General features: G+C 43.0%; 1 pseudogene; it reads left to right on the top strand.

Moving 5' to 3' along the window:
• Positions 1–21,252: 21,252 nt before the first annotated feature.
• LOC124778428 lies at positions 21,253–21,370 on the top strand (annotated as a pseudogene).
• The last annotated feature ends 50,719 nt before the right edge of the window (positions 21,371–72,089 follow it).

Here is a 72,089-nt window from a genome sequence, read left to right on the forward strand (position 1 = left end):
TTCACTATCACAGAATCTATACCCTCAGAGAATTTCAAGAGTATCTCTTTATTCCTTAGTTCTCCCGCACCCCACTTTGCAGAATGATTTTTTCTCACTAATCTTTTACACTTCATCCTACTCTTAATCATTACTAAATCATGATCCGAGTCTACATCTGCTCTTGAGCACGCCTCATAGTCCCATATCTGATTTCAGAATCTCTGCCTGACCATGATGTAATCTTCTAGAATCTTTCCTTGTCCACCAACCTTTTCTAAGTATACCTCCTCGTCTTGCGGATCTTGAACAGTGTATTTGCTATTACCAACTGAAATTTATTGCAAAACTATATTAGTTTTTCTCCTGCCTCAATTCTAGTACCAAGCCCATATTCTCCCGTAGCCCTTTCTTCCTTTCCCTCCCCTAAAACCGCATTCCAATCCCCAATGACTATTACATTTTCATCTCCCTTTACGTACTGAATTACCCATTCAGTATATTTATATTCTCTGTCTGTTCCTCTGCTTGCGACGTCGGCATATATCCCTGAGCTATTGTTGTCGGTGTTGGTTTGCTGTCGATTCGGTTGAGAACAACTCTATCAATGAACTGTTCACATTTACTCATTCTCTGCCTTATCTTTCTATTCATAAAGAGTACCACTCGCGTTATACTATTTTCCGCGCAACTGATATTACCCTACACTTGACTGACCAGAAATCTTTGTTGTCTTCTCATTTCACTTCACTGACCCCCACTATGTATAGACTGAGCATTAGACTTCCTTTTTCAGATTTCCTTGCTATCCTACCACGTTCAAATTTCTGACAGTCCACGCCTCGACTCGTAGAACTTTATCCTTTCGTTTGTTATTCAGTCTCTTTCACGTGGTAACCTGCCGTTTGACGGTCCCCTACTGGAGATCCAAATGGTGGTCTCGCCCGGAATCTCTTTCCAGTGGAGAGATCATCATGGCACTTTTTCAGCTACAGACCGATCGTCCTGTGGATCCACATTATGTATCTTTAATGTAGGTGATTCCATTGTCTTCTGCATCCTCGTGCCATTGGTCAGTGATGATTCTTTCGCCTTTTGGTGGCATTTTCCCACGTCACAGGCAAAAGCGTGCCCTTAACCTCTCTCCGCTGCTCCGCCCTCTTTCACAAAGCCGTTGTAGATCGAGTTTGACGTCTTCTACCTGAACTCTCCGGCCACCATTGATGATTTTTATTTAAAATTTAAGCAGTAGTGAGGTTCGAACCCAGAATCGAGGACGTTTTGATACGGTACCCCTACGCCACGGGTGCAGAAATAGGGGGAAATATCGAATACATAATCGCAATTAAATGTTTTTTTGGACGATACGAATGTTCAGTCTGATGTTTGAGAAAGAAGAGCTGAACGTGTGCTCTTTCCGAACACTATTTAAAATCGCTGTAAAGAGTTGATGTTGTTGTCAGTTGTTATGGAGTTCACTTGACAGCGCTTGTATTTTACTGTCTAGAAATTCTAGAAGCAAATCAATGAGATAGAAGTTTGGTGATGTTTGTTCACTGTGAGTTTCAATTATAATAACAGGAGAACAGTACGAGCTCTGGAATGGTCACTAATGGTTCTAAAAGTAGATGCGAAGGTGAAATACATTTGAGGAATTCCAAGTGAGTGTTGTCCATCCACGAAAGAAGTGATTTATAAAACTCTAACCCGACTAATTGTTGAACATTACTCGTCAGACTAGGAACCTTAGAAGGTAGGATTAATAGAAGGAAAGAAGCTAAGAGGAGCGGCGCATTTAGTAACCGCAAGAACGTTACGAAGATGCTCATCGAAATCAACCTGCAGAGAGTACAAGAGGGGTGTTGTACATCACGAAGGAGTTTACTAATACCGGTACACCTACTACACTAGTGCTTGCGGCGTCTGTTTCATTCGTCCAGTGACAGTTATTTTACAACATGACGAAAGTCTCCGGAAAACTGCTTTAACTGATAGTCCGTGAACGCCCACGCATTTAAGTGGGAAGATTACTGTTAAAACTTCGAGAGGGTACGTTCCAAGAAGAATCGGTCCCATGTGCGTCTCGAGGAGTAATCACGACGGGAAAATCAGAGTGGTTGGAGATCATACGGAGTATTAGTGACATTCATTCTTCCCAAGCAGCACTCGCATATGGAAAAGAGACGGCGGGGAACTTACGGGAAGATTCGATTTAAAGTCCCGTCAACATCGAGGTCATTAGAGACGGAGCACAAGCTCGGATGGTATTAAGGATGGGGAAGGAACTCGTTCGTGCCCTTTTAAAGGCACCATCGCAGCATTTGCCTAGAGCAACTTAGGGAAATCACGGAAAACCTAAATCTGGATGGCAGGACGCGGGTTTCAACCGTCATCCTGCCGAATGCGAGACCAGTCTGCCGACCACTACGTCCCACCTTGCTCGGTGGGAACTTACAGCGGTACCAGAAGTACTATTATCCGCTTACTGTAAGGCAGCTTTCGGAGTAAGGAAGCAGAAGTGTTTTACAAGAGACATGTGTTGTCCTCCATCAAGGTAAAAGACTGTTTTGACGTACTGCCGGAACGTCATTGAATAGTCTCCAACCTACGATATATTCTTACTAAAGACGTTATGCGTCATGGCGAATTCAGCCGTATAACGTACACAAGCCCAGCAATTAATCACGAATTTAGGCATGTAACCACCTTCTCGATCACTTTACACAGCTGACGTGTTTGTCGCAAGTTTAAGATTTTCTTGCATTTCAAAACATTCTTTGATAGGCAGAGCTTCTACGGCCATTAAAACGTGAAAGTAGGTGTCGTGAGCTTGTGATCACAATAGACTGTGGCGTCTAGGATAAAGCTTACCAAAATTTCTAGCATTCATTAGTTTAGTGATGTGAAGCTTGCGCGTTTCGGATCCGTTTACGTTATTAAATCCTTCAAAACAGAAATTTTTGATAATAGATCTATGTTTAAACTTCAATATAATCGTTATCAAGCATTAATATCTTCACACACCCACTAATACATAAACAGTGGAGCTTGAAGAGTCACAGAAGAAGTAATGTTATACAAGAATGCTACAATATATTCTGTCTCCGTCAGTACAAAAATGTAGCTACTGCTGATAGCATAATAGTGCTCCATTTCTTGTGTTATAACCATTACAAGAAGCTTGTTCAATACAAAGTGTTGTAAAAATGTCGAGTCCCGAAGTGCATCGCGCACTGAGGAAAAGTTATAGTAACGCTTTCATGGTACTCCCGTTTGGTGAGGTGTAACAGTAAATATGACTGACGGTATTCTATAGACAATATGACTTACGTGAAACTCCTGATGATGACGAACAACGACTGCACCTCTCATGGCTGGCTGCTGAAACGAGATATTAGAAATCTATTTTTTCCAGAAGATATCCTAGAATGTTTTCTGAGAATCGCTCCTAGAATTCATATCTTCATTATTATCTGGTGTCAGGTGATAGAGAGATACAGCAGTCATAACTGTAGATAAGTACGACTGTGGAAGATCACGACGCAGGGTCATTTCGAGGTTAGGTTTGACACATTGTAGCTACATCGACTAGCAGACTGCTTATAGAAATTGTACAGTCTACGTGCCAATCGATATCAGTTTCGTCTGCGCAGTAAACTGTTCGGTAATGTGGTAATTTATTTTGAAGAACTCTGTTGAAGACGATCTTTTCATGCACATTTCACAGAAATAGGATTACATACGGGAATTTCCAGCCCGATAAGAACTATAACAATGCACTTACCTCTTGTTCAGTGCTGATTCTCGTATCAAGCTTTCGTGCAATAACAATAAAAACTGATAGCTTCAATAGTTCCACTGGAAACTTAGTTATCGAATAGACAAATGGCAAACTATGATTTTCTGTGTAAGAGAACTCAAAATCTAGATCACAGTTCCAGAGAGAATAGCCCGTGCTATCTGAGGGGCGGTGGGAGAAATAAACTCCTGCAGTGAGGGGAGACAAAGTCCTTTTCCACTGCCATCCGTACCGCGATCGCACTCGAAAACTAGTCGACGTTAGGTGTTCTGTCCTGCCAACAGAAGTGCCATCGGTGCTTCCGAACTAGTTCGTCCGGCGTTGGTGTATTTCTCGTCGTGTACCGTCCAACTGAAATCTTTGCGACTTACGTATCCGCTTTGACCTAGATGCCCCAGTCTTACTCCAGAAAGATCGAAAACACTATTTATTGTATTCGACAACTAATTTCCACCACAGACAGAGGCAAATTTCCTTAAAGCTGTTTTGTCGCTCGACATCAATACCTTGGATGTGAAGAACTTTGGATTGCAAGTGATTTACCTTCAGATGAGTAACAGAAAAAATAATTGTGGCACACAAAAAAATTAAAACTTCGTTCATGACTGGAGCAGCAACCATAGAATGAAGTCTTCTCTTAGTAACAGTAAACAGCAAACCAGTTGCAAATTGGAAGATTTATTAAAATATTTCACCATGATTTCAACCTTTATAAAAACGTTTTCTTCAGAGGGAAATATGGACAACTGGAATACATTTGTGGCACAGGTACAATTAGTTGGAAGGCTCAAAACTTGTATATCTCAAATGTTGCAAAGGAAGAAATTTTTACTTTCATTATAACAAGTGAGTAAAACGTATGTTAGAAACTTTACTAATTTATTATTGCCATCAAAACATAGCAAAAAGTTCATATGAACATGAGTCCCAAAACTCTTCGTTATGGAGATATGAAATTAAATGCCCGTAGTGACTACTGGTTTTGCAGTTTACCTCAAATGTGTATTGGTACGCACTTTCTTATTTACTGTTGGTCATGGTATTTGTTTTGCTTTGTTTGGTTATCGTTTGCTCTGTTTCAGAGTAACTTCCATCACAGCACATCACAACGACGTATTCAGTGTCTGTAATGACGGATATGCACTACATGTACGGCCTAGCAGCTGGGAATGCGGACGTTGTGCTAAAAGTTACTGTGTGAAGCAGTTACCAAGTGAAAGCACATTTGCACGACTCCACCAACGGTATCGACAGACAGCCTCATTTGAGAAGAGAGTTTCAGGTGGTGGGATAATACGAAATGCTTGAAGAAGTAAATTTGTGATGCAGTCTTTCACCCAAGAACATCTTTCTGTCAAAGCTTGTTAGGACAGTGTGCTACATTTCGGCACTCTTAATGAGATTGGCTTTTCACGTGATGGGATCTTTAATCATCATAATAGTAGCGTCTCGGCGTATGAAAACCCTCATGAAGTGCTAAAAGACAGACATCAGCAGAGGTTCAGACTGAATGTTTAGATAAAAATGATCATCTTGTTGGCCCATACTTATTGCCACAACATCTTTCTGGACAAACGTATCTGCAGTTTCCAAGACGAGTGTTGCTTTATTTACTTGATGATGTATCTCTATACACATCCGACAAATGTGGTTTATGTACGATGGTGCTCCACCTTACTTTTCACAGAGACTTCGCCGGTATATTGATAAGCAGTTTCTGAACAAGTGGACTGGTCCAGGAGGATCCACTACCTGGGCTATTCAATCGCCAGATTTAAATCGAATGTTTTTTTTTCCTTTGTAGACATTTAAAAGCCTTGGCATATTTAACTCCCGCACCCAGTGTCGATGTTGTGAGGGAGTCTATCACAAACGGATATCGTCAAATGCGGAGCAGACTAGGAGTTTCTCAACGTACAGAATGCGAGTAACGGGTGCGTGGAAGCAGTAAGTTGTCACTTATAGCAGCTTTCGTAAATGTGTTTGGTATATGTATAGTTTTTGTGCCATGAATAATAAATCGTTTCATACCTCCCAAACTAAGGATTTTTGCACCCATGCTCACGCCAAGTTTTGTAGTGTTTTGATGTCAATATTAAATCCCTAAAGTGTCTGACGAATGTTTTTATTCGCCCTGTGGAGCTTGATCAGTGTACCACATAGTGAGAAAGATCGTTTACAACAGTATATCACAAATAATGTTCAGATTGTTGTGAATTCATGTCAGTTTTTAAAGAATAAAGGACATTTATAAATAGTGCCTGAGCTTGAGTAATGCACATATTTTCGAACTCTTACTAACGTCTTAACGCGTATATCGTTTTGTAGGGACGTATGCCAACTAAGTAGAACTTGAGATACTCGTAAATTCTTACTAACACTAATAGTTTTTTATGCTTAATATACCTTATGAAAACGTACTCTTGGCTTCGTACAGTCTAAATAAAATTACGACATTGGGAATTTGAAACAAATTTTATTAAAAAGAAGAAGATTCAAATGGTTCAAATGGTTCTGAGCACTATGGGACTTAACATCTGAGGTCATCAGTCCCCTAGAACTTAGAACTACTTAAACCTAACTAACCTAAGGACATCACGCACATCCATGCCCAAGGCAGGATTCGAACCTGTGACCGTAGCGGTCGCGCTGTTCCAGACTGAAGCTCCTAGAACCGCTCGGCCACAACGGCTGGCCAAGATTAAATCCCTAAAGTTTCTGATGAATGTTTTTATTCACCCTGATCGTTTACAACGGTATATTACAAATAATGTTCAGATTGTTGTGAGTTCATGACAGTTTTTAAAGAATAAAAGGCATTTATAAATAGTGCCTGAGCTTGAGTGTTGCACGTATTTCCAACCCTTACTAACGTCTCTTAACGGATATATCCTTTTGGAGGAAGGTATGCCAACTAAGTAGAACTTGAGAAGCTCGTAAATTCTTACTAACACTAATAGTTTTTTATGCTTAATATACGTTATGAAAACGCACTGTTGGCTTCGTACAGTATAAATAAAATTACCACATTGGGTATTTGAAACAAATTTTATTAAAAGGAAGAAGATCCTTTACCGTTGTATGTAATGCAAAATAGTAGTTGACCATTCTTTGTTTTTATTTATCATAAAGATGAGAACGAATGCACTAGTCAGGGTACGACGCGAAGGTGACAGGAAATTCCAGATAGGACACAGCTAATGATCAGAATTGGAGAGGGACAATTCTGGGTACTGCATGTAGTTGTCTACCACTGTTTGTCGCTGTCAGGAAGACGGTCAGTATTCAACGTTGTTAGAATTAGAACTCTTGCTCAGGAGAAAAACTGGTTTCCACAAATCGCTTAAGTAGAATGCCGGGACAGTTCCTTTGTGAAGGATTTAGGAAATATCCTTCCTGATCCTTCCCGAACCATCAGAACCTTTACTCCATATCTAATGACTTCGTCAACGACATTAAATCCTCACCCTCCTTCCTTTAGAAGTAAAAGGAAATTTTCCTTAGCTAGGTTCAGCTGAAGTGATTTAAGAAAATAAGAAAGTGTGGTGTGTTAAATCACTGCGCCAAATTGGTCTCTCCGAACCATTTGATTCGAATGGGGAAAATGTCCAGTCTGTCATGTCGTGAAACTGCAAATCGAGCAGTGTAACTAAAACAGTACACTTTTGCGGATGTGCCACACGTGGGCCAAGACAATTGAGTGGGTCAGAAACAATGACTGCAGCACAGAATGTGGTTGCCTCATCTGCAAATTGTAAGGTACACTGTTGGAGCTCTTGTTTAGTTGTGCCGCTTTTCTGCGGTCACACTTCAGGAGAGTTTCCTGAGTCGTGGACATAGTATGTGCAGTCCTTTGCGATGTTAAAATATTACGTGTTATATATACCAGTGACACGGTGCTCAGTCGGTACTATTTGACTTTAAAGGCTGTTCGGACGGAGTTTTCTTATATAACAATTCATGTACAACGTTTGGTCTAATATTGTATCTAGGTGAAAGTCTAAAAGAAAATAGCAAATAAAGTAAACATTCATTGTTACTGTTTACAATTAAGTAAAAGAGCGTAGGTTCACGTTGTAAAATGTAAGATGTCCGAGCGACGTGTGGACAGCCAGAAGGCTCTTACATGACGACGGTAAACAGACAAATAGATAAATTTACCGACGCTGAACGAAAAGAACGACTGGCACTTCGATTTTTTTACGGTAGGTATGTTGTAACTGAATTCAAATCTAAGCGTTAGGAAGTCTTTAATGAAACTATTTTCGTGGAGAGTTGCGTTATATGAAAGCGAAACGTGGGATATTAACAGAGAAAACAAGGAAAGGAGAGAAACTTTTGATATGTGACACTACAGAATTCTGAAGATTAAATGGTTAGATCCGGTAAATAAAGTGTTCTGAATCGAATCGGGGGAAAGACAAATCTACGGCATAATCTGACTTTCGGATAAGTCGATAAGAGACATCAAAAGATTTCAAGGGAAAGTTAATTTCGTAATAGATGGAAGTGTGGAGGGTAAAAATTGTAGAGAGAGACCGACGCTGAACTACGGTAAGAAGACTTAAGTGGATTTAACTTCCAGTGATTACGTAGAGATGAGGCTTGCACAGGATAACTTAGCCTGGAGAGCTGCATCAAACCACTCTGCAGATTGGGGATTATGAAAAAACCCTCCCACGATATCATCAAGGTAAAACATTCATAGAGGTACGTTCTGAGAAACAAGTATAAAGCCAGTTTCCGGACTAAAACTCCTTTGATTTTAACGGCAGTCTCCATCCCACTATCGCGTGAAAGCGGATGCAGATCATGAGCTTCCGATTAGATGAGTTAGCAACATCAGTTGTTATAAAACTTTACCTCTGGGTATTTTGTTCTCCTTTCATAGATAAACAGGTAGTGCAAACTTTCTAAAATGTAGAACCCAAGGCATCCAATGTGCATGTATCCCCAGAGAAGCAGTTTCGGTTAGCAGAAGTCCGAAATGCGCTTGTCATGGCGCTAATTATTCAGAAGTGTAGGAGAAGTTGGACGATCGTCGTCCAGCAATTCTGATTCCAGCTTTCCTTAATGAATTCAGCATATCTTCAGACCTTCCTTGTCTCTCTAACAGAGCTTGTAATCCGTCACTAGTACATTCCTGTTTGTTGTTGTTGTTGTTGTTGTTGATTAAACCCACTTTGTGTCTCATCTACGTACATTATTATTTAAAAACAAAACAAAATATCATGTTCTCATGTTGCAGTACATAAATTTACTTTCATTTCTAGCCCTCCATTTACTTTCTCCGTAAAATACTACGTTCTTTGGACAGCTCGTTGGTCACAAGTAAGCCTAAAATGATTGTTAAACTCATGGTGTATTTCACCGAACTTCGTTTCGTGGCTATTACTGACGCAGAGATAGTTGATAGGAGAGACAACCAGTACTTTCGAAGAGGCTTGAAGGCCATTACCGGTTCCGTATGGCTATGCTCATCTTTAGGAAAGTACGTTCACACTTTCGTCTGCGTCTTCAGTGGCTTTTAGTATGATTCAGCGTCTACAACACATACTTAAATACACCTTCTCATTTTTTTGTTTTAGGAACTGAATTTTTTCGTAAGAAATCTGACGTCGAAATTTGAAATAAAATGTGTGTTTGACAAGACATAAGCGCCGTCAGCCCAACCGCATTTCGTTTTACATATTGAGTTGTGATGGGTCAAAATGAGAATCATGCGTCACGTAAGTAAGATGTAGCACAGTTTTACAAACATGTAAATCATAGTCTCAATACTGATGAAAATTATGTTATGTAAATGACACAAATTGTCATTTCTAAATATTGTGAATTAATGTGAAAATTTTATTATAATGTTGTAGACCTTGATGTCGGATGAAGGAGCTCCGAACTAGTCTGAAATCAGGAATACTGAAGCACGCTCTATGGACGCTAAACAACGTCCACAAAATCGAAACAGGACGGTACAGAACTAATGGACAACCATAACACACAGTCGAGGATGGTTAAAACTGCAACTAACGCTGTTCCCGTGCTTTTTTTATAGCTCTTGCTTACAATCAGAACGGACTTCAGCTCAGTTTATTGTTGAGTTTGGCGTCAACTGAATGTGTTTCCTGCGGAGCATGGAAGTCTAATCGGTAAAAAGAAGGAGCTGAATTCCAATCAAGATTTAGAACACGTAATGGATTGCTATGTCTGGGAATAAATAGAAATCATTAGTTGATCAAAAGGTAAATTACATCTCGAGTGGGTTTGGTGATACCTTCAAAATAATTTTATGGAATCAGTAAATTTGTCGATCGTTATAAGGGATTCGTATCACCGATTTCGCCCAGATTTATAGTACCGGTATATGCAGGGCTTGGCCAGAAACGAAAGCACAAAAGCGGGAGCTCCAGATGGCCGAGTGTTTAGAAGAAATAGCATTTTCTGTGTATTACTTACTCTGCAAATAAACCAAAACATGAAGAAAATAACCTACTCGTACGCAGGCAGTATGCCGTTACCCTTTATTGACAATAGTCTACGTATGCCTAGAAAAGAGAACTGGTTCTTCTGGACCGAGTACTGGAAAACAAAACAATGAATGAATGCGAGGTGAAACGTCGTTATTACGTCGCCAAAACTGTGGAAACTTATAATTCCTTACAAAAATTTTTTGGCTGATGTGATAAGCTCTACGTGCAAAAGAATATATTTCTTCTGTTAATTGACTCATGTGGAAGACAAACAAATACACAGTTATACGACAAGATTTTTCAAGGTGAAAAAGGGTAGCATCGTGCACTATTGAAGTCATCCCCTCCCCCCCCCCCCCCCCCCCCAAAAAAAAAGTCCTCCGCTAGGGCAGGTAAAGAGTTTGATCAGAAAGCTTCAATATTGCTCTTACACCTTAAGAGAGAGAGAGACAAAAAAAGACACATCCCTTGAAGACTGCATCAAAATACTGTCTACTGTACATCGCGACGCATTGGTTGCTGCCAAACTGTGCGATGGCAGCGAACCTTTGATGAACGTAAACCAAGTTTTTTTTTCAGTAGAAATTTTAAAACAACAAAGTAATTATAAAACGCGACATTCTAATGTCCGTAAGATGCCGAGAAAATGACTGCTTCCCCTGTTTTTACGATAAGTATCTCTCCAGCAGGTGTAAATCGTCAAATTTAAAACAAGAATAGTGTCTAATTTTTATATATGAAGTTCTCGTGTACAGCTTACCACTGCTTCCTGGAAATTCATTTATAATTCCAAATTTTCCTTTGCTTTTTACAATAATATTAATAAATACAATATACTGAACATTATTTCGTATTGTTTGCGGTGTAAGTAACGTAAAAGTTAAAAATACAAAAAATTCTGATAAAGGACTCGACCTTCTGCTAACTGTTCCGTACTCTTTTACTGCACAACCCACTGCCCTGAAACTGCACTAACATAAGTGGCTGATGGCTCACCCCTCCCGCCCCTAAAATGTAATTTTTTCTAAACGCTTGTTCATCTGTAGCATCCACTTCCGTCAATTTAATTTCTTGCCAAGCCCTGCATATGCCATAAATATGGAGGAAATCAGTGATAACTTGCAGGGGTGGTCACCTTGTCAGCGGTATTTGGATGGTGAAATGGACGCTACCACAAATTATTTCCGTATAGTTCCGTGTTTTGGAAGACGTGCGTAAAGTTGAACTCCACATAGAAGTCGATTACATATTGATACCCGACTTGTGATTAGATATTTCAGAACTACAGGTAGCAAGGGCAGTATTATTTACTACTTAAACAATAGGTTTCTTCGAGTGTCCACTACTTTTTGTAATCAGTTATTTTGGAATATTTACAAGTAGTTAAACGGAAACTCCTGAAGTGATTTTTTTGTTTGGTTCAGTGTTTAAAGAACAGGATGAAAGCGGCGGTAACAGCTAAAATTATTATCGCTTTCCTCGGGAAAGACCAATATTAGGTTAAAGTGGGGAAGTTTATGTAGCACAAAAAGAAAATTTTGCATTTTATCATTAAAAAATTGTTTGTTATTCACCTCCTGGAGAACCAAAGGGTGCTATAATATTTATACCCTACAGCCCATTAAAATTGCTACACCAAGAAGAAATTGAAATGATAAACGGGTAATCATTGGACAAATATATTATACTAGAACTGACATGTGATTACATTTTCACGCAATTTGGGTGCATAGATCCTGAAAAATCAGTACCCAGAACAACCACCTCTGGCCGTAATAACGGCCTTGATACACCTGGCCGTTGAGTCAAACAGAGCTTGGATGGCGTGTCCAGGTACAGCTGCCCATGCAGCTTCAACACGATACCACAGTTCATCAAGAGTAGTGACTGGCGTATTGTAACGAGCCAGTTGCTCGGCCACCATTAACCAGACGTTTTCAATTGGTGAGAGATCTGGAGAATGTGTTGGACAGGGCGGCAGTCGAACATTTTCTGTATCCAGAAAGGCCCATACAGGACCTGCAACATGCGGTCGTGCATTATCCTGCTGAAATGTAGGGTTTCGCCGGGATCGAATAAAGGGTAGAGCCACGGGTCGTAACACATCTGAAATGTAACGTCCACTGTTGAAAGTGCCATCGGCGCGAACAAGAGGTGACCGAGACGTGTAACCAAAGGCACCCCATACCATCACGCCGGGTGTTACGCCAGTATGGCGATGACGAATACACGCTTCCAATGTGCGTTCACCACGATGTCGCCAAACACAGATGCGAACATCATGATGCTGTAAACAGAACCTGGATTCATCCGAAAAGATGACGTTTTGCCAATCGTGAACCCAGGTTCGTCGTTGAGTACACCATCGCAGGCGCTCCTGTCTGTGATGCAGCGTCAAGGGTAACCGCAGCCATGGTCTCCGAGCTGATAGTCCATGCTGCGGACAACGTCGTCGAACTGTTCGTGCAGACGGTTGTTGTCTTCCTAACTTCTCCATCTGTTGACTCACGGATTGAGACGTGGCTGCACGATCCGTTACAGCCATGCGGATAGGATGCCTGTCATCTCGACTGCTAGTGATACGGGGCCGTTGGGATCCAGCACGGCGTTACGTATTACACTCCTGAACCCACAGAGTCCATATTCTGCTAACAGTGATTGGATCTCGACCAACGCGAGCAGCATTGTCGCGATACGATAAACCGCAATCGCGATAGGCTACAATACGACCTTTATCAAAGTCGGAAACGTGATGGTCCGCATTTCTCCTCCTTATACGAGGCATCAGAACAACGTTTCACCAGGCAACGCCGGTCAACTGCTGTTTGTGTATGAGAAATCGGTTGGAAACTTTCCTCATGTCAGCACGTTGTAGGTGTCTCCGCCGGCGCCAACCTTGTGTGAATGCTCTGAAAAGCTAATCATTTGCATATCACAGCGTCTTCTTCCTGTCGGAAAAATTTCGCGTCTGTAGCAATTTTAATGGCCAGTAGTGAATAAAGGAAAATGAGAGATATTTAGGAGGAATAATTTAATTCAAGTACTATGAAAAATGTAAATACGCAGTTAGATGAATCACGATAGTAGCTACCTCAAAGAATTATTTTTCAAATGAAAGAAATTGTCTCATAAATTAATAAAAATTAGCGAGGAGTAGTTTATAAAGGGAGAGTTATATCCTAATAACATCTTTGGTTTGCTGCTAAAGTCTAATTGTCAAAAGGGAGAAAAGGAATTTTCTCCGTAATTTAAGGAAGAACGGAAATTTAGTTAAGTCATATTAAAAATGGCGGACGGGGACGTTGTTAGGTGCTGAAATTGTGACTGGATGACGTAGAAAAGTTTTTATTTTTCGTAGTTGTACGGAAATATGCTAAAGACTTTAGTACACGTATATGATAAATTCAGATCAATAAAGCCACAGCAATTGTAAAGTGCCTGAATTTGTTAGCTTCTGACACTGAGTAACATTGCTTTTTTGTTGGTTATATGTTAGTGGACTCACAGCACAATGACCCCACATAATGTTCCACAACATTTGTTCATTTATATATGACAAGCAAAACAGAGGCGAATGGTAATTGTAAGAGAAGACAACATTCCTAGCACAGTTTCCTTTTTGTGTCAATAGCCGTACGTGCTGTTTACTAGAGATGGGATCACATTAGCGCCGGGGGGAACGTTCAACGAAACATCCCAGAGTATTTCTATAGAGACGGCTGATAACATCGAAGGAGTATGGAACAAGGACGAGAAGGTATGTTATGAAACGAGAATTACAAAAGGTAACCGTTCTATTGGCACTTTAAGAGAAGGAACTACATAGGTCAACGAAGATACTCGATCTTTTCGGACCCATCCCTTTCTAGTTTCTCCTTTCTCTTGTTTTATAATCGTTACTGTTTCTTTTTATCTTTGTATTGACCTTCTGGGATCACGCGAGAACTTCGGTTCCCCTCTTTCTTTGTTACTTCCTATTTTTACCGTACTATTTCATCTTAGGCCCATGTTGAATTTCCTTTCTTCGTGTTCTTTCTGATATTTTCTGCATTGAAAGCTTTCTAAATTTAATGTGATCTTAACAAATTTTCCTTCTGCTATTTTCGTTTCTTTGATGGTGTTCCTTCCTAATATCTTTCTTACTCCTATCATCTATGTTATTGATGAATTAAATTTACCAGAAATGCCTATTTTCATGAATTGGGTGGTGGTGTCCAAAGAAAATTAACCTTTACTTTGTCATTATTTCCGGTACTTTCTATATACAGGGTGAGTCTGGAGGCAATATACGTGCTTTTAGGCTGATAATACTAGTGATCCTGAACACAAAAACGTCATACGAACATATGTCCTATTCTTGACAGTTTCCGGGCAAAGTAATGAAAAGAATGGCGTGTAAGACAAATGCGGGTGATAGTGAACGAACCATTGGGATTTAATGTTGTGTTTAATTGTGTACGTTTCCTCGCTAGAGATGTTCAAAAGTCCACCGTCAACTGCCGGCCGGTGTGGCCGTGCGGTTCTAAGCGCGTCAGTTTGGAACCGCGTGACCACTACGGTCGCAGGTTCGAATCCTGCCTCGGGCATGGATGTGTGTGATGTCCTTAGGTTAGTTAGGTTTAAGTAGTTCTAAGTTCTAGGAGACTGATGACCACAGCTGTTAAGTCCCATAGTGCTCAGAGTCATTTGAACCATTTTTTCCACCGTCAACTGCAATGCATTTTGCAGTCCTTCTAGACAGATGGTGTGTTGCTGGTCTGAGATCATTCGTACGGTCTTTATTTGAGCGTACACTTGCAGGACTCGTCACCCAAACATGCGCAAGCGAAGTGCCCATTGGAATGCTCAATAAAGACAACACTACGTAATTTCGCTTTGGTTGTAATCGGATGTGAGTACTGGAGAAGGTGGGCATACGATTGACGCCCGTGTATGTAGGGTACGGTTAAGATAAGGACATACGTTCGTTTACAGCCTTGTGCTCAGAACCACCAATGCTATCACCTCTGAAAGCACGTACCTTTCTTCCGGAGTCTTCCTGTATTGCTTCTCGTTATTCAACCCAACCATCATTAATTTGTATTGCACCCATTATTTTTCACCAATGCGTCCTGCAACTATATCTGTCTCTCAGCTTATAGTTCAGTGTTAAGCATACACCCTTTTTATTTTATCTTTACGCTCATTTTGAAACAAATCTCTGGTCCTTCTGTCATTATATGATCATTACTAGTCTATATCTACATATACAGCTACATCCATACACCAAAAGCCTCTTGTCGGTGTGTGGCGGAGGGTACTTTGAGTATCTCTATCGGTTCTCCCTTCTATTCCAGTCTCGTACTGTTCGTTCAAAGAAAGATTGTCGGTATGCCTGTGTGTGGGCTCCAGTCTCTGATTTTATCATCATGGTCTCTTCGCGAGATATACGTAGGAGGGAGCAATATACTGCTTGACTCCTCGGTGAAGGTATGTTCTCGAAACTTCAACAAAAGCCCGTACCGAGCTACTGAGCGCCTCTCCTGCAGAGTCTTCCACTGGAGTTTATCTATCATCTCCGTAACGATTTCGCGATTACTAAATGATCCTGTAACGAAGCGCGCTGCTCTCCATTGGATCTTCTCTATCTCTTCTATCAACCCTATCTGGTACGGATCCCACACTGGTGAGCAGTATTAAAGCAGTGGGCAAACAAGTGTACTGTAACCTACTTCCTTTGTTTTCGGATTGCATTTCCTTATGATTCTTCCAATGAATCTCAGTCTGGCATCTGCTTTACGGACGATCAAATTTATATGATCATTCCACTGTAAATCACTCCTAATGCCTGCTCCCAGATAATTTATGGAATTAACTGCTTCCAGTTGCTGACCTGCTATATTGTAGCTAAATAATAAAGGGTCTTTCTTTCTGTGTATTCGCAGCACGTTACACTTGTCTACATTGAGATTCAATTGCCATTCCCCGCACCATACGTCAATTCGCTGCAGATCTTTCTGCATTTCAGTACAATTTTCCATTGTTACAACCTCTCGATATACTACAGCATCATCCGCAAAAAGCCTCAGTGAACTTCCGATGTTATCCACAAGGTCATTTATGTATATTGTGAATAGTAACGGTCCTACGACGCTCCCCTGCGGCACACCTGAAATCACTCTTATTTCGGAAGACTTCTCTCCATTGAGAATGACATAATGCGTTCTGTTATCTAGGAAATCTTCAATCCAATCGCACAATTGGTCTGATAGTCCATATGCTCTTACTTTGTTCATTAAACGACTGTGGGGAACTGTATCGAACGCCTTGCGGAAGTCAAGAAACACGGCATCTACCTGGGAACCCGTGTCTACGGCACTCTGAGTCTCGTGGACGAATAGCGCGAGCTATATAGTCACGTCCGTCAGAATTAAAACTACAGGATCTGTTAATGTATGATGTTTTTTAACCATCTCATAGAATCCCTTGCATACAACTACGAGCGCCTAATCATGTAGAAACCTACGTTGTGGATCAGTAGAAAGAATACGCGAGACTAGATAAGTTAAGGTGAAAACATGAAAACGGCCCGGTGGGAGAGGATCGCTCTGCTGGTGTTGGCGACCTTCACACGGAGAGGGCGCAGTGAGGGGCGGCCGGCGGTCGTGCAGCGTCAGACGGCTCCGGAATCGTCGCGGCGGGTCAGCGGATCGATGCCCGCGCAGACCGCAGCAGCGCCCACGCGCCGCCACGGCGGCCGCAAAGCGCGCCTCACACCGCAGTTTGCCAGCGGCGCGTCCCGAACAGCCGCCCACCAGCGCTCCAGTCTCACACAGGATGCGCACGAATTCAGGCTGGAGTGTAGGTAAAAGGGCGTACTGCATATAAGTTGTGCAGAAGCAGTACCCACCACAGCGATTCCGTATTTATCAGCGAACGAACACCGCAGCTAACAGACTGTTTCTTGATCGGAGCGTTGTCCACAGACGCAAGTAAATAACATCACCTACAAGTAACCAACACAAGAGATTCAATAATGTGTAATTTCTGTCGTCCTTTCTTAAGTAATGAACACTCTGATATAATTTCCGGAGATTAGTTTTTTTACATACTATGGCTGTTGATAGTTTTATTCTTGTTGTGTATAACATTTGGGAGTTGCTGTTTGACATGACTGATTTGCATGTACTACGACATACGAAATATTATACCAAGCAATGTGGCGCAGTGGTTACCTCACTGGACTAGCATTCGGGAGGACGACGGTTCAAGCCTGCATCCGGCCATCCTAATTAGGTTTTCCGTGATTTTCCTAAATCGCTTCAGGAAAATGCTGGGATGGTTTCTTTGAAAGGGCACGGCCGATTTCCCTCCCTAATCCGATGGAACCGATGACTTCGATGTTTGGTCCCCCATCCCTCTCCTAGCCAATCAATTAAATATTATGACATAGCCTTTGACCAGGACTTATTCCGTGTGTTGTTGAAAATGTGTCTCTGGAACTATTCTGGCCGGTTAGAAGTTTATGATAAATATGGTGTTGTGCTGATTTACCGGCATACAGGTCGTTAGCACACTTACAACGAGGGGCAAATTGCTAGTGGAGGAATGGTTAATGCACGCACGTTAAGAGCCTCATTTCCATTCAGAGTCTACGGAGTTCATGAGACAAATTTGTTGGTAAGTCACACCACAAAATATTGTCTCACAAGAGGTTACTGAAGAAATATTATATTTAATGAGAAGAAATAGACTGGTGCAACTACTGAGCCAAGTAAAAGCCTACGCAATACAAGGCCAACATAAACTGTGCCGACCATTTGCTAAGCAAACCTCCTTTGAACGAATAGAACGTTACGCAGAACGTATCAGTGGTGCAAGGAACTCAAACGTCGACTACCGACCAATGGATATACCTGATGAGTGAACTTCTACCCTGGCGATCTCGCAGGACGCCTTATTCTCCATAACGTTCTTCAAACCAGTAACGAATGGCCTGGTGACATGGGGCATTAGCCGGCCGCGGTGGCCGAGCGGTTCTAGGCGCTCAGTCCGGAACCGTGCGACTGTTACGGTCGCAGGTTCGAATCCTGCCTCGGGCATGGATGTATGTGATGTCCTTAGGTTACTTAGGTTTAAGTAGTTCTATGTTCTATGGGACTGATGGCCACAGATGTTGAGTCCCATAGTGCTCAGAGCCATTTTTGAACATGGCGCATTGTCATCAATAAAAATTCCATTGCTGTTTGCTTGCAAGAAGCCCGTGGATGACTGCAAATTGTCTACAGGCAGCCGAACACAACCAGAATCCAATCCACTTCATGTAAACACAGTCTATAGCATTATGGAGCCACTGCCAGCTCGCACAGTGCCTTGTTGACAAACTGGATCCATGCTTTCGTGGGGTCTGTGACACACTCGAACCCTACCATCAGCTCTTACCAAGCGAAATCGGGACTCGTCCCACCAGGTCACGCTTTTCCAGTCATCTAGCATCCAACTGAAATGGTTGCGAGCCCGGGAGAGGCGTTGAAAGTGATGTCTCACTGTTAGCAAAGGCATTCGATTAGGACGTCTGCTGTCGCAGCCCGTTAAAGCATAAATTTCGCGGGACTGTCCAAACGGATACGTTCGTTGTATGTCCCACACTGATATCTGCTGCTAGTTCTCGCAATGTTACTTGTCTTTTGGCACGCAGACGCCGCTGCTCTCGGTTGTTACGCGAAGGGCCTCGGCCACTGCGTTGTCCGTGATGAGAGATAATGCCTGAAATTTTGTATTCTCGGCACACTCTTGACACCGTGGATCTCGGAATACTGAATTTCCTAACGCTTTCTCAAATGAAACGTCCCATGTGTCTAGTTCCAACGTCGAATCCGTATTAGTTTGTTTATGTGTGAAATCTTATGGGACTTAACTGCCCCAATCCGCATTCAAAGTCTGTTAATTCCCGTCGTGTGGCCATAATCACGCAGAAAACCATTTCACCTAAATCACTTGAGTACAAATGACAACTCCACCAATGCACTGCCTTTCCATAAGTTGTGTACGCGATACTACCGCCATTGTATGTGTCCATCCTATGACTTATAACATTTCGGTCTAATCCACTGGCCCAGAATATGGAACGTGAGTAAACACGATATTAAAGTATTAAGGAATATCAGAAATGAGGTAAGTGACGCACTTGACAGACTACTGGGGCCATGAACATCAGCAAGTGAAGCAAAATAATACATGGCGAACAAAATGAGGAAGACATAAGATGCAGACTAGCACAGACAAGTCCTCTAGAACGTCTGGCACATAGCATTGTACGTATGTCGTGGAAAAATCCTAAAATTGGGGAAAAAAGACAATCAATTGTGCTTATTGTTGGCTTCGGACCAAGGATGGAAGCATTTCCGAAATGGGTAAATTCGTAAACTGTTCGCGTGCGGCTTGGTTAAAGTGTACCGTGCGTGGGAAAATGACGCTATCCAAAACTGGCGCCTGCGACTGTGATGCATCAAGGGCCGTAAATGATTGTGGCTGAACGATGACTGCGAAGATATGTATGGGCGATTAAAGATGCGATGTTGAGCAACTGACCGCCGAGATGGAATTTGCACACCAGTAGTGCAACTAGGAGTCCACTGCGTGGCCACGTGTGACCTTTTCGGGTGAATCACGTTTTATGTTCCGTCGGATAGGTGGTCATTGGCGTGTAACGTCTGAAAGCAAACATTCTGCAACAATTGTCGGAAGGGACCAGGCTAGAGGAGGGAGAGTTATCGTCTAGGGAATATCTTCGTGGCACTCCGCAGTGATTTCGTCATTCTAATATACACAGTGGATCAACACAAGAAAGGATCTATCCTTAGGGACCACATCCGTCCCTACACGCAGTTTGATTTTCTTCGGCACGATGCCATCTACCAGCAGGACAATGCAACATGTCACACAGCTCGTAGGTTACCTGCGTGATTCAAAGAGCACCAGGACGAGTTTACCGTATTCCATTGGCCACCAGACTCCCCGGGTTTAAAGCAAATGAGAAAATGTGGGACCTCTTCGATCGGGCTGTTCGCGCCATGGATTCTCAACCGAGAAACTTAGTACAGCTGATCACGGCACTGGAGTCAGCATGGCTGCACATCCCTGTCGATACCTCCCGGAACCTCACTGACTCTCTGTGAGTCTCGCAGCAGTCCGCATAGCAAAAGGTGGTTTTTCAGGCTTTCGACAGGTGGTTACATTAATGCCACTGGACATGGTAGATGGGTTCTTCTCGACAGAATTCTTGGCAGACTCGGCAAAGAACTGAATATGTACAAAACACTGGCTTGAAGAAGGGGTATGACGACAGGACATGCGTTAAGGCACGGGTGAGCGACCGGGGATCCACGGGGCGGATCCGGCCTACGATTGGTCTCAATCCGGAACGCGGAAGAAATTCGTCGAAGCGAGAGAGCGAATTCAGGGGCCCTTACATGTTCAATATTATTGTCAATACGTCAATATCGTGACCATCTGAGGGAGAGCATCGTCGAACTGTCAATACCAGAAATACTGACGAATAGTGTTGAAGTCGACCAAAAATTTTTCACAGTATTGTCAACATGTAGAGAGCGTGTGAGTGCGAGTAAGTATGCCGATATTTGCTTAATTCCAGTGATTATCCTTTTAAACTTTTATAAAATGAACAAAGATATAATGACTGAATTTATTTAGTGTTGCGGAAACAATCCACGTGATCAGCCATAAACAAAAATTTTAAAAAAATGGTTGCTAATACTGTTCGTGGATATTAACACACTAAATTTCACACACTCTAATGACCTGTCTGTGGCCAAAAAGTCACTAAGTTACTCCTAATTGCTTACGGACTGCGATTGCCTGTCTCGTTGCCATATGTTGTATTTCTAGTGTTTCTCGTTTTAACATTAGTAAATAATTTTTGTATCTCGTGGGCGTATTAGATCACCGCAGCTGGTGAAACTGAAGGTAATGAGTAATGAATTAATTGCGTGTAGTTGCTTTTACAAGGCCAACGGCCTTGCCGCAGTGGTAACACCGGTTCCCGTCGGATCACCCAAGTTAAGCGCTGTTGGGCTGGGCTAGCACTTGGATGGGTGACTATCCGGTCTGCCGAGCGCTGTTGGAAAGCAGGGTGCACTCAACCCTTGTGAGGCAAACTGAGGAGCTACTTGATTGAGAAGTAGCGGCTCCGGTCTAGGAAACTGATATACGGCCGGGATAGCGGTGTGCTGACCACATGCCCCTTCATATCCGCATCCAGTGACGCCTGTGGGCTGATGACACCGCCGCCGGTCGGTACCTTTGGGCCTTCATGGCCTGTGCGGGAGGAGAGACAGAGACAGAGTGTGTTACTTTTACAGGCATTTATTGTTCCATGATGACGTCTTCAGAAGTTTACACTTATTTACGTGCCGTAAACATTATTTCTTTATCAACAGCGTCGCAGAATTTTATTACGGAAGTTTTTATTGCAGCTACTGTAGAACGTCGAAAGTAAAGAAACAATGTTCCCGACGCGTAAATAAATGTAAATACCAGATACGGGGTGAACATAAAATGAATATATCCTCAAAAGTATTTAAAGGCATAATTTCCTGGCATGGAGTGTCATAAAAGGGCTGCCATTCAAACGGCGCGTTATCCCATAACCATTAACGTCACGGACGCTATAATTTTGACTTCATGTGCTACGGCGTAGCTATCGCGTCACAAGATGAGGTGGCCCTCCATCTTAAATAAATGTGAATCGCGCCCATGTCTGTGTTAATGCATCAGGTAATAATTTCCATGGTGCAGGAGCGGACGTCTGTGGCAAAAATTGTAGTCGTACACTGAGGTTGGAAGAACTGAACACTGTTGGCGTACGTGCTAATTTCATATTGTTACGATACTGATATGAGATAAAAATCGTGGAGGTTCGGATCACTCTGAAAATACTTACTTACAGAGCCAGGGAACCGTGGACGAAGGTAGTATGACAGTTCAGTTTCGCTTTAGTTTCGACCGCCAGATGAAGTCGCTTAGGCCTTCTAGACTGAAGATTGATCCAATGTGGAAGGGGTGTGCTAGTCGCTTAGGCCTACGAGACTGAAGGTGGATTCTCCCAGTGCGGAATGAATGCCATTGTCAGATGCTGACTCAGGAATCCAGGTGTCTTGCAAATGAAGTGTCTGTTCTGCGCGCGACAGCGCAAAATTGTGTGTATAGGTCCAGAATACACTTATTTTGCATTTTTTCGGACGTACAGCGAGTTCCGTAGTGCGTTTTAGGTAGAGAGATGATAAAAAGAACAACTTCGGTTTTTCTCTAACATGCTGTAGCTACCTGTGTGGCAAGACACAAACCAAACATCAACAGAACTCTTGCATCATACACTCCCTAACATAAAACAACACTCCAATTTCTTTACTGTAATTTTACAAATTTCTTTGAAAAAAACTTACGTGCCTGGGTGCTGACAGTTAGTACACACTTCAGTGAATCGGAACTATTCGATAGGATGCAGCGACTGAACATTGTAATTATCGAAGTTAACTAAATTGGCTGCCCTGCGCTAATTGTGGGTATGATGATCGTGACTACGTTACCTTATACTTAGGTCTCCTGGCAACATATCAATACGTACGTACTCAATAGAAGCGTAGTCTGTTACAACGTGTAGCACACCTTCACCATAGAAACACCACCTTTCACTGAGAATTACTTTTCACTTGCCAGATTCCTTTCTAACGACCTATCGCCAAAGGGTACACGTTAGCATACGTTCCCTATGTAAGGAGTATCAATAATATATTAAGATATTACGCATCAATTTGCTGTTGATTAGTTTAGGAGAAATTTCTGTAAGGTAAATACAAAGACAGAATGTGGTGTTATACAAACTTCTTACAGTGTTAACCCCTAGTTTGGATTTTCATGATTTGCTTCTTATAACCTGGTTAGGATTCGATTATTTGAAAGTGATGCTACTGACTTCCCACTCTATCAATTCGAATCCTAATTTGGACTCAGTATCTCAAGACCTCGCTGTCAGCGGGACCTAAACTCTATTCGTTCTTCCTTTTTGGAGAAGTTTTGTGGGCCTGTTACGTATAAACAAGAGATAAATGTCATTTAAAAGTGTGTCTGTAAATGCTATGATTCTTCAGTTGTTATTGCCAGAACATTGTATGCTACCGTTGTAGGCCAACCTGCATTTTTACTTACTGTTTCCTGCTTTTCGTCGTGCTCCCATGAAGAGTTCTCTACATTTAAGTGGATGTTTCTATTCGGTGACCCTCAAATGATGTGGCTGTAGCTTACTGAGATTACAGTTTGCACGCAATTCCTTGCTGAGCACTATGATTAATCTCTGCCGCTTGAAGTTTTAGATCATTTGACGCTTCGAATAACCGGTTAGAGCAACCGACGAACGCAGAGACATTTTAATAACTAGTAGGGAAGATGTTAGACTCTGTTTACAATCTTCGAATCAGTCTGAATGTTTATGTTGCGGTGAATTTGGGATTATTTAGGTTATAGAGAAGTACGACTTGAACACTATCTACACGTTTCTATGAATTGAGTTGGTGGCACTGGAAACAATTTCTATAAGACTGCAAATACAAAGACAAAAAATCCCATTATACTGATTACTTACAATCGAAACTTTACACTGAAGTATTTCTGCACATGTATTCATTCAGCTGATCTCTACAATACTGGGTACCTGCGGTGAAAATATTTTGATACACACTGTGTCTATCCGAAACCATGACATATGTGACTGTCTGTCTGATGAAACTAATACCAGATGCGTCATATTTTTATCGCTAGATACCTGCAAACGATAACATTTTAAGTGTATTGTAGTTCATACGAGGATATGTACTTGTCTGTAAAATTTTTCAGTGATATCCAGTCATTGGTTTTGGATTACCAAGTATTTTTGCTACAACGTTTCTACGGAAGAAGTCAATACGTGAGGCAATGTTATACACCAACAGAAGAACTTATGCGTACGTCGCAAGGACTGGCTGACATCTGCTGAATGTGTTGGTTTTTTCATTTACAGAATATATTTTAACACTTCACAGATGTTAGTCCTGATGGCTGAGCGAACTAAAGCCTGGCCTCACCATATAACTTCGAACTATTTTGCTGAACTGTTATCAGCGATTATTGGTATTTTATTAGCTATTTGCTCTACTTTATTTATCAATTGAGATACGACTGCAGGATTTTTTCAGTAAGATGCTATCTGAAAACCAAAATCATGATTTTTTTCTGTTTACTTCCAATTTTCTTTCGTATTGTTGCCTAATTTCCTTGTTTAACGGAGGTCTCTGTGCTCCTAATTTAACTTTCTGTGCTGTTTGAGAATCACTGGTTCACTTCGCATAAATGTAATCTGGGATCAAAGATACTACTTATACTTTAAAATCCTAGAATGCTTAATGCTCCACAGCTTTTATGTATTTGTTCTTCTAAACACCTTATGTTGAATTCAAATAGTAGTTTGTTGTCCCGTGGAGTTTGATGAGGACCTTCTTGTATGGGTTGTAGGTCTACGATGGAAATGCTTGACACGCAATAATAACGTTGTTAGCATTTGGAGACATTCCTTCACAGCTGCTTCTTCAATTTTGTTTATCATACTGATAAGAACAAATGTTATCCACTCCAAAGAAACGTAGCCTCAACCAGGCGTAACGTCGAAACTAACAAAAAGCCACATTAGGTAGTAAGTAACGTCAATGATATTTTTTTGGTGCAGATCATGATGCATTATCATCTTCTCTTCCTAAATTGGAGACTGGTAAAGAGAACCATTCTTGAAAAAATGCTAAAAACGTCGGGTGGTGATAGTGCCTTTATTGCACCGATTATTCCTTGAACATTATTTGCAATAATAGATGCTGCCCGCACTCCGCAGACAATACTATCATCAAAGTCCAGCGCATTTTACTTGGAATGTAGTGATAAATAGCGCTAAACTGTAGTTTATAGTAAGTAAACAAGTCATTTTACATATTAGTCACAAATACTTTCAAATACAGCAAAACAAATAGGTTATTGATTTCGGTATGTCAATAGACGTAACATAATTTTTTCTCTCAGAATGTTAAAATACAAAATAAAGCCACCATCTGTTTTCAAGGTCTACAAGGTTAATACTACAGTGTGTTTCACAATTGTTGTGTTGGCTACTGTGGGAGTCAGCACAAACACAAACAAGGAAGGAGAGAAGTTGATATGGCCAGTAGCAGGAATACAAAATCATGACAAGAATTCAAAATCATCTTTACAACACACTTTCTAATTAATAGAAAACTTCATTTTAATTGAAAGAAGAAGCAATACTTACCTTCCTGTGATGATGTTTGGTTTGTGGGGCTCTCAACTGCGCGGTCACCAGCGCCCGTACAAAGTCCCAATTTTTGCACAGTCCAGTTTTTTTACCCAGTCCAATCTAGCCTCTGTCACGAATCTTGATGATGACGAAATGATGAGTACAACACAAACACCCAGTGCGAGGACAGAGAAAATCCCCAAGCTGGTTGGGAATCGAGCCCGGGACCCCGTAGTCCAGAGGCAGTAACGCTCGCCACTAGACCACCAGCTGCGCACTGTGCTTCCTGTGCCTCTTACATACAAGTACTTTACTCTCTATTACTACTCTCAGGACGAAGGCTAAGTAACGTCGTCTTATTACTCAGCATTGATGCTGTCAAAGAATGCGGCCGAACTGAGCCCATCAGCGACGGGCGGCTGATTTAATCAGTGTTGACAGGGGGCGCTCAACTCTGTGTTGCTGAAGGTGGGGCGCTGCCCGCTCTTTGCATTGGCACGCGGGTCAGCACCTTCTCGATGGTGTTTCGCGGCGCTGTGCTGGTTAGTGTGCAGCCGATGCTTTAGGATTGCACAAAAATTCGTGTAACACACTTCTAGTAGCCACAGAGCAGACTTAGTAGATCAAGCTGTACATGGGAAGCCATGTCCGGAAACGTCATCCAACGACGCCTCAGTGCGTCAAGGTTACAGGCCTGTGGACTTGTGTAATCAGATAAACCTTTTTAAAACACCCTGTATTGTACAGATACAACATGACACAGGCACAACAACGTATGTATGACATCACGGCAAAGTCGGACACCGCACGTTTCCCCACCAGGGATGCCATGTATGGCTAATAATAATCATGTGGTTTAAGAATCAATGCATTACTCACTTCTCTGTATTACCACCAATTAAAATTTACTGGTATAACAATGTCTGAGGAGCGTAGTTCTATCCTGCCATATCAGAAGAAGGCACCAAAGTTCTAAAACTTCCAACAACCTGGTGTCATGTGCGATGTCATTGCCCCAGTACAGAAGCAGTACGTAGATACTGTGTCTGTTGCTTTTGATGAGAGGCTTTTGCGGAATTCCAATGAAACAGGCTATGGGTTTTGTCACACCAATATAATTTGGTCGATAGGGATGGTACTGGGTTTTATTATAGAGGGTGAACCACAGAATGCTTCTTTTAGTTTGTGAACAGTTCCACGTATCGAAACTTTATAAAAATGACAGTATACTAAGGAGCATGTGAATTGGTAGATGATAAAGTGTCTTAACTCTTGTGTCGATCTAGATAGTGAAGGAAGTTTGATTTTCAAAATAGCGTTTCAAAAGACGTAAACAGTGATGCAAGCTTGTTAATGTTGAGGTTGAAACTCTTCACAGAAGAATCCGAGAAATGTACTAAAATTGGAAAACAGTATGGCCAGAGTCACTTATTGCGGTGCAAACACAGCCAAGCAATACTCTCAGGCTAGGTTCCGTCGCTGTATGCAGGAAGATAGGCCTACTCTACTAATATAATCGTATTCTCTGCATGACATAGCTTGCCTTCATTTTTAGAATATTTTTCGGATTCTTTTGCGAAAATTTTCAACCTCAGCTTTGTCAAGCATTATATCGCTATACTCGTCTTTTCAAGACCTTCCGGATGCCGTTAAATATAGTAGTCTATATCATTATATTGAAAAATCGTACTTGTTTCAATAGCTCGATTGATACAAGTGTTAAGACTCTTTAACGCATACCAAGTTACATGAAAAACTTGTAAGGGTGTTGCAGAGCAGATTGTGCTGAGGAATAATTGTTTAGGAAAAGATTCTATACGTTGCGCCTTTTCGGAGTTAATTAACATTGAAGTCAGCTAATCAGGCAAATTGTGCGTGAAAATTCGAGGGGCTAGACAGAGACTGTGCCACCTAACGTGTCCTAAATTTAGTTTCCTAAAACTGAACAAGAGAGCGATACAAAAATTGGACATGGGGCGGTAGTAAGTATCGAGCAAGAGCCAAAAGCTGCGCAGCCTCGTGCGCTACCATCTATGCTAGGAAAACGACTGACACTAGTCTTACCTTTGCTCTCGCAGTGCCAAATTGGATAACTTCGATGCTAATTAACTCGGAAACGGTGCAACACACGAATTATTTTCTTAACAGCTATTTCTCAGCACAGCCTGCCCTGCAGTACCCATGCAAGGTATTCAGTATGTTCCAGACCACCGCGTATAGGACAAATTAAAAGTTCCCTAGCTTAAAACGTAATCTGCTTCGCTCCCAGTTGACTGAGCTAACTCCGCACTTCCTATTGCGAAGCCATCGGATTAGATGACTAGTTGGTGTGACCTACTTTGCTTGGTGACATTTGTTACAGAGGTGATGATGCATGGAGTGATATGTTTCTTCTTGATATAGCAGTTGTTTATCTAAAATTAACTTGAAACTGATATCTTAATACAGCACGATACTGATAGGTACTATCGCCCTATTTCGGACTATATCCGAATTTTGTTAGCGTAAATAAATGGAAACATGTGATCTGACGTGCAGACGTGAGAATAATCCCATCTATCTATCGTCAGAGCAGCCAATCATAACACAAGCAATTTCTGTTGACGCAGTTTTCCCTCGTGCGCTGCAGTGAGATAGTGGCATCTGTCGTACGGGCGTCATCCCATCTTATGACGTCATACGTCTGTTATTAACCCGACGCTCAACTCAGATGTAATCTTCGGAATAAAGTAAAGGCTCCAGCTACCAGAAATGCTACAATATTCACCCCATTCGCCACGATGTCACAAATTCGCTTGAACTTTGCACGCCACAATGACGGATGCATCGCGGCGAGAGACGAGGGACAGTGTGGGTAGGCTGCGAGCAGGAGCTGGTGCCGGCGGCGCCGCACCTCAGCCGGCCGTTTCCCCCCGGAAGCGAGCGAGACGAGACCGAGACGAGTCGGCAGCTATCGACGGGCTCCGGGCGCCGGTGGTCGCGCATGCGCCTCGGGGTCCGCGACCCGCTGTGGCGCGCCGCGCGGAGGGTTGCCGATCGCGCAGGCGGCCACCGGTAATTGGCAAAGTTGGCAGGCAGGCCGGCAGCTACAGGCAGCGAGCGGTCCATTACCCACCACCGAGCCCTCCAAACTGGTTGTTTACGCTGCGTTTCGGGTTTCCGTAAAAGTCCCTCTCCCCCGCAACCATTCTGCGTTATTGTATCTCAGCTCCGTAGCAAGAGAGTCTGCAGAATACAGTAGGCTGTTACACGCCGTCTAATCTAGTGTTTGGAACTCGCTTTATGTGTCGGTGTCCGCTTGCCCATTCGCCACCGTACTTATAAGCCGAAACGTGCAAGAAACATGAAATATCGTTAAGGTATGTCCACACGATGCATCTTCCGTTGCGATTGATCGCAGACGCTGGGGAATAAAAGGGCATGCACAAACATTTGTGTAAAGAACGTATTTACGCAAGGGTGTTCTCGCTTTCACATGTTGCTTTATTGCCGGCCGCAGTGGGCGAGTGGTTCTAGGCGCTTGAGTCTGGAACCGCGAGACCGCTACGGTCGCAGGTTAGAATCCTGCCTCGGGCATGGATGTGTGTCATGTCCATAGGTTAATTAGGTTTAAGTAGTTCTAAGTTCTAGGGGACTGATGACCTCAGATGTTAAGTCCCATAGCGCTCAGAGCCATTTGAACCATTTTTTGTTGCTTTATGGCACTAGCAGTCTGCTATAAATCCCCGTCTTTGCTTGAGAGCCTGTGTTGTATTTATTTTGATGAAAAAGTGACAGAAAAAGAAAATGCATAAGTGACTATAGTTTTAAAAATGTATATAAATAACCGGTGTACTAAAAGTACGAAGTGATGACAACGTCTGAAATTTTCAGGCGCAATTTTCTGCTTGAGAAACTGCAGCAATAAGGATGGCATTAAAATTTCGTTATGTAGTAAACGGGAACTTACATACCAGATTTATCTATTTATTCCGCATTTCAAAACAAAGCATTTCAGTGATTAGTCCGGAAACTGAGAATACGTACATAAGGGAGGTTCTTAATCGTTATATGAAGGTTAATTAACTTTTAAGTGCGTCATTTGTATTTTATTTGTTTACGCAACTTTAATCTTGTAGATTAACATCCTCTGACTCTACAAATTAAGGAATTTCGTAGACTCCGAAATCCACTAGAACGACAGTTGTGGCTTACAATTTTGCATTTATTGCATCATCAAAGTCCTTCATTTCTACTTCTACTAGTCTGTTGAGAAGCTGCACATACCCCATCACTTCTTTTGTTCAGATGTCAGTCTTCATAGACATTGTGCTTTTAAGTCGCCATAGCGTGAATGTTTATCCGCAGATCTGACGTACGCTTTTCATAAATTCCTGGCTTATCTTCTCTGTTATCCTACTTAGAAACTTACTCTTTACGGAATAATATCAGACACTTTTTTATCTAATACTTGACGCTCAGGGCAACACATCTCAAATTTTTATTCAAAGTTATCTTAGGAAACGACGTTCCATACGACCTTTTCCTTTGTCTGTAATTGTTTATAAATTTAGGCGCGCTTCCTTTGGAGTCAACAGACATTATTGCACACAAATCGCTTCACAGAATAACCTCAACAGACTACACAATCAGCCGCGCGGGATTAGCCTAGTGGTCTAAGGCGCTGCAGTCATGAACTATGCGGTTGGTCCTGGCGGAGGTTCGAGTCCTCCCTCGGGCATGGGTGTGTGTGTTTGTCCTTAGGATAATTTAGGTTAAGTAGTGTGTAAGCTTAGGGGCTGATGACCTTAGCAGTTAAGTCCCATACGATTTCACACACACAATACACATTCAAACAAAAACATGGTTCAAATGGCTCTGAGCACTATGGGACTTAACTACTGGTCATCAGTCCCCTAGAACTTAGAACAACTTAACCCTAACTAACCTAAGGACATCACACACATCCATGCCCGAGGCAGGATTCGAACCTGCGACCGTAGCGGTCACGCGGTTCCAGACTGTAGCGCCTGTAACCGCACGTCCACTCCGGCCGGCCGCATTCAAACATACATGGTCCCAGCTACCTGTTGTGTGCTAAAAAGCATAAAGATTCCCACCGAAGGCGAGTAGCAATTCACTTCACGCACGGCCTCCATTTCCAAGAAACTACACATGCACAAATGCGCATGTGTTGTTGCGCTGTTGGAAATTTATGCGCATCCGAAAATTTGAACACGAAAAGATGCAGCGTGTGGACGTACCTTTAGTCAAACACCATGGACTTCAAAGAGTATAGCTTTGTAGTTTTAGATGAGGCCATAATACACGTTTTCGATTCGCTGCAGAAAATTTGTCCCAGATTTTTCCTCTGACTGAAACTACGAAAATAAAATATCTTTGTAGTTCTAAGACGATTTTAATCTTCGTTGTTAATATATACAAGAAGCCCAACCAGACGCTGTTATTGGGCAGCAGTAATCCTTAAAACACTGTCTTCACATAGCTTACTAATTTTTTTCAATTTTTCTACGTATTAGTGCTTCCACAGCGTCGTATTGCTTGGAATGGTATAACGAACTATGTACAACGAAAATTCGTTTTATTCTTATTCAGAACTTATAATACTGAACAGCATTACAAACCGTAATCCGTAACGTAAGCTCGCACAATTCATTAAAAGCTGTTACCTTTTTTTCGTGATCTTCTCCATTTGCTCTGAAGTAGAATTTTATTGGTAAGTCCGTAGCTAATAAAGTAATTGCTTTGAAACTATCTGTGAAACGTTGTTTCCAAAATAAAAACTGCCACTTATGGAGTTCCTATTGGCATCAGCTGGGATAAATTTTTCGTATTAAAATATTACAATTGCCTTTTCGACAGAAGTCACACTAGGGTTTTTCTCTCTCAAAGACACTCTATAAAGAAAGAAAAAGTTGTTACTGTTGAGTAAGAATCCGCAGCCTCTTATTTTAATAGATGTTTCCTCTAAATATATTAAAATTTCCAAATTAATTTCGTTACTTGGACGGATTCGGTTCCGTGCAGCTCCATAGCACAGGGGCCTCATAAAGTAAATTACTCGTGTCGCCTCCCGCAAAGGCTATTGCGCAGCTAGGGTGGTGAAACGTTACAATAAATAATTTCGGTGCCAGATGGAATATTATGATCTCCGTAGAAAATCAGTAGTGATTTTAAGGTTGATCTTGATTCGTCACAGCCGGCCGCGGTGGTCTAGCGGTTCTAGGCGCGCAGTCCGGAACCGCGCGACTGCTACGGTCGCAGGTTCGAATCCTGCCTCGGGAATGGATATGTGCGATGTCCTTAGGTTAGTTAGGTTTAAGTAGTTCTAAGTTCTAGGGGACTGATGACCACAGATGTTAAGTCCCATAGTACTCAGAGCCATTTGAACCATTTTTTTTATTCGTCACAGATGAGAGTATATCCGTTCATTATTTAATAATAATCATTCAAGAGAAGAAATCTATGTACAAAATTATTATTGTGCTATTGTACCTTTTACTGTATAGAAGCGGAAAGAGTTTAGCGGTTCTTCCAGGCTGTAAAAGGAGATAAGGGAAAAAGGATTTATTCTTGGCTGTCTTGGTCTTTGTCAAAATGGCAGCTTGCTCGGTACGTAAAAATTAAGTCTCTAATTCTAACCCTTTTCAAGAGGCTTGATTTCATGGTAAAAACGTTAAAAGAAGTAATAGTTTTCTCCAGGTCGGCTCATCAGAGAAGACCTCTGCGTTCTGCATATCGATCTAAAGCGAGGTAGGTATTCCTTTTTCGTTAAACTAACCATAATCATGAAATATGGCACTAGGAAATAATCCGTTCGCACCTCTCTCGCTAATGAAGTCCCTTTTGTGTGCTGCGACTAACGATTCCACCGGGAATCATCCTCAAATTGCGGGCCTATCTGATTTTCACAATTATTAAATTATTGTTTCCTCACTAAACAGTCGACAGCTTTTCTGTACCCGTCAGCAAATGAAAGTCGCACAGGAGATTTTACAGTGGCACGTTGTCGGAAGAGAGCACGTGTTGTGGGTGTCCTGCAGAGAGCGTTCCGTTTCCATATTGATAACACAGGGGCATCACAGAGTGCGAGTGAAATGGCGCGGCAACTGGAGACGCACTGCGGAGTTGAAGTACTTTCGACAGTACAATTAGACACACCGCGAAATTCTGGCCGTATACCGACCAAATACAATGTCGTGTCCAGCCATAGTGAGATGGTGCTCCGACAGTTAGACCAAGGCTGCACAGATGTGGACATTGCCGAGCGTGGGAAGCCCTGATCTTGCACCACGTGATGACTGTCTTTTCTGGCTTGTGGGGGAATGGGACGGAAGAGGTGGCGACATTATCTCATTGGTGTCTATGTTGAAAAATAGTGTGAATTGTAGTACCATGTGTGTGTGTCACTTTCATGTGTGGTGTAGCAGACAATGAAGTTATTATGCTACCATAATAATGTGTAACTTACTTTCTGAAGTTTCATCGTACATATGGAACGACGTCGACCACTATTTCAGAAAGATCGGAGCTTTTGCTGGTTACATGAAGACAAACATTTTGTAACATCTCCTCTGAAGTTTCCCTGCGTGATAATTTATTTTCATTTCACAATGATTATAAATCCATATTCTGGAACAAAAAAATGGCTCAAATGGCTCTGAGCACTATGGGACTTAACATCTGAGGTCACCAGTCCCCTAGACTTAGAACTACTTAAACCTAACGAACCTAAGGACATCACACACATCCATGCCCGAGGCAGGATTCGAACCTGCGATCGGGGCAGCAGCGCGGTTCCAGACTGAAGCGCCTAGAACCGCACGGTCACAACGGCTGGCTCTGGAACCAGATACACTTCTGGAAACTGTGTATACACACTGCAGTTCGTATTTTCTCTTTCGATAAGTATGAGGTGTGTTCAATAAGTAAATCAATACATTTTTTCTAGGCCAATTTCGGTTGGAGAAATGCGAAATTTGTTGTGCGATATGGTGGAATATTCTCGCTTCAGCTTCTATAATGTCATGAAGTTACCAATAGGTGGCGGCGCAGTAAGTAGCCTTCCAGATGGCGTCCGTAACCGAGGTGAGTTCCAAGCAGAGAGCTATCATCGAGTTTCTTTTGGAGGAAAACCACAGGATCGCGCTTATTCACAGGCCTTGCAGGATGGCTACGAAGCCCTGGCCGTGAACAAAAGCACGGCGAGTCGTTGGGCTACGCGTTTATCATCATCGCTAGAACTTCGCTCAAACCTGTCCGATATCACGCATGCCGGCCGGCCGCACACAGCTGTTGCTCCTACGATGTGGAACCCGAAGACACTCTCATTCGAGGCGATCGACGGATCGCAATCACACAGCTCACTGCACAACTGGACGTCTCTGTTGGTGGTGCTGACACAATCGTGCATGAGTAGGGATACTCAAAGGCGTGTACCCGCAGGGTTCATCGCCGCTTAACCGAAGATCATAAAGAGCAACGAAGGACATCTGTGCGGAATCGCTTGCTCGTTACGAGGCTTATCGTGACAATTTATTGTCGAACATCGTCACTGGCGATGAAACATGAGTTCATCACTTCGCACCAGAAACATAACGGTAATCCATGACGTGGTACCACACCACCTCCCCTCGTCTCCAGGGACTCTGAAGGGGATACCCTCCCTCATAGAGTAGTGATCGATTTGGAAGAGCATTGCTCTACCCTCAGAACATTAAACAAATGTCCTTAGCGTGTTCGCTGCTACAAAAATGCCAAAGAACTGCGACATGACAACACAAGGCCTCACACAAGTCTGCGCCCCTGAGAAGAGCTCACAAAACTTCATTCGACTGTTCTTTCTCATCCACTCTACAGCCCGGATCTCGCACCTTCCGACTTCCATCTCTCTCGCCCAATGAAGCATGCACTCCGCGGGAAGCAGAACCTGGATGATGGGGATATTTCTGAGCAGCAAGACTCTGGCTCCGGCGTCGACCAATAAAGTGGTACCATGTGGGCATAAAGGCTGCGTAAGGCTGTAGCATCGAACGGAGGTTATGTTGAAAAATAGGAGTGGGGAATAATATGGTGTTTTGGAATCCTGAATAAAACAAGCGTGCATTCAGAGGAAAAGACTGTTGCATTACTTGTGAACACCCCTCGTAATATTTCACTTTTCACGAATACGCTTTCAACAATGGTTCCCATACGCGTATTTTATTATCTTAAATACAACAGCACATGATGTTGTCACAACATCAATTCAAAAATCACTCCAATTGATTATGGGAACAAAAAAATCATTTCATTTCCATAACAATAATTCCCGCTGATGACTCCGTCTAGCGAAGGCGATCCCCTTACGACTGCAGACTCACACTACGAGTTCATATAACGGCCAGCTACACGGAGCGTCTCTATTTACGAAGAACAGACCTCACTAGGTCGCACTTCCATGCGGTGGACGTGAGACGCAAGCAAAGAAATCGAAAAATCAGTTCTTACGCTTTATAGGAATTACTAGAAATATGAGATATATTTTTTTGCTAATTACCGGGCGTTGTTGAAACTGGTGGAATGTTAATGCCGTAGTCGACATTTTGTGACACTACACACTGTAAATGTGGTGTATTACCCAGCGAAGTGAACTTAAGACCTAAGCAGGGTGGCAGCACGGTTGTATTTACGACCGTGGGAAAGGGAGGGAAGGTAGCGCAGCATGCACTCCCGTGTTCTTGCAAGCGAGCGCTCTCTCGCGCTACACGTTTGTACACCAAGAAACCTGCTTAGCAAAACAACTGAACACTGACTGACGCTTTTGTTTGACAGTGAATACTACTCGCACATTATCTCCGTGACAGCATCTATCCACAATGCAATCAATCAATGTTTCGTCTCCGCTTTAACTCTGTTGCATTATTTTTACTTAAAAATCTCATGCATTACGTCTTTTCTGAAACTAAGTCTTCTCCGCGAGTCTTCTTCGCGTTTGATTACTTACGTTATTCCGGCACTTTTTAAACCAAATCGCATTAGCAGAACAATTTTTAACGAATAGTTTCTTTTCTAGCATTGATCTCTTATGAAACATAATCCTTAGAGATTTTGCAGATTAGAATTGTGTATAACATCGCAGAAATTTCTGCCGAATACCACATTCGTGCTTACCCTGCATGGGCTTTTTACTGTCTGCGAGCAGTGCCTCGGTGCCCTGTTGAAGTTCCGTTGACTAGCTAATTCAGCCATAGTTTTCGAAAATTTATTGTGATATTAAATATGTTTCGCGATTCAATTGAGAAAGAACGCAACCAGCTGGTTGAAAATAATTGTTTAGTATATTTATCTAGATTTCGACAACTCTAAGGACGTCTTAATCAGAACGAAAATTCAAAAACCATAAAGTTAACTCACGGAAGGCCTAGGTAAATGTATTAAAACAGTTTTTTGCAACGGTTGGCTGTGTTACTTCTCCATTGAGACACCCATGTTCAAAACAGTAATGTTTCATGGTTTCTGAAAAAAAATTGTAGAATATTTAGTATGACAAATACAACACTGATATAAACCACCTGACAGAAAAGATTTGTCACCCAGAAGACATGGTCGAACGTCAGTGTACCTTCTTACCTTCTTGTAAGTACACATGCTCGCCGGGTATGTGAATGATTAGAATAAAATTGTCTGAGACAGGTAGAATTGCCATTAGGGTGCATTAAAGTACTTCGTGTTTCGTTTTGTTACTAGACGTAGTGAGGTATGTAAGGAATACGAAAAGCTTGAAACTTTGAGTGGACACTGTGTAGGACACGGAGATGCCGCGTGCTCGTGTGAGACAGCGTTATCAGGACGTGACAGAGTTTGGAAAGGGCCTCACTGCGGGTTTCCATTTCGCAGCCTTGTCTGCTTGTGTGGTATCCAAATTTGTGGGGCATTCAGATGGGACAGCGGCCCGATGTTGAACTGTACGGAAACGTGAGGGCAGGCACCACTCTTCATCAAGGTCCAGTTCGAACACTTCTGACGACCTCAAGGGAGAATCGTCTTATTCTGCATTAAACACATCGTAACCTCCTTAACTTCTGCGACTGCCATTCTGTGTCATCCCGCACCATTAGTCGGAGACTAGCTGCAACCGGACTAATGAATTACCGCCCCAGGCATAGATTGCCTCTGACTTCGCAACACAAACGGCTGCATCTGGTGTGGTGCCGTGATCTGGAACCATGGACTGCTGACGAATGGTGTCGCAATGTGTTCATCACAATTTTGCTCTGTCCCGCATGACCATCGTGGGAGAGTATAGCGGCGGCCTGTTGAGAGGTTCCATTCTTTCCGTGTTTTAGAGAAGAACTGTGGTGGTACTCCTGGTGTCAGGGTGTAGGGAGCCATCGGCTATGACATCAGGTCAAAGCATCTGGTAATGATTGAGGAACTCTCACACATCAACGGAACGTCACAGACATCCTGCGTCCGAATGTGTTACCTGTCAAGCGACAGTACCGCGGTGCCGTTTTTCAGCAGGGCAATGCTCGTCCCTCCATGGCACGTGTCTCTATGAACTCTGCATGATGTTGAGGTATTCTCCAAAAATCTATCCTCGATAGAAAATGTGTGGATCCATCTCGGACATCAACTCCGGTTCACTGCCACTATCCAGGATATCATGGACCAATTACAGTTAATGTTGTCTGCCAGCTTACCTCAGGAGAGAATAGAACGGCTTTATAACTAAATCAGCGCATGCACTCAGGCCAGAAAGATTGCAAAGTCATAGTTATAGGTGGGCTGATACTGATAAGTTTTTTTTGTAAATTTGACTCTAATTCACACAACCTCCGAGTTGTGAAGTTTCATGTCGTTTCCTCCTCCGTTTCTGGGTGGTTCACTTTTATGTCAGGCAATTTATATTGTTATTCAAGTTTAGAAAACACGAAAAATGTTTGCAGAACATCCACACTTCGAGTATCATTGTCAGCAAAATCCTTGACGTTGCTCTAATTTCAATTAAACTTTAAAGTCCGATAGTTGTAATAACACGCACGAGCTGACTCCAGTGTTAACAGCAGCCCCCACGTACTGTAGTTATACACATGAAGGTGAGCTTATCCTACTGTAGCTGACCGTAAAAATTAAGTGAAAACTTAGTGTTAACTTGTTTGTTCATAAACTAAGTAACAAAGATCACTAACATCTCCTACCATGCAATGTCGCCATTGTGGTAAGTTAAATGTCGGGCAAAGAGACAAAATACTGTAATACGGAAAAGATAGCAGAAAAGATACCATCACCATGCACGGGGTAGGGAATCGATCACCTCACATTTGTAGCTCTGCTCACCGCACGTCACAGATCACACAGATTAGCGTGGCCTCAAGGAATGCTGTTTTTGGATGGAGGAAGGTCATCGGTCCTAACAGATGGCAAAAAACGAGTGCGTAGAATATTACATGAGGCGAAGCTATCCGGATACCCACAGGCTATCGCCCAAGCAGATGATGGACGCATTCCACTGTGGGAGACGTTTACGCGGATTGAAGTGGGTTCTGATACGTCTGCCATCAAGTCTCAGTGATGTACAAGAACCCGCTATCCAACCACATACTGATGTTAGGTACCCAGCATGTCTTTAGTTTCACCAAGGAACTACACCTTGCCATCACTCTCGTACTACGCCAGAATAGTAGTGAATAACGCCTCGCAGACAGTACTCAGTCCTAATAAGCACATTTATGACGTCACGGCGTGAGAGATGTTCGCCTTGACAGAATGACTTGTTTTCGGTGGAAACACGAGCGTGGGCATGGATCAAGCTGACGCCCGAACTCTGTCTCTGTGTCGTGGAATCTGGGCGACGTTAGCGTCATCAGCGCACAGTTAGGTGCTATACCGCCACTTCAGTCGCTAGCGAATGAATGAATGAAATAATTACGTTATTATCTTTTCTCGAGAGTAGTGCCGTCACAAGTCGCGACAATGCATACCGAAGAGTGATTTAAGAGAAGCGTTCCTACACATATGAAAGAAATGACGCAACTTGTCTTGCAACCCTAAATTCTCTTTGGTATGCGATGCCTCAGTTACATGGAGAACAAGCAGACTACAATATGCGGAAAATGTGATTTGAATCTGGCAGCGACACAATGAAATGAATTGTTCCCTTTAACGCATGTAAATACAAGGATATGAAAAAGATTGTCCAATTTTTCAAGAATATATCGTGTACATGAAAGAGGATAGAAAGTTTTAGTGAATTTTAAGTTTAATACAGGACTACCAAGTTTTTCTCCGATTTTACAAGAGTGTGTCTGTTACTATTTTCTTTTCTCTTTTGCCCTGAAGGCCTTACAGCCATCTGTCACTGTTTTAAGAATTTTCTATTATTTTATATGATAAGTTTACATCTATTTAAAGTTTCTTAATCAGTCTTACGAGAACGGCAATGTTAGTGGGTAATGGTTGATGAGATCTGATTAACTGTTGTATGAAATCAGTTTGCTGGTTTGCATACAGTTTACATTTGAAAAAAGAACTGATTTGCTACCTCGTACTGCTACTCCATCACATTCGCAGTATGGATTATCTCGCACCTGTATTCGGCGAAGACGGCTGGTCAATCATCCATGATAAAATCTGATGCGAATTATGGAATTTATAGACTTTTCATTCACTTTAATTGTGTGGAACCAGAGCTTCCAGACAATGTTGGTATTTGTTCGTAATATTTCCCGCTACTGCGTATCCATGATCGATATTTGTCTTCACATTGGCGCCTAGATCTTCATTATAATGTAGTCTGCAGGCGTCTTAAAAATGTGCTATTTTGAGCGGTGGGCTCAGTTCAGTAAACGCCCATCCCCGAATCTTGAAAGAATCGAATTCGCATTTACAAAACGTCATATCTCTTGATGTATGTGTAATTACAATACTGTCTGGCAATGTGTTGCAAAGAGAATAGGTAGTAAAGAAGTAACAAATTAAGATGTCATGTTTGATGCTGGGGGTATACTGCATGAAAAGCGAAAATGAAGTGAGCGATAAACATTTTTCCTTTCATCATTTTGCGGGGCGTGTCAGCGAGGAAAATTTTCATAAAGATTCGAAACTACATATAAAGTTTGCAGCAAGTCACTAAGTACTCTCATTCTCAAATAGTCGATGAACATGACCTGGGGAATTTACGCCAAGTGAGCTACTCTGCCTCACCACATATCCTCACTGTCTAACTGTAATACTTCAATACTGTGTTAAATCCTTCGTATTAGATTATAGTTCTTAATGATTAGATAAAGCCAGCAGCTTATATTTTTAAGTTAGCTTAATAATTACATAAACTATTGAAACTCAAACTTTTGTTACCCCTGCGAGCCGTAACCTAGGCAATCCACCACAGGGCAGTGCCCCCACGCTACCTGTTTCGTTATATAGATGTGTAATGTTAGCGTGTTCACTGATTTCACAAATGTTGAATTTGCCCTAAATCATACGCAGTTTGAAACACAGAAGCTGCCACAAATAACGCCAGTCTGACACTGGCATAAAATGACGAGTAGATTTGTGAGGACTACGTGCAAAACTGCTACGTCTTCCAGGAGCACACGGTGGCGACCTGTGGATTTCTACCCGAGTAAGCAACCTGTGCCTTGAGACTTTCGGTACCAGCGTCGAATGCTTTGAGCTATAGGAGGTTAGTACACTGCTGTAGTCTCATCGAAGATCTCGCCTCGCGTTTGTAACTGAATTACACCAGTTCAAATGGAGGTCGAAAACGCCTTCTGCTGATGCATTTCCAGCATCTCGGCCCGACGCAGCAGTGGACGAGCTAGGTGAGCGGCGAGAATCCTTCCGGCACCTCAACAAATGGAGCCAACGTGATCGGAATTTCAATATGTAAGGTGAAATCTACATCAAGTTTCTACGAGGGCAAGCTGAAAAGTGATTCCTTCAATTTTTTTGTGAAGACTCTTAAAGTATTTTTTTTAAATGAAACCATCTTTATTAACATTTGCAATTTTGTTCTTCATGTTTACATTCTCTCGCTGGTAGCGAACACATTTTCCCCAACAAGAGAGCAGTTTGCTGACGGACCCACAACGTCACTTCTACTTGCGCCGCTTCATCACTATCAAAGTGAAGTCCCCGAAGCTGTTCTTTAAGTTATGGAAACAAATGAAAATCGGATAGGGCCAAGTCGGGACTATATGGAGGATGGTCGATGACAGTGAACACAATGCATCGGATTGTTTCAATGCCACATTGATCATGTGTGGCATTGTCACGCTGAAGGAGAGCGTACTCCATGTGTGAACGAGCTCTTCGTATTCGAACCTCGATTGTAGCACCCTGTTTCTCAAACGCCCTGTATAGTTACGTTAGACACCGCCAAGTTAGGCGCTACAGGTTCGGAGCCCTCCAGCGGCAGAGCGTTGCAACTTACGTCAGTGGAGCGGGAAAGTCGACCAAATAATGTGCATGACATAAATATCTCAGCCGATACCGAGAACACAATAAAAAAATTGGAGGCGTTACTTTCCAGCGCGTCCTCGTATCTTCATTCGTGTACAAGATATAGTCGTGTGAAACCTGAATGAAGCTTTATTAAACACCATATACAGAGGTGAATGTTTCGTAAGACAGTCACAAATATTTGGAGTGTATTTGTGGAAAGATTTTTCACATTGCATCAAGAGAATGTTTCGCGAAGTTTTCAAGATACTGCGGATCTTCACTCCCATGTATGAGGGAAAGTGGAACGCTGATTGTGCCGGCGATCGGAAAGCAGAAATGTGTGTGCGAGCAGGAAATAAAACAGAGTTTCGAGACGTAAAGAAAAATGGAGAGAAGTTGCGTTTGGAGGAGACGCTAGAGTGATATTTATTGAATTTATGCTTCTGCGGCGCTAGAAACCAAACCGTGTGGGATGCTGAAAACATCGATACTGTCACACGCAGCCGACGCATTAGCTATGTATCATGAGGTACTACAGAAGAATTTCATGTCAAAAGACATCCTTCTGTATGTTCTTTGCCTAGCGATAACAATCGTGCGTGCATGAGATACGTGTGTGTGTGGGACGGGGAGCGGCTGGTGGGTGGATAGCTGGGCGCACTGCTTCGTTCGGAACTTGACGACCGCAATTACCCGCCGTCTGCAGAGCGCCGTCTCCTGACAAGACAGATAAGAGGACGAGACGCGACGGGACGGGACGAGACGACGTGACGTCCAGGCTTCCGGCCGCACACAAATCATTTTTATTGCTGCGGCCGCCCCCCTGCCAGCCCCCCCTCTCTCCCCCCTCCCCTGCCCCACTCGTAGCGGGCATAAATCGCCGGGCCCCCACGTCTGGCGGATACCATCGCTGCCGGCCGCACCCATTCCACGTCGCGGAGCATTCTTGTCCTCCCATCCGTCGCTCTTCACAGCGGCTGCGTCGATACACGGTCTGCGTGCATCACCAGGGGATATTGTCGTGTCTCGCGTTACTATTGCTCTCCCGTTTTCCACATAACAGACAGTACAAGACACAGTCATAACGAACGCGCTGAAAAAGTCAAACTACGACCAAGGAACGGGGCATTCACCTTTCCATGCGACACACTTTCTGCAACGAAGGATGATTTGATATAGACCACGGTAGTACCGCTTGATCAAAAAGTCAATATAAATTTGAAAACTGAATAAATCACGGAATAATGTAGATAGAGAGGTACAAATTGACACACATGCTTGGAATGACATGGGGCTTTATTAGAACCAAAATAATACAAAAGTTCAAAAAATGTCCGACAGATGGCGCTTCATCTGATCAGAATAGCAATAATTAGCATAACAAAGTAAGACAAAGCAAAGATGCAGTTCTTTACAGCAAATGCTCAATATGTCCACCATCATTCCTCAACAATAGCTATAGTCGAGGAATAATGTTGTGAACAGCACTGTAAAGCATGTCCGGAGTTATGGTCAGGCATTGGCGTCGGATGTTGTCTTTCAGCATCCGTAGAGATGTCGGTCGATTACGATACACTTGCGACTTCAGGTAACGCCAAAGCCAATAATAGCACGGACTGAGGTCTGAGGACCTGGGAGGCCAAGCATCACGAAACTAGCGGCTGAGCACACGATCATCACCAAACGACGCGCGCAAGAGATCTTTCACGCGTCTAGCAATATCGGGTGGAGCGCCCTCCTGCACAAACACCGTACGTTCCAGTAGGTGTTTATCAGCCAGGCTGGGGATGATGCGATTCTGCAACATATCGGCGTACCTCTCACCCGTCACGGTAGCAGTTACAAAACCAGAATCACGCATTTCCTCGAAGAAAAAAGGCCCGATACGATAGATGTGGTAAATCCAACCCATACCGTGACTTTCTCGTCATGCAATGGAGTTTCCACGACAGTTCTAGGACTTTCGGTAGCCCAAATTCTGCAGTTGTGGGCGTTGACAGAGCCTCGGAGCGTGAAATGAGCTTCGTCGGTCCACAGCACGTTACTCAACCAATCGTCATCTTCCGCCATCTTTTGAAACGCCCACACCGCAAATGCCCTCCGCTTCACTAAATCGCCAGGTAACAGTTCATGATGCCGATGGATTTTGTACGAATAGCATCGGAGGGTACGCCTAAGTGCCAACCCAAACAGTAGTGTATGGAATGCTGGTGCGACGTGCGACTGCACGAGCGCTGACTTCCCCGTGCATAGACGAACCCGCTACAGTCTCCATTTCTTCCTGAACTGTCTCAGCAGCATTACGCCTTGTGTTCGGTCAGCCACTACGGGGTCTATCGTCTAAACAACCCGTGGCTTCGAACTTCGAAATCATTCACGCCACAGCTGCATTTGTCAACGGACCTTTACCCGTTCGAATCCCCTTCCTATGGCGATAGGATCGTAACGCTGAACTAGCACATTCCTCATTCTGGTAATACAGTTTCACTAAAAGCGCCTTTTCAGGTAACGTCAACACGCTGCGATTGCTGGTGCATCTGATTCTCTCTCTCATTACAGCTCCTTTTATACACGATTGACATGCGCAGTCACTGACGTTTTGCTGTCCAGTGCCATCTGTCGGACATTTTGTGAACTTTTTTTATTCTAATAAAACCCCATGTCATTCCAAGCATGTGTGTCAATTTTTACCTCTCTGTCTACATTATTCCGTAATTTATTCAGTTTTCAAATTTATACTGACTTTTTGATCACCCGGTAGAACGTTTCATTTTGCCATCATTCTGGAAATACCTGCCACTCAATGTATGACTGTTACCTATGCAGAATGAGCAACGGCGTTGTCATGGTGCCAAAACACTGCATCTTGTACAGCCTCCCGCTACGCTTAGTCTTGACAGCCTCCAATAAATACGTCAGTAGATTTCGGTGGTACACTCTTTAAGGTGTCCACGATCCCTTATTCGCCGTTGAAAACATTTTGCTTCACACAGGTCGATAATAGGCGGAATTGATTGCCAAAGGCAGCGAGCGTACGTGCGTGAGTGTGATAGTAGCCTGAGCGTAACCGTCAGTCAGTGAGCGTATCGTGGTTGGAATGGCGGGAGAAAATATCTTGTGCTGACGTGTCGGGTAAGTGTGTCCTCTCCTCCTCGGTTTGACCCTTAGTGAAGCTTTATACCGAATCGTGACAACTGATGTAACTGACGAGAGTTCAGAAAGTCACGGAGTGCTGAAGGTCACGTAGATCGCGCTGGCGTCACATTGTATTGCAGGGAGGATTGTGTGTGCTAACTATTGTTACCGATTGTGACGATATACCATAGTATTGGCCTGTGCTGAGAGATTAATCGTGATTACGAGCGTAAGAAGAAAGTAGTGTCGGCCTGGCATTGATTATTGCAAAAACTCGTCTTCATTCTGTTTAACATTGCTGTGCTGCAGCATTCCGATTAGAAACGACTCACAAAATAGATAAACGCGGTAGCACTTATCTGTAGGTCATGGTTATACACTGAAGCGTCAAAGAAATTTGTACAGGCATGAGTATTCAAATACGGAGATATGTAAACAGGCAGAATACCGCACAACGGTCGACAGCGCCTATACTCTATAAGACAACAAGTGTCTGGCGCAGTTGTTAGGTCGGTTACTGCTGCTACAATTGCAGGTTATCAAGATTTAAGCGAATTTGAAAGTGATATTACAGTCGGCGCACGAGCAAAGGGACACAGCATCTCCGAGGTAGCCATAAAGTGGGGATTTTCCTGTACGACCATTTCACGAGTGCGCCGTGAATATCAGTAAACCGATAAGACATCAAATCTCCGTCATTGCTGCCGCTGGAGATCCTGGAAACCCTGGAAATTTGGAAATCTGTGGTAAGGTCTTATGGGACCAAACTGCTGAGGTCATTGGTCGCTATACTTACACACTACTTAATCTAACTTAAACTAACTTACGCTAAGGACAACACAACACCTATGCCCTAGGGAGGACTCGAACCTCCGACGCGGAGGGGGTGTGCGGGGGTGCGGGGGGGGGGGGGGGGCGCGGCTACCCCGCGCGGCACAAAAGGTCCTGCAAGACCGGAACCAATGACGACTGAAGAGAATCGTTCAACGTGACAAAAGTGCAACACTTCCGCAAATTTCTGCAAATTTCTATGCTGGGTCACCAACAAGTGTCAACGAGCGAACCATTCAACGAAACATCATCGATATGGTTTTTCGGAGCAGAAGACCCACTCGTGTATACTTGATCACTGCACGGCACAAAGCTTTAAGCCTCGCCTCGGCCCGTCAACACCGACATTGGACTGTTGATGACTGGAAACATGTTGCCTGGTCGGACGAGTCTTGTTTCAAATTGTATCGAGCGGGTGGACGTGTACGGGTATGGAGACAAACTCATGGACCCATGGAGCCTGCACGTCAGAAGGGGACTGTTCAAACTTGTGGAGGCTCTGTAATGGTGTGGGGCGTGTACAGTTGGAGTGATATGGGACACCTGATACGTCCAGATACGACTCTTCCAGGTGACAGGAACGCAAGCATCTTGACTGATCACCTGCATCCATTCATGTACATTGTGCGTTCCGACGGACTTGGGAAATTCCGACAGGACAATGCGACACCCCACACGTCCAGAATTGCTACAAAGTGGCTCCAGGAACACTCTTCTGAGTTTAAACACGTCCACACTTCCGCTGGCCACCAAAGTCCCCAGACATGAACATTATTGATCATATCTGGCATGCCTTGCAACGTGCTGTTCAGAAGAGATCTCCACCCCCTCGTAGTCTTACGGACTTATGGACACTCCTGCAGGATTCATGGTGTCAGTTACCTCCAGCACTACATCAGAAATTAGTCGAGTCCATACCACGTCGCGTTGTGGCACTTCTGCGTTCTCGCGGGGCCCTACGCGATATTAGGCAGGTGTTCCAGTTTCTTTGGCTCTTCAGTGTGTGAAAACTGGGTCTCAGGTTACTATTCGGATATTAGTAATCGACGGAATTTAATAGGGAATATTTCAACTCCTATGAAGATTAGTACAATACCATGACATGCCACACGTAACCCACTTGTACCGGACAACACTCGTTGGTACAATGGTCGGTTTTTTGCTTTGCTGTGGGACGAGACCAAGTGGATACTGCAACACATAAAACATTAGTTCACTTTATTATAACATAAATAAGAATTAATGAACCTTGTGCAGTCCATTTCCACAGGAATGTCATGAGTATTTGCAACTGTCTCTGACACACACAAAATGCAAGTCTCTGACACAGAGTACATGTAACCATAACTTTCATGTAAGGTTCCGCCTAATACACTGATCACACAGTTGGCCTGCTAGAAGACGGTGCTGTCGTATCACTCGATGATAGCAAACTGGTGCTGAGCGATCCTGTGCTCGGCTGTAAGAAGAAGAAGAAGAAGAGCGGTTGCGGCGGCTTAGCGAAAAGTTTCAGGAGGTGGCTAGGCCTGCGTTGCACATTCGTCGATGCTGCTTGCAGCGACTATTTTCTCTGGCGGTGCGCTGCGGGATATCAACTCCGCTTCGGCACCTCACTCTTTGAACACCACTACAAAGCCCGCAAAAATCATCTGGAATGACTTGAACATTTTCGCCGCTGTGGGCGTTTTTCAATGAATATGAGCAGACGCAGAACCCAGCGGGCGGCAAACTTGTGTTAAAAGTGTCGTGCAAGATGCTGCAGTGTGGTCCATGTCGTCAAACACCAGGACCTTCACTTCTCTCGTGGTTCTTATTTCTTAGCTTTGTTCTTCCTCATTCAGTACTGCTTCGAACACACTGGAACCGTCTGCGCCTTGTAATCGCTACGACATATGACGGTGCAGTTTGGCCGTACGCATCCACCATGGCTAATGGTGTTTTGCGGCGCTGTTCCCTTTCAGGTACTGAAAAATGCACTCAGCAATGGGCTGCACCACTTTGTTTCTGCTCATCTAGTGCCGAGCTAAGATCTGTGACACGGAATTTCACCCTAGACCAAAACTACACGCATGTACCTGTACACTAATAGAAATACCATGGCATTTCCAATATCGCTCATTACCATTATTACTTATCGTACCTTTCATGTTGTGTACAACAAGGACATGGGCAAATCGTATTTACACATTTAGTATGACTACTGGTCTGAGAACTCGTAACAAAAGAAAAATTAATGTTGATGAAACTGTATTTCTTTCGTGTAAAGGAGCAGGATGACGTCAAATGTTACTGTTAATGGTGATCTTACTTTGTATTATCATAAATGAGACATATTTGAAAACTATTTTGTGTTTGACTTGGCTCTGTGCATAGATATTACAGGTGCTTTATGTCCATCCTCAACCCCCAAAAAGAAATAAAAATAAAAATTCCTTGATTGTTGATGAATTACGTTAACGACGTACTTTCTAAAGAGGTACTGACGTATAATTAGGGTTCATAAATGAAAATGCCTTTTAGCACTCTCTTAGCAATGTTAACGCACTTTCAATAACGTGTACTATTGACTTGATGGCCACCACAAAAAAATGATAATTTCGTTCATTGCCGTCGACTTTTACCCTCAACATACTTATTAAGGCCCTGAACCTGCAAATATTTGATACGACATTCGTTGGGGAAAGTGAAATCGCTACTGAGACTTGAATTTTTGGGTTAAGTTTACTTGGAAAAATGTTAAACAGACATGGAATCTGGTAGAATAATTCATCAAAAATAATAAGCATTTTTTCAAAATTTTAAAATTGACTGTATTACAATAATTTTTGAAGGTGGGGATAAAGTACATCCCCCCTTTATTTTGCGATGTTTAATTATGTAACTTTTTTCGAGATTATAATTAAATATAGATGACTAGATGTCGTATGTCACCATCGAACAAGATAACTTAATGATCACAAGGAGGAGATATGCTCCGACCGCATTTTGCTATCAAGTTAAGGTGTTCTGTGCTTTCTCTACATCACTTAAGATGAAATTCAGGCTGATCCCTTTACAATGACTATAACCGATTCGCTGTTGCATTCTTGTCCAGTTTCAGCACGTCATCTCCAAAAGTCGAGACAGGCGCCGTAGACAACGATCCTTTTGAAACCAGTTCGCTCTCTTTCTCTACGAGATCCACAAGGCATTGAATACCGCAGACCAGGTTGATTCATAGTTTCTTCACTTCCAAATGGCGCTGAATGTTAATCACATACAGTTGATGTTCCCGAGACGTACTGAGTCTCGCCTTTAACTACGACAATGATGCAGGCCAAAGCAACAAATTAAAATTTGCACCAGAGCCGGCAATCGAACTCAGGTCTCAAGCTTACTAGGCACATGCTCTGCGACTACCACAGCTGCTTGGATTACCCTGGTACGTCTCCCTCCCTGATCCAAATTCCAATCACATCTCAGTGGGACGTACTAGGGTAATACAAGCAGCTGTGGTAGCTGCAGTACCAACGAGGCATAACAGCTAATACGGATGACTAGTGAGTAGGAAACCCGTAGTCGAATCCCGGCGCTGGTACAAATTTTAACTCACTGCTTCAGCCTACAGCACTGAATGTTATCTAATGAACCAAATACAATTCTCTTGAATAAGATATCTACACGGTCGTTACCGGCCGACACCATGGTTTATCATCCTGCGATACTGATGCTCTCGTTGGTCGAGATGCCACGACTATCATGCGAATATGAAATCGATGATTTCAGTAGGGCCATGGTCAACGTCATTTAAGAGCTCAACAGTCTCTCGCAAGCAGCAGTCGAGGAAGCAGACTTATTGGTCCCTCAGCAGTGCAGGACCTTGCAACTACATCACGTACTGCGAGTCAGGGTAAGAAATCTTATGTAGCAGGACAAATACCCACACGGAAAGGGCAATGACGTTCGGGGCACCGTGGAATGTCATCAGGGCGACGATCGTTGCGGATTCCTTTAATACAGCAACAGAGTCAGGCGTCCCAACACCAGGCTCCTGAACACAACACTGGACGCAGGAGTTTCACCGCGTCGACTTTTCAGACGATCTTAGCATCAAAGTGGACGTATCGATGTGTAGAGGTTCCGAGGAGAAAGAACGTTTCCAGAGTGCTTTCGCCATCGTCATACTGGGCCAGCATCTGGAGTCAGGGAAGGGGTTCTATAGAGTGCACAGCACGGCCACCCCTGTTTCGAATAGGCGGTAATTTAGACAGCAGCTGTTACTTTTCTGGCGTGTTAAGATCGCTGGCTATGGGTTCTGTTCGAGGTGCCGGTGGTGTTATATTTCAACACGATAGTGCGAGACGGCCTCAGTCCCGTACTACCATTACCTACATCGATGCAGAGGATGTTCGACTGTTGCTACGACCATCGCGTTCTGCAGACCTCTCACCTCTGTGGAAACATCATCTACACTCCTGGAAATTGAAATAAGAACACCGTGAATTCATTGTCCCAGGAAGGGGAAACTTTATTGAGACATTCCTGGGGTCAGGTACATCACATGATCACACTGACAGAACCACAGGCACATAGACACAGGCAACAGAGCATGCACAATGTCGGCACTAGTACAGTGTATATCCACCTTTCGCAGCAATGCAGGCTGCTATTCTCCCATGGAGACGATCGTAGAGATGCTGGATGTAGTCCTGTGGAACGGCTTGCCATGCCATTTCCACCTGGCGCCTCAGTTGGACCAGCGTTCGTGCTGGACGTGCAGACCGCGTGAGACGACGCTTCATCCAGTCCCAAACATGCTCAATGGGGGACAGATCCGGAGATCTTGCTGGCCAGGGTAGTTGACTTACACCTTCTAGAGCACGTTGGGTGGCACGGGATACATGCGGACGTGCATTGTCCTGTTGGAACAGCAAGTTCCCTTGCCGGTCTAGGAATGGTAGAACGATGGGTTCGATGACGGTTTGGATGTACTGTGCACTATTCAGTGTCCCCTCGACGATCACCAGTGGTGTACGGCCAGTGTAGGAGATCGCTCCCCACACCATGATGCCGGGTGTTGGCCCTGTGTGCCTCGGTCGTATGCAGTCCTGATTGTGGCGCTCACCTGCACGGCGCCAAACACGCATACGACCATCATTGGCACCAAGGCAGAAGCGACTCTCATCGCTGAAGACGACACGTCTCCATTCGTCCCTCCATTCACGCCTGTCGCGACACCACTGGAGGCGGGCTGCACGATGTTGGGGCGTGAGCGGAAGACGGCCTAACGGTGTGCAGGACCGTAGCCCAGCTTCATGGAGACGGTTGCGAATGGTCCTCGCCGATACCCCAGGAGCAACAGTGTCCCTAATTTGCTGGGAAGTGGCGGTGCGGTCCGCTACGGCACTGCGTAGGATCCTACGGTCTTGGCGTGCATCTGTGCGTCGCTGCGGTCCGGTCCCAGGTCGACGGGCACGTGCACCTTCCACCGACCACTGGCGACAACATCGATGTACTGTACTGTGGAGACCTCACGCCCCACGTGTTGAGCAATTCGGCGGTACGTCCACCCGGCCTCCCGCATGCCCACTATACGCCCTCGCTCAAAGTCCGTCAACTGCACATACGGTTCACGTCCACGCTGTCGCGGCATGCTACCAGTATTAAAGACTGCGATGGAGCTCCGTATGCCACGGCAAACTGGCTGACACTGACGGCGGCGGTGCACAAATGCTGCGCAGCTAGCGCCATTCGACGGCCAACACCGCGGTTCCTGGTGTGTCCGCTGTGCCGTGCGTGTGATCATTGCTTGTACAGCCCTCTCGCAGTGTCCGGAGCAAGTATGGTGGGTCTGACACACCGGTGTCAATATGTTCTTTTTTCCATTTCCAGGAGTGTATTCACGGGTTGAAGGGCTGCTGGCTAGCCACCATACGCCAGGGATTACGATTCATGAACTCCAGCATAGGGTTGAAGCAGCATGGAATAGGCGCTGGTGGGGCAAGACAAGAGCCATTTATATTGGTGTAGTTCCAGCCAGGGTATGACACAGAGGAAATAGTACAAAACGATAATCCGAGGGTCATGGGATCTCTTCGCGATTTTTTTTTCAATTTTAATGTTACTTACACTGGAAATAAACAGAAATAATGCTCTTTAAATTGTATTTATTAATATTTTAATAAAAGACGTGAAAAGGGAAGGAGAAGGAAAATTTTGTCGACGAGTTCACTGCAAAACACAGGAATGTCATCATTACTTCAACAAAATCTGAGAAACTTACAACCATCTTACACAAACATTTTTGACTGATGTGGTGAAGCCTTACGTGCGGGAGAATCTGTATCTTCTGTTAACTGGCTCGCTGCGAGGACAAACAAATCCACAAATATACGACGATATGTTTGAACGCAAGAAGAATTGCCACCAAGTAGTAGCGAAGTGGTTCCCCTAGCAAACGCACTCGTTGCTGCAACCCTGTCATGTCTATTTGCATCTTCCGGTGAAGACTTTTATCAGTGAGCTTCAGAACTGCTTTTATCAAGTCGGAAGAGAAAAAGACTTCAGAATCCGAGATGACTGCATCAAAATACATTCCATAGCGAATATTTGGTAAAACCATGCGTCACGTATGGCTTGCTGTCACACTATGGGATGATAGAGTACCTTTTATGAGTGTAGATCAAATCTGACTTTCAACAGAATCTTTAAAACAATCATGTAATTGTACAAATACAGCGTTTATAGTGTGTGCGAGACGCCAACAAAATTACTGCTTGCCCTGCTTTTAAGTCTGTAACACCCAAGTACGTGTAAAATGTTAACTGTAAAATGATAAATGCATGCAGTTTCGTATACTATGCTCTAGTGCACGCTTTACAGTTCTGTATTCGAAAATTATTCGCGATCCCAGATTTTTGTTGACCTTTCTTTATCATGTATCAATAAATACAATATATTCAGAATTACTTCGACCCTCTGACCCTCGGATTATCGTTCTGTAATGTTTCCGTTGCTCCGATCACAACGTCGTACAAAGCTAAGGAAATGACTCACGCCGCGCCCAACTTGCACCAAAATGCTATTTCTTCTAAAAGCTTGGTCATCTGGAGCTCCCACCTCTGTCGCTTTCATGTCTGACCAATCCCAGCACATGCCCAAATATGGACGAAATCGGTAATGACGAATAGGTGCGGTCCTTTTGTCAGGTGGACCCGATGCTCAGCCGAGTTACACCCGTTGTACTCGTAGATGTCAGAGGAAAAATTCTATGCATTAAATTTCGCATCCTGTGTACCATCAAATAACGTATAGGTTTACTGGTGTGTTCCTACTATGTTGTACACATACGAGAAGTAACATTTCGTTATTTTAATATTTGCCATTTCTGCGGTTCAAATGTGCCTGGCTGACAGTTGATATTTCCACATGAACATGTGATGTTCTACCTATGAGACCTCGGAAGCTATTTTAATGGAGTGCTGCAGAGGCCTTTCTCTTCCAGTCATGCCGTTATGGCGTGTAATGCTACGAGTATGTGTATCTCAACTCAGAACCGTGACTTCTTGACGATGAAGAGTGTTGGGGGTAGTGAATTCCACCAGGGTCGACCTGAATTTGCCGGGCAATTTGCCACAGAAACGAAATTTAAGAACTGTAATTAGCGATAAGACGCTCAAATTTCGCTTCTTTCACCGAAAGGCAGACTTTTTCGCTGGTGTGTCTCAGGCAACACACACAGCTTTATTCGCTAATCTCAGAAATGTAGAATCTAGGAACTCTCTTCATTCTAGCTGAGATTCCGCACAATATCCTGACGTTTTAAAATATTGGCTTATCTCTCTCTCTCGCTCTCTCTCTCTCTCTCTTTCTCTATATCCTTTTCACCTTCGTCTTCGGGAAAATGCCCACGCAGATGGAAACAGAAAGCGCCACTGAAGGTGAGAGACCGGAGATTAAACGAGAGCAGAACAGGCAGCGCTTTGTGAGCGCACTTTCTCAAGCCCAGTGGCAGAGGCACAAAGGGTAACAAAGTGTGTTCCTCCTAAGAAGTTTATATTAGTCCCAGAAGCTGAAAAAAGTGCACCTTGCGTTACAAGCCTCCTTAAATAAGGTAATGGGCCAACACTACGGGAGCCAAATTTATCTTCACCTTGAGGCAAGGCGGCTATTGCCTCTAGTGTAACAACTCGCTCTTTGTTAACGTTAACGTTAAAAAACATAAATCTAACATAACTCTTAGCATCAATAATGTCTGAAATTGCAATCGATAAGCAGAATGCTCGGCTATTGATAAAGCTTCAGTTTTATCTATACAGATAATTTTCCAAATGTGATTGTTCCTTATAAAATAAAACGATATAATACTCCAGATAAGCCGATTGGTAAAAAAAGAAACTAACGTTCGATTCTGACAATTTATATTTTCATATTTCTTGCTCGTTACAGACACAATGTAAGTACATGAATTTCAGATCAGCTGCTTCTAGTGAAATTAATTTCCAAAATCATCAGAACATAAAATCAACTTTATAATACATCAGCCACGGAGTTTACACTATACAATAGCAGTTCACAGATGTTACTTCACGAAGTGTCAAAGCTGACATTTATACCAGATAGTTGACTTGGAAAAATACTACTAAAATCTATATCTGATTGTTAAAAGATGGGAAAGATCTGCGAAAACACTATAAGAAGTGGCGCAACGCCTCTAGGCGATCGTTAGGGTTAATGATTATCACTGAAACAACGTGTTTTCGGTTGTATCGTTTTTCTGGGTTCAAATGGCTCTAAGCACTATGAGACTTAACATCTAAGGTCATCAGTCCCCTAGAACTTAGAACTACTTAAACCTAACTAACCTAAGGACATCACACACATCCATGCCCGAGGCAGGATTCGAACCTGCGACCGTAGTACAGTGCGGTTCCAGACTGAAGCACCTAGAACCGCTCTTCCACAGCGGCTAGCTCGTTTTTCTTCATCCTCATTTTCTATAACAACTCAGTATTTCAAAGCAATGGAAATTTTACGAATAAACGTTACTCGTTTTTAAAAACTTCTATTTGAAAACCAAAAATTTTAAGACAACTGCTGTGATAAATGTTAAAACCGTGCAAAATAAATGACTTTTGAAACGACCGATTTTCATTTTTTTAATTGCTGTTGTCTCCAGTAATAAATGTAGGCATCGAATACAAGTTGAAAAATTCTAAGACTCATTTAGAATTTTGTATGATACATTTCAAGATCAAAATAGCTAATAAAATACGTAAATAAAAATAAGCTTAGTCTGTATACAGTTTAGTGCTTTTCTCGAAAGCTAAAATACAGGTTGAATATTCCAAAAAAAATCACAAGTATTCCACAGTTGATTCCAATTATTTAAAACTCTGCTCAAAAATCATCTTGTAATCGAGGATCATACAACTATTTGCAAATTACGAATACTCAATGCTAAAGGATGAAAACTGAGTTTGCAGCATTCTATTATTCGTATTACGTTGCCCGTTTCCAAGGGCTACAAACACTGTGTATTCACAGGTAGTAGATGAGCTAATTTTTATTTTTATTATACACAATGATTGAATTGTTAAGCTTTTAATTTATTACTATTGCCTTAATTACCATTTTCTTTTATTATCTCATAGAAATGACAGAAAAATAATAAGCTTCTTCGTAAAATTTGAAGCGAATTTTTTCTTTAATTATTTCGAATGAAAAACCTGTTTGTAGTCAGATATATTTATTTACTGTTTAACAGGAATCTTAACAGAATTAATTTCTTGATGGTAAAATTAAAAGTGTTCATTGAAAAAAAATCATATGAACAATTTAGATAGTCGCATTTACCAGAAACAATTATTTGACAATAGCTAAAATTTCACTACAGAACTGAACTATTGTCAACATTTTTTTGTCCAATCTGTTCATAAATACTCGTTCTGTAATGTGTTGATTTGTGAGTGGACCCTTTTCATAAGAAACAATATCATTTCAAGACGATAGTAATCCTTCAGAAACCACATAACTTCCTAGCAATGATTAATATTTTTGGGCTATGAATAATAATAAAAGACAGCTTCTGGAAAAGATCACTGCTTCAGGTAGAAGAGGACAACAGTACATTTATGTCTGAGCAACGCTATACCGCTTCTTACGTCGTGTTTGTTGCTCATTTCTGTTGTCGTTTTTATTGAAATACCTCTGATAGCTTTTCCTCATTTTCTATAACAACTCAGTATTTCAAAGCAATGGAAATTTTACGAATAAACGTTACTCGTTTTTAAAAACTTCTATTTGAAAACCAAAAATTTTAAGACCACTGCTGTGATAAAGTGGTATACCGGTTTTTCACCTGACTATGAGTAAGATATAAAACATCCTATTAGAACTGGGATCAAACAAACACCGGAAACTATCAGTTAGTCAGCTAAAACAGCGATATCTGTTTAAAACCGTCGGTTTTTCCAGCGCTAGTGGCCGGCCTTGATACGTTTCAACCTGCGCATAACATTTCTCTATGGGAACACTCCCATTAACCATACAGCAGTTGCCCTATTCTCCGACTGCAGCACATTCCGAGTGTTACATCCGATTACATTTGCGTTAAAACTTCAGGACCGCATTGCAGACTGGAGGACTTTTCGATGTCGAAGAATTTAAGAAAGAAATACAGCTAGTATCTCAGACATAGGAACACCAAACTCAACTCCAAAACAATGACGAACGTAAATCATGGCGGGTGCGCAAGGATTCGAGCTATAGTCTGCTAAATATTACTGAAGATCGTTACTCTTCTTCTTGCATTTCGCTTTAATTATGAAGACATTTTAATTTCAACTAAAGAAATATAAGTAATGTAATACGAGATGGTCCCTCTATATTATAATTGCAAACGTTTGTTAACGCCATGGATGTAGTTGTGCGTAAATGAATACCACGTGGGAGTGTCCCCCTTGCCCCTGTCTGTCCCGTGATGTTGTGCATTGTGAGAGGCTCCTATTTTCTCCATTATCCTGAAGTGGCGTAGAAATCATATTTTTATTTGCGGGGGGGGGGGGGGGGGGGAGAATGGACAGGACAGTAAATCTGTAAATCTACTAACTGATGTTAGGGGAAGGCAATGGAGTGGGGCAGGCAAGCAAACCAACTTGCTGATTTTATCTAATGAGCTTAGCAGAGAACACCGTCACCCTTTTCTTGGTAATAAACCCACGAGTAGAACACAAAACATTCCGAAACACGAGATCCTCCATTTCTTCCCGGAAACTTATGACAGAACAAAAGGTAGTTGGAGTTATAAGACGTTTAAAATTGTCTGACTATTAATACAGTGGCTTCATGGATGCGACAGTTCGATCCAGACATAAGCAGAAACTGCTGTCAAGCAAAATATTAATCGCATATTTGTTGACGTACAGCATAATTTATATCGCTGGATACGCTTGTAGTCCACGTTCATTTGTAAGTAAATTTCGGAGCCTTGTGGACACAAAACATTTCAAGCCCTCGGCCCCCCTCCCTTCCCCCTCTCCCCCCCCCCCCCCCCCACACACACTTTGAAGTTGGGGCGGTGAGTCGTGGGTAACAGTAAAGAGGTACTCAGTCACTTGAGGAGAAAGGAAATTTATGGCAAAACTTCGTTAAAAGAAGGGATCGATTGATAGAATACATACTGACACCTCAAGGAATGGTAGGGTCAGTAATGGGGCAAAGTTGGGGAGGGGAACTGTTGAGGGAGGCCAAGGCGTGACTACAGAGAACAGGATTAAATTGATGTAGGCTGCAGTAAACACGCTGAAAGAGCAGACTAGCGTGTACAGTTTCTCCACACCAGTCTCCCGACTGAAGACAACAATTTCTTTTACTTGTCCCACAAGGGTTTACATGGTTATTAACGGGTAAAGTACGGTAAATGTAACGGGTGGTCGGACCCTCTTACTACCACCATTCTCTTATCCCTCAGGACGAAAAACCTGTAACCCATCTGTCTGTTGTAGCGTTATTCAAGTGAAAGTGAGGGAAAGTTTTCTAAATGTTTGCGAATCGTCCACCGGAGGTAGGACATTGGTACCAGCCCGGCGTTCTCGTAGAGGGATGTGGGAAACCATCTAAAACGGCATCCAGGCTGGCCGGCACACCGATCCTCATCTTTAATCCGCCAGTCTGATTCTATCCGCCGGATGGATTCCATCCGGGGCCGGTTAACCTCCCCGTCCCAGAAACGGTGCTTTAACGCGCACGACTATCCGAGCGGGTTGGGATGAAGACAAGATATTTATGTTTAACATTGTTAAGTTTTACATTTTTCATAGCCATTAGATTTTTTTATTTATGCTTTTTCTGCAATATTTCATCCGTTTGATCTAATAGTTTCGCACAGTATTGACCAATTACTATTTTACCCTTTTCCAAGTAGTCGATAAGATGAATTACCATCTATAAATTATAACTAATCTTGCTTCTCAACGTAACTCCATATAAATCAGTCAAGGAAACGAAACTAAGTTTCCCCAGTTCATCAACAAGTTATGTTTCTGAAGAGAAATAATGTAAATTTTCACTCTGCGAATAATTCATTGAGAATATTAAATAGTCTACATTGATGTCTCATTTTCACTCAGTTGCACAATATGACAGTTTACTAACGGAGTTTATCGATAACCTGGAAGTCGTGTTAATAAGTGTATGCAATCTTTTTCCTTTTAATCGAGTCTGAGGTTATTAATAATGTTATCTGTCAGGTCATTAATATTAAACATGAGCTGTAAGGGCACCACTTCGCAGGGCCCGACTTCGCAGGCGCCCCTTATTTACTTCTACATCATTCGATAGTTCTCCATCAACGACATTGTGCTGCGTCCTCCATACTAAGCAATCCTCAACCCAGTCACTATTTTCGTTTGGTCCTCGCAATTTCGTAATATGCACTGGTGTGGCATTGACAATGGAACATTCGCAAGCGTCAATAAACGATCTCGATTAAACTTGCCGGGTGTGTAGAGACGGCAAAATAATGCAATACCTATTTTTTTATTTTTGCACCCAATTTCGCATTTAAGGGGTAAAACACAAGCGGGAAGGTTATTTGGCATTTTAGATTTAGAGGGAATATCTTCGAAACGATGATATATCAAAAATGTTGTTAATGTAAAAGTTGATAAGTAACTAAAGGCCTTCAAAACTCTGTAATCAACTTTTGTAATAATTTAAAATTTTGAAAAGTACATCACTAGCAGTAATTAATTCTGAAAAATGAAAACTTTTTATACAACATAAATTGAAGCATATTTCAAGTCAGATACACCCCTGCGTAATAAAGCTGGAACCTGAAATACCATTTTTGGAAACTAAGCTGTACACAATATGCTGTCAAAGTATTTTCTAAATAGGCCTACCTAATTAAAATATCTAAACATTCATAACTGTTCTCATTCAGCATGATTTAAAATTGTCATGGGTGATCCCCTAAATATACTGATTTGTATCACGTATATTTCAGTACATTTTAAATCCTGCTGAATTTCGTTTTATATTGTCTTCTCCTTCGTGTACATTACATGAAGAAATTTCATTCATTTTTTGCGCATATTGCAAAAAACGTTGTTTCAAGCATTTCCTTAAAGATTATCATTATTGTCATTATTTTCTATCATGATAATGAGACACTTATTATTTTCGATTAACAAAAGATACATATATGAAACGGTAAATAAAAAACAAAAAAAGGTGAATGTAAAACGTGAAATAACCATTTAAGACATAAAAAAATGTAAGTAAAATAAGTAATTAGAGTAGTATTAAATGTTTAAATATTTTAATTGTGTATGTTGAAGAGACTCTGACAGCACATTGTGTGCAGGTTATTTTCCAAATCTGCATTTCAGGATCCATCTTCGTTACAGAGGGATGTATATGGCTTGACATCATCTTCAATTTATGATGTAAAAAAATGTTTCAGTTTTCAGAATTAATTAGTAGTGGTGGAGTATTTTGTAAAACTTCAAATTATTAGAAAAGTTGATTGCACAGTTTTCATGAACGTTAATGACATATGAAGTTTTGTGTGAAAAATATTTTTAACACGAGAGCGCTAATGCGCTGCTTGCTGGACTCGGGTAGGCGCGCCGGCCCCGGATCGAATCCGCCCGGCGGATTAACGACGAGGGCCAGTATGCCAGCCAGCCTGGGTGTGGTTTTTAGGCGGTTTTCCACATCCCGCTAGGTGAATACCGGGCTGGTCCCCAAGTTCCGCCTCAATTCCACGACTCACAAACATTTGAAAACGTTCGCACTATTTCATGACTTACACTAGGTGCAGACAGCTGCGGTACACTACTTCCATCCCAGGGGGTTCGGGGTGGCGTCAGGAAGGGCATCTGGCCACCCTCTGCAATTAACACTGCCAACTTCGTAATAACAAAAATGCCGACCGCGCGTTGGAGCGGGACAAGGCCCCGAGAAAGAATATATATATATATATATATATACACGAAACATCGTTCTGAAGACATTCCCTCTAAACCGAATATGTCAAATTACCTTTTGGAGTGTGTTGTACCTCTTAAAAGTAAAACTGGGTACAAACATAGAAATACGTATTGCGCTATTTTGTCCCCTCTACATAAAGACCAACTTTCTTCAAGGTTATTTGTCGATATTTGGAGACGTTTCCTTGTGAGTCAAATACATTCCGGATGTCAAGAAATAGCGCGTCCACTAAACTGCTTCGATCCACGGCTGCATGTGGAAAAACGCGCGTTGGGAGTCGTACGACCGACGCTTCAGATTAAACGTCCAGCGGTGCCGCTTCGTCCATAGCAAGGAGCGCACAGTTATCAGCGAGAAACAGAAGTGCGTCTCTGAAGCAAATGGCTGAGAATTTTACCCTGAGGCTAATTACGGGGGATGGGCCTCGCACTAGAGGTCGCGGGCGGCGACGCGCCGCTGATGGGTGGGCCGTGTTGGCGCAGGCAGAGCCATCACCGCCGCAAACAGCGTGGCGCGCCGCGATACGGCCGTTTGAGGACGCGCCGCGACGGGACGGAACGGGACGCGGCCAATCCGCCTGCCCAAATATTTGCCCGCCTTCAGCCGGGCCGCCGCTGGCCGCCGAGCTGATTGTTTTAGCGTTCCGTCTGCCCCCGCATTACGATGGTCAGACGGCGCAGCGAGGGCCCTCGCAACTTGTTGACCGCTGGCCTCTGCACATGTGTACGCGATGCAAGGATGACGATAAGCCATCCTGGCGATTTGGTCTGGTAGCCGATATGCGTTTTTTTCTTCCTTGTTATTTGATACTTCTCATCCCCAGTTGTCGGGCAGGCAGGCGTGGGAGGGGGAACGGAATGGAGGAAGTCAGGCTGCCAATGGTAAACCACTGCGTTCTTCATACAAAAGTTTTGAAACGTACGTAAAGACGAAATGCACGGATTAAAAAGGGTGCACGGCATGAATGTAGTCTTTCGTCCCTGCTGTTTAATCTATACGCCGAACAGTCAATGACGGCAATAATAGAAAGGCTCAAGAATGGGATAAAGAATCAGTGTGAAAGGATATCAGTGTTAAGATTCGCTGATGACATTGCTAATCCTCAGTGAAAGTGAATAAGGTTTACAGGATCTGTTAAATCGAGTGAACAGTCTGATGAGTGCAGAATAGCCGGCCGGGGTGGCCGAGCGGTTCTAGGCGCTACTGTCTGGAACCGTGCGACCGCTACGGTCGCAGGTTCGAATCCTGTCTCGGGCATGAATGTGTGTGATGTCCTTAGGTTAGTTAGGTATAAGTAGTTCTAAGTTTTAGGGGACCGATGGCCTCAGAAGTTAAGTCCCATAGTGCTCAGAACCATTTGAACCAAGTACAGAATATAGATTGAGAGTAAACCGAAAAATGATGAAAGTAATGGGAAGTAGCAGAAATGAGAACAGCGAGTAAATTAACATCATAATTGGTGATTACGAAGTTGATGAAGTGAAGGAATTCTGGCAGCAATATAACACATAACGTACGGAGGAGGGTATAAAAAGTAGACTAGTACTGGCAAAAAGGGAATTTCTGGCCAAGAGAATTCTACTAGTATCAAACATAGGCCTTAATTTGAAGAAGAAATTTCTGAGAATGTACGTTTCGAACACAGCATTGTATGGCAGTGAGACACGGACTGTGGAAAAACCGAAACAGAAGATAGTAGAATTACTTGAGATCAGGTGCTACAGAAGAAAATTACGTGCACCGTTAAGGTAAGGAATGAGGAAGCTCTCCACAGTATCAGAGAGAAAAGGAGTGTATGGAAAACACTGACAAGAAGAAGGGACAAGATGATAGGACATGTGTTAAGACATCGGCGAATAATTTTCATAGTACGAGAGGGAGCTGCGGAGAGTAAAAACTGTCGAGGAAGGTACACATCCAGGAAATAATTGAGGGCGCAGGTTGAAAGTGCTATTCTGAGATGAAAAGGTTAGCACAAAAAAGGAATTCGTAGTGGGCCACATCAAACCAGTCACAATACCAGTGACTCAAAAAAAAAAAAAATAAAAATAAAAATAAAAATAAAAAAGGCGAAAACAAATATGATTCTAAGATAAAAATACTACAAATATTTCTTGTAATCTATAAAAAAGATGTAATTTTGAAGCGATTTACAAAACATTATTTTATTTGTTTGATGATTCTAAATCGTAAGACTAAAATGTAAAGATAAAAACAAAAATATTTGCTTAAAACATGTTCAAGAAACTGCCACATTATTTAAAGAAGAAACATTGCACTTTCACTAAAAATTGAAGAAGCCACACTGGGGAAGGAATGGGTTTAGAAAGGAGATTTGAAGGATGTGGGTATAAAAACAGGGGTTCGTTGAGTGCAGACAGATGTGTGGGTATATACTGCGAGAACTGAAGAGGAGGATGACTTGGTGTTTGGTCACGGCCATAAGCTCTAACAGTGGAAGGGGTAAGGAAAGATGGGGAGGGAGTACAGATGTCGAGTAGGGTAGGAGAAGAGTAATAGTTCATAGGATGGATAAATATCTGGCCAGATTCTATTGTCTGCGGAAAAAAAATCAGTTGAAGTTGGAATAGGGTGTAGAAGGTACCTGCGTATAGAGACTGTGACATGCGTGTTTTAACCGTAGATTATAAACCTTCGTAAAATTTACGATTGCAATAGGGTATATAATATGACATTTTGTACTTAATTTGGTATGTAACCTACATTTGGAGATCTAATAATGGTATTATCTAATGCATAACCTATGAATTATGACTTTCTTTGTATGAAGAGTGGTTAACATTACGTTAGTTCAGTAGCTCTAATATTTTCCCAGTTTAATATTTCAGATTTAAGGAGTGGCAGTAGGCTGTACAATGATTGGTGTAGAACAGACTGAGGAAGAATAGAAAGAGGAAGATCCATAGAAGAAAACCTCGTTTTGATGCTGGTTCGTTTCGTAAGAACCAAAGCGTCACGGATAAGCTTCTCCATCTCTAGTGGTAGACACCAGAAGAGAGATATAGTAGGTACTGTTAAGATTCTAGTGCATATTATTGCCCACTGCCAATAAACCGTGAACTTTCGTATAATGTTAAGAAAACCACTCATATATGCGTGATGTCGCTATCAGTCAACACAAACGGTCTGACTCCATCGAGATAGCCAGTTTGATACAAAGAGTTAAAGTCGATGATCTTTTCTGAAGGTCAAGTTAATGAAAAAACACGCGACAGGTGCTGAAAGAGTGGATTACTTCTGTCATTTTGATCACATATCGTTAGGTTTTTAAGGTGCGTTGTAACAGAGCGTGTGGCAGCAGGCATAAGATACTGAATCAATCAAAATTGCTATGTTCAATCTGTTACATAGTGCTTTGTGTGTCAGACCCTACCCTCAGATACTTTTTGACTGACATCGATGTCCTAAAAATGTCATAAATAGAGGGTTAAATTCCGAGTACGTATTTTATACAATAATCAACCAATATATTGCTTCCTCTTGTGCATTTATGTAATCTTGCAAAAAGTAAAATTAGAGAGATTCTAGCTCACACACTTGCGAACAATCGGCCATCCCATGCATTGCTCGCGCTGGGGCAGGAAACGCGGGAAGGGACTCTTGCATGCAGAGTACTCCCCCGCCACACACCACAAGATAGCTTGTGGAGTACAGCTGTAAACTTAGGTGTAGCAAACGAAGGCAGAAACGGGCACATGTGTGCAGAGCTGCTAGGACCTGTGAGCCTTCATTAGCACAGCGCTCCTGCTGCTGTGGTGCGCGGGCTGCCTGCTAATCAGGCGACCGTCTGCAGAGGCGTGACACACGTCGCCTACCCAGTAGTGCCACGGCAGACACCCCTACTGCTGAGGAAAGGGCGAAGACTCTATATCACTCGCCTTGGATCTACCTCGTTTCCGTCTGCCGCATGAATAAGATATGCTTAGGCTTTCTGCGCGCTGAGAATCTTTATATGCAACTGCGAACACAGCTTATGTAGCTAGTTGTTTATAGCTGCAGCCAGTCATATAATACTGGGTGGTCATAATTAAAACACAGCTACCCACAGAGGTCCAGAGTGGGTATATGTATGAAGATGGTATCTGTTCTTTCGGACGTGTCCAGAAGAACAGATACCACCGGTGACCATGCAGCTCATTTGAATGAAATTACAATGAAATGAATACCCCTAGCTACATACAGGCGTTGATATAAGTCAACGGGGACATTTGAAAATGTATGCCCCGACGGGGACTCGAACCCTGGATCTCCTGCCTACGTGACAGACGCTCTATCCATCTGAGTCACCGAAGACACAGAGGATAGTGCGGCTGCAAGGAATTATCTCCGGCACGCCTCCCGCAAGACCCACATTCGCAGCTTATTGTCCCACACTATATTCACTGTGCCGCTGCCCATTATACTCATTATATATATATATATATATAGATGGTATCCGTTCTTTCGGACATGTCCGAAAGAACGGATACCATCGGTGATCAAGCAGCTCATTTGAATGAAATTAAAATGAAATGAATACCCCTAGCTGCATACAGGCGTTGATATAAGTCAACGGGGACATTTGAAAATGTGTGCAAAAAGCCGCGAGTAATGAGTATATTGGGCAGGGGCACTATGAATATAGTGTGGGACAATAAGCTGCGAATGTGGGTCTCACAGGAGGCGTGCCGGAGATAAGTTCCTGCAGCCGCACTATCCTCTGTGTCCTCGGTGGCTCGGATGGATAGAGCGTCTGCCATGTAAGCAGGAGATCCCGGGTTCGAGTCCCGGTCGGGGCACACATTTTCAACTGTCCCCGTTGACTTATATCAACGATTGCAATTTCTAAAAATTAGTTCCAATTTGACCACCAGGATCAAATCTTCCGCTGTACAGCATCTCGTCGACGTCTGCAGTGCTCATATTGCACAAATCGTGTAAGCGACAGTTAATACTAACATCAGCATTATTCCTTCCCCATTTGTTTGACCCTTTCTGCCCACACCTCATTCCTAACACATTACATGTGGAGACATTTCTAACGTTCTTCTTGCATTCACAATGCCAGTTTTGCACCTTGTGTCCAAAATTGGAAGCTTTCACTGAATTTTACAACTTTCGTGATAACAGAACTTCGTCCCTCAGATAGTGCCTTATTTGGTTAACAACAACGCAAACCACAGTTACACTGATTTAGCAGCTAGTTGGTCACCTTTGGAACGCAATACAGCAGCGATTCCGCGCGATATGGATTCAACAAGTTAATAGTTGCTTTCTGGAGCTTCTGTGTATGGGTCACGTAATTCCGGTGGTTTGTGGGCACAGAGGTGGTGTTTGAAAGCATCCCATCTGGGTCAAATCAGACAAATTTAGTGGCCATGACCATGTGACCGCCATTTAATCTGGTTAGAGTGGTGGTTCGGATAAAATTTCCGCTTCGCACTTGAACAGAATATTCGCTAAGAGCCACTTCTCTAGTACAATCTTAGGTTTTGTCTGATTCTATGGCACAGTGAGTAAACCAGCGGTTCCAAGACTTACCATTGAAAGTTCCACACACACATGACATGGTGGAGGAAATAGGTTCTTGGCATGGAGGACCTCTGGTGGTGCTCTTGGTGCCATCTGTTGTTCTTGTGATCGACGCAGTCCGGGGAGGCAACAACTTGTACATATGCAAACCCATGATGCTTAGTGTCTGAATGGTTGTGGACACTGTTAGGCAAATGGTAGGCAGATGGCAACAGTTTCAAACATGGCTCCGCCACAGAACGCAATACAGCAGCGATTCCGCGTTACATGGATTCAACAAGTTCGTGGTTTGTTTCTGGAGCTTCTGTGTATGGGTCACGTAATTCCGGTGGTTTGTGGACACAGAGGTAGTGTTTGAAAGCATTCCACCCGGGGTCAAATCAGACAAATTTAGTGGCCAAGGACATCAACGTGGGTTTACTCCCATGTTCCTGAAACAGCAGCAGCGCGATTCTGGCGTTGTAACACGGACTGTTATACTGATGGAAGATGCTATTGGTAAAGTCACGAAGCACGAAGCCATGAAGATGGTCTGCAATAATGCTCATATACACTACAGATGTTATGTTGCTTTCATTCACCACGACAGGTCCTGTGCGAGCCCAGGTGAATTCCTGTGAGAGTATAATATTGACACCATCAGCCTGCATACCTGGTGCGGTGCATGTTTTGAGCAGCCGTTCAGCCATTATGATGGAGTATCCGGATACGAACACAGATGTGATGTAATTCGCTTTGTTGTCGGGTAAGCAGGAAAACGCATGGGGTACGTCTTATTCAGAGCCACATGATCAACAATGTGCGCTGAACAGCGTGGTTCCGAAACACTTGTGTCTGCATCATCATTGTAGTCTGTGGTCAAACCAGCCACAGATCACCACCTACTGCGGTTTAAAAAACAGGCTAATCTCTGACCTCTGCGTTTTGTGGTGAGGCGTGGATCTGGAACACGTTGCCGCCTGTTCTTGGTTTCACCGTCATTTAAGCGCTTTCCAAAGATGCTCACGATACTACCACGCAAGCAGTCGACCAGCTTCGCCATTTCTGAGATGCCCATTTCCAGGCACTGGGGCATAATAATCTGTCTCGTCAAAGACGTTTATAGCAGTGTATTTCCCAAGTTGTGGCCCTCATCGCCGTTCGAATGATTCTCCATTCGTCTCTTCTCCAATTACACACTGTCGAGTTACATTAATGAGACCACCTATCACCTCGAATAACCACCTTTTGCAGTGCTGACCACTGGGAGATATGCAGGAAGAGAGTAAATGAGGTTCTGGAACGTACCGACAGGGATGTGGAGACGCACCGACTCCATTGCCGTGGCCAGCGACGCTCGAGGATCCATAACGCAAACGACCCGTTCGAGGTGGACCCACCAATCCTCGACTAGGTTTGGGGGCAGGGAAGTGCGGTAACCGCATACTGGTGGTCTTCGAACAAGGCACGTACACTACGAGCTGTGTTACACGTTGCATTGTCCTGCTGGTAGATGCCGTCTTGCTGAGGAAGAAGAAACTGCATGTAGGAGTGGACATGGTTCTCAAGGATAGATGCACACTTGTGTCTATCCACTACACCTTCCAGAATGACAAGATCACCCAGGAAATGCTACGAAAACATTATCCACATCATAGTACCGCCCCCATCCCCCTCCCTCCGGCCTGAACCCTTCCGACGATTGCTGCAAAGTGCTTGCTTTCAGACGTTTCAGAGCATCAAAAGTGATTCATCTGAGAAGGTCATCTATCCCACTCAGTGGACGTCCAGTTGCGGATTTGGGTGCAAATTGCAACCTTCATCGCCAGTGAACAGCAGTCAGTATGGATGCATGAACGAGGCTCCTGCAACAGAGAGCCATATACAACAGTGTTCGTTGAACGGAGACACAGTTCGTAACCCTTGGTTGACGTGAGTGATCAGTTGCTCAACAGCTGCATATCTATTCGCCCGAACACATCTGCGCAGCCATCGTTCACCCGTGTTTTACAGCCCGGCGTGCACCACAAGTACCTCGGCACCAATTTAGTGTGCGGTGCACAATATTCGTTAACCACGGGAACAGCTTACAAACTTAACCGCTGCGGAAAACCTTCGACCTCTGCCCCGAAAGCCAATGATCATGCCTTTTTGGACGACAGATGAATCGCTTCGTACGACACTGACTGCGCTGTTTACGGCGTCGCCCCGACACACTTTATATGCCTTCCACTGCTAGTGCTGCCACCTGCCGTCTGTGATGGTTACTGCAGGATGACGTCGAAAGACTGGTCAAATTAATGTGGACCGTATATATTTTCCCTGCCGAGTCAGTGATGGCCACATTTGTTTACCGGTCGGCACGGTGGCTCAACGTGTTCGGCAAGGAGACTGTCCACCCTCTATAATAATAATATAATAATAATTAAAAAAAACAAAGCGAAGTTTTCATTAGTGGTGTTTGAGAGGTGTCATGCTATATCCGCACATAAATGGTGACGACATATGACGAACAAACAGACACAAGAAAACGGGTAGAGCAGTAAAATCCGATCCTGGATGTCCAGGGTTGAGTCACAGGTGGGAGGGGGGGAGGGGGGGGCGGGAAGTTTTCTGCGTTCCAGTCTGCCAGGATAGCCCCATATCCACTCAGCCTGCTGTCAAAATGAGTACCGCGGATCTTGCTGTCAAAATGTGTAACGAGATACTTCCTCCGGGGGTAACATGTGGCCGGGGCGGGGGGTCCGCCTCCCCATCCCCTCCTAATACTCTGGAGGACTGAAGGGCCGCACTTCACCTATAGTCAGCTGATAGTCCGGTCACAGGCCTGCGCCACAGCTCTTACTTTTTCTTCACCGCATCACATGCCTGTAACATCACCAGAAGGTATTCAGTCTCGTGTTGCACAGAGATCAGAATGTGTTGACATATCAGTCTACGTGTCATAAAGTAAGATAAAATCTATCTACGTTGATCCACTCTAGTAGTCTGTTTGATGTTTATGATGTCTGTTCGTAATCAGGATCACTTGGGTGGAGTCACGTGATGCACAGATCATACACAAATCATCATGATGTTATGATTGTTTGCATAGCAAATAGACATCTCCGTCACTCGCGTCTAAGAAATATCCGTATTCTCTTAGTCCTCACACTCACATCTGGTCGGCCTTAGCAAACATCTGTTCGGGAGGGCACAGTCGATGCTGCGTGGGGCTTGTCGACATCTGTCACCGCACGCACGTACATGTGCACATTTTTGACACGCTACGCCACTTAACCAGTCACCAGGCCTTACAACGGATCCAGGCGACAGAGTAGTGGAAGGTAATGAGTGGAGCCCGCGCCTGATAGGCAAGATGGCACGTTTCGCCCACAGGCAGAGTGGGGTGAGCGCTTCGTAGGCACTGTAGGTTTGCTACATCTGGAAACATCCTCCCTACGGCAAGCGAAGGCCTATACCTGCCTGGACCACGTTACATTTTACGTGAGATTCAAGTGCAGCGTTTCCAAGACGTCACTGCCTCTCAATTTTTGCGTCGATTTTGTAGAGACCAAGAACTCACCGGAGAAAGTATGAATTTCCTTCCTAAAAGAGAATGTTGGTCGCTTTGGAGCTCTTTAGTTGGTGTAGGATTGGCGCCAGGATGTCATGTGTCCCATGTTATCAGCAGAGTGGGAGCATCGACGTGGAAATCTGACAAAATGGCAAAAATGGACATGCCCTTGAAGACAATGTGAATAATTTCAGATGACAACCAAAAAATGCTTCATAACTACCTGGCTAATGGAATAGTTTTTGGTTATGTTGCGATCTGTGACAACAGTCTCCGTTGTTGATGTGGGAGGAAATTAGAGGCGAAACCATAAGCGCCAATTGACACAGGTGAGTAAACAGTAGAAACGCAAATTATATTTCTGTGTATACCACCAAGTACAATTTCGTCCCTGCACCCTGGGTCGCAGAACTTTGCAGCGATACAACTATTGTGTCAGGCCCGCTCTAAGCACATGGTTGCTGGCATCCACTCGTATGAATCGTAACCCAGGAGAGTTCTAGGCTTTGGAATGCTGAGCAAAGGCAGTCAAGCAGGGGCTCCCCATTCTGGTAAAGGAGAAGTAACAACAGTTAGTCTCGCAGCTCCCAAAGGCCATATAGGCGAAAACTGTTAATATTATTTATGTGAAAGGAGGCAAGGAACGCTCCGTCGTAGTTACATACTGAGAGAGAGGATGACACTATTGATAATTGCTTGTCGCTCTCGCAGATTCGTTATGTGCTGTTGGCAGCCCCTCTTCACCTAAGGGAAAGGCGGAGAAGAGAAATACTAGCCTATAAAAGGTATTTTTTTAACAGTGTTTCCTCGGCGTCAGTAATAAGTGCGTGGAAATTGTGATGGTCGACATCCGACCAATGATGCAGAACTATCTTTTTCTTGTCTCACTTCTCCGCAGCCTTAGGCTCAAAGACAGAAAATACGTGAGTAATGAACGTTGGTGTTGGTCACTTGGTATATCCCTTATTCCGAAAGTTTTCTCAATCACCCGCGTCCAAAGCAGGCGACCTCATCGTAGGACACACAGTTTTGCCAGTTTCCACCGTTAAGATTACAAAACATAGGTGTTGGTCGCCCGCAACGCCTAAAGGTAAGGCACATACATTTCGGTCTCAACACCTGTTGTTAGAAACAACGCGGACATAAAGTAGAACGCACAGATCAACATTTTGATATGTCTTTACGCACTCAAGGGTACCGTTTGGATACACGGGATGAGCTTGAAATTTTTACTTATTTTATCAACTTCATGTCGTAGTGTACCACTGGTGGCCGACACTCAACTCTGTCAAGTTTGGCGCCAGCAATACACCAACGTATAATGTATTACCTATCAGCCAGGAGCAGCGAACAGTTGTGAACGCAATTTTGTGTGACCTTTCAATGTAAGAGCTTTCTGACCAAATAAGATATTACATAATATGATATTAATTCGTTGTATAATCATTTTATGTGATCTCTCGCTATTTTAAAAGAACGGACTTTCAAAATAAAAGATCGATATATTGGAACAACAGGCAAGGTCGTTTCAATACTACTACCGCCCCCGCTGAGAGAGAGGAAAAGCAGCGCTGCTAGCCATAGGAAAGCATGAATAGGCGCGCCACGCCAAAGCGAGGAACAGTTCTCGGCGCTGGCGTGAACGAGTAAAAAAGAAAACAGAACAGTTGGTGAATTAACAAAGAGATATCAGTAACAAAGCATTTATCTATGTAACTTCTGACCAGGTATGATGTACCTCCCCCTGCCGCTTTGTGTTATCCTTTGTTGGCGTTTCTTTTAGCGCTGCCACGAACTTGTCTAATAGTAGTTTCGTGAATCAGTTTTTTCATTCAGACTGTTTAGTGGGCACTTCCCACCCCCAGTTACCAGTTAGTCACTCGCGGATGCCGTCTGCTGTCGTCGTCACCCATTCCACTTATGCAGTGGCGGCTGCTGTGTAATAGCACAGAAGCTCTTGAACACCCTGTCTTTCTTTGTCGAAAAGTTACTGTGTAACGTATTAAAGTGCATATATTTGAGTGCATAAAATTGTTTTGGTAAACTGTCTTGTTGCGTACATATTTGACTACACAATATTTTTTGGTAATTGTTTTCTCGCGTTTTACAATATCTCTTTTTTTTCTTTCTTTTAAACAAATCGTCTGGTGATGACTTGTTAACAACATGAAACCGGTAGCGACATCATTTGTGTGACCGCAGGCTGAAATACATAATTTTGAAAATTCACATTATGCTGGCTGTGCATCCGTAATGCAGTATGCCCAGTTGCTGTGTAGTTGAATTTCACTTCCATTATACCATAGTTACACCTCCCATTGTAGTTTTTTCCCTGAAGTTAACGTATTTTGCTGTTATTTTCAGTAAGTCCCACCAAGTCTCTATGTCAAATGAGAAACGAGGGATATGAAAAAGAAGAGAGCGAGACAGGGTTTTAGCTCATTCCCGAAGCTATTCATTCTTTATACTAGGCAAACTCTGAAAGAAACAAAGGAAATATTTGGTAAAGGAAGTGAGGGGAGTGTAAGTAGAATCATTAAGTTTTGCCAGTGACACTATAATTCTGTCAGAAACAACAAATGAACTGGAAGAGCAGCTGAATGGAAGAGATAGAGTCTTGAAAAGAGATTATAAAATGAACATCAACAAATCAAAATAAGGGTAGTAGAATATAGTCGTATTAAATAAGGCTAAGCCGAGGGAATTAGGTTACAAAATAAGACAATAAACGTAGTAGACGAGTTTTCTATTTGGGCAGCAAAATAACTGATGATGGCCGAAACAGAGAGGATATAAAACGCAGACTGTCAACAACAGGAAATTTATGTATGAAACAGAGGGATTTGTTAATATTTAATATCAGTTCAAGACTTAGGAACTTTTTGTGAACGTATTTGTGTGGAGTGTAGCCTAGTATGGAAGTGAAACGTGGACGATAATCCGCTCAGAAAAGAAGGAGACAGAAACTTCCGAAATTTAGTGCTACTGAAGAATGCTGAATGTTAGATTCGTAGGCCGCAAAACAAATGAGGATGTACTGAATCGAATTGTGGAAAAAAGAAATTTATGGCAGAACTTGACTAAAAGGAGGGATCGTTTTGTAACACATCTGAAACATCTAGAAATTATCAGTTTGGTAATGGAAGAAAGCAGAGAGATTGTAGAGAGCTGCAACGGTTTAATACAGTCAGCAGATTCATATTCATGTTGGTTGCGTTGGCTATGCAGAGGTGAAGAGACCTGCTTAGAGAGTTGCATGAAATTAGTCAACGAATTGGAGATCACAATATAACATGACGTTTACTGTGAATTGGATTAATAGGTATATTGTTAAGAGGCTGCATATTATAAAAGAACTCAGAGAATTTCCATAATAATCGGCAATATGTCTGTCCCGTTGGTAAACTAAACATTTTACTATCTCCCGACGGCAATAGTTTCCGTTAAACAATCACACCCTTTATATGCGTCTTTACATTATTAGACCTTCACAGAAACTGAGAATTACTGACCGTTTCTTTCGTCAACGGAGCATTGAAGTTCGTAATATTTACAGAAAACATCTCTTTGATTTTG

The sequence above is a fragment of the Schistocerca piceifrons genome, chromosome 2 (assembly GCF_021461385.2).
Source record: "Schistocerca piceifrons isolate TAMUIC-IGC-003096 chromosome 2, iqSchPice1.1, whole genome shotgun sequence".
NCBI classification, from domain to species: Eukaryota; Metazoa; Arthropoda; class Insecta; order Orthoptera; family Acrididae; genus Schistocerca; species Schistocerca piceifrons.